The following is a 72,089-nucleotide window of genomic DNA, read 5'->3' on the forward strand; positions in this document are numbered from 1 at the left end:
ACGGGCTGTAGCTCCCCCAATGCAGTGCCATCACAGACTCTGCATACATGCCTTCCATGTGCTCTTCAGGAAGTCCTACTCCCTAGGATCTCCCAACACAGGTCTCTCAGTGCGCTATTCAGGGATCCGATCCTACTCCCAGGACCTCGCAACACACAAGTCTCTCAGTGCCCTATTTAGGGATCCGATCCTACTCCCAGAACCTCCCAACACACAAGTCTTCAGGTTCACAGCCTCTCAGTGCGCTATTCAGGGATCCGATCCTTCTCCCAGGACTTCGCAACACACAAGTCTCTCAGTGCCCTATTCAGGGATCCGATCCTACTCCCAGAACCTCCCAACACACAAGTCTTCAGGTCCACAGCCTCTCAGCGCGCTATTCAGGGATCCGATCCTACTCCCAGGACCTCGCAACACACAAGTCTCTCAGTGCCCTATTCAGGGATCCGATCCTACTCCCAGAACCTCCCAACACACAAGTCTTCAGGTCCACAGCCTCTCAGTGCGCTATTCAGGGATCCGATCCTACTCCCAGAACCTCCCAACACACAAGTCATCAGGTCCACAGCCTCTCAGTGCGCTATTCAGGGATCCGGTCCACACACAGGACCTCCCAACACACAAGCCGTCCATGACCTACACACTCTCTACCACAGAGACCATGTGACCACATCATGGTCACATTATGTACATGTAACCACTCCCATAGATGGTAGGTGTGTGTGGCTAGCCAGACCCACCCAGCTCTCTGACTAACCCTGCAAGCCTCCCTTTACAAACTATACAAATACTTGTGGGCTGTGGCGTAACTACAAAGTTATGGGCCCCGGTGCGAACTTTCAAATGGGGCCCCCCACAATGCCAAAATATTTTCCACCCAAATTCACATTTTCCCTATTAATTAATTCCCTATTAATTAATTCCCTACATGCCCCGGCTGCCCCCCCTAGATACGCCACTGCCCTAGATACGCCTCCTTGCCTATCCCACCACTTCCATCATTTCCTCCTCCACCACCATCCCCATCCTTGTCCATTCCACCACCATCCCCATCCTTGCCCATTCCACCACTTCCATCATTTCCTCCTCCACCACCATCCCCATCCTTGCCCATTCCACCATTTCCATTATTTCCTCCTCCACCACCATGCCCATCCTTGCCCATTCCACCACTTCCATCATTTCCTCCTCCACCACCATCCCCATCCTTGCCCATTCCACCACTTCCATCATTTCCTCCTCCACCACCATCCCCATCCTTGCCCATTCCACCACTTCCATCATTTCCTCCTCCACCACCATCCCCATCCTTGCCCATTCCACCACTTCCATCATTTCCTCCTCCACCACCATCCCCATCCTTGCCCATTCCACCACTTCCATCATTTCCTCCTCCACCACCATCCCCATCCTTGCCCATTCCACCACTTCCATCATTTCCTCCTCCACCACCATCCCCATCCTTGCCCTCTCCTCCCTCTACACACACACACACACACACACACACACCATTTACTTCTCTGCACATTCCCCTGCAGAGCGCAACACACACACACACACACACCTCACCTCTCCTCATGCTCTGCCGCAGCATCTCATTGCCTTCCTCTGACACAGCCGGCCGCTGGCTGATGACGTCATCCAGCGGCCCGTCTGTGTGAGATGAAGCAGGAAGACAGATCGCTGGGCAGCGGCGCTGCAGGGATTTCTCCCTGCCTGCCGCAGCCACTCTGCAGGGGCTCCCCTCCACCTCTGCTCACATTGGGAGTCGGCGCTCTGCAGCTTCTCTGTGCCGGCTGTCAGCTTGACAGTCGGCGCAGAGAACAGCTGACTCCCAGTGCGGGGGGTGGCAGAATGCAGCCGCCGGGGGAGACACTGCGCCCGACTGCGCCCCCCCTGCTGGCTGCGCCCTGCCCCCCCTAGATACGCCTTGGACTGTTGCCGTGCGGGAGGGATCTCCTGAACTGCAACATGGTGTCGGCCAGTGCCTCTGACCTGCCGGGCGGCGGGCCCCTGACCTGCGACCGCTGCAACCGCGGTAGTTACACCACTGCTTGTGGGACTTCAGGTCCCAGAACAACATTACTTCAGGCTTACAGCACAGACTCTCTCTGCGACACATACCGGCCATTTAAAATCCTGCCGGTCACTGTTTCACCATCATAATCACAGATACGCCTCCATGTGTATCCTGTGGAGCACATACAGCGCCTCCTAGCTGCAGCATGGGTCACTGCATCACACAACACACATAAAGTTAAGGGGGGGGGAAAAAACATGTGCTGCTCCTGTAATCTCTTCAGATGCTCCTCTAGCCTTTTCACCCTCTCTGCCCTCATGAAACTCATCCCCTTGTCCCGCTCATCATACAGCACCACTATCCTAGCCAAAGTAATGCGAAACCATTAGTTGAAACGCAATGATTTATCGAACTGTGACCAACTTTGCCGACTTCAAGTAAAAATGCTCGTGAAAGCTAACACGAATCCGAATGTGTTAAGTTCATGCCGAATTTGAGATTGGCCAAGGTTTTCCAAACATGTTTGCTCATCTCTAATAATGAGGGCTATCTGGGCTAATGCCCAGGGCCCAAGGCTCCGGAGTGCTCATGGCTAGATTGCCTTCATTATAATGCTTTGTTTGTCATGATCGACAGTGCTCATCACTGGGAAAGGAACTTTCTTGAAGCTCCGCGGCCAGCAATTCAAAATGGCAGATCAACTCCAAGGAAGATTTAATCTAATTTTCTGTGACATGCCTGAGCAGGCGTGATGATGACGTAACTGAGAAGAAATGGAGATCATATTGGGAGGTATTAAAAAGTTTTTTTTTCAATTAAATGTGGGTGGGAGAGAAAAAATGATAATGAATTAAAGGTGGTGGGTTGGAGAGAGGATTTTAATTGAGGGTGTGGGCTAGAGAGGAACTCTTCAGTGACCGAGTCACACCATTATTAGGACGTCAACATGAAGGTCTGACAAGATGAATGAGAAAAAGGTTGTAATCAGATGAGACATAAATTACTGGGTCTAAATATTTATTCAGTATAGGGGTAATGAGTAGGAGTATGTGTTCACTGGACAGACCGATGTCAGTAACTGATTGTCATTCGTCTACTGTGGTCTATCTGTTTTAACAGGAAATTAAAGAAGTGGTCCAAAACTAAATTTTATTTTTATCCTAAATCTCCATTTAATGTCATCATAATCTATTTTCTAACATACTTTAATTAAAAATTCCCTTATCCATCCTTAACCACACGGCCTTATTCTAACGGCTTTATTTTTTTTCTACTACTTCTTCTTTGATGACGCTTAGTTTGAAAATTTCAGTCCATTCTGGGATACTCAAGCAAAGCGTCACCAGTGACCTTAGTTTCAGGGGCCAGTCTAGTGATAAACATGCATATGGTTGTCAATTCTGATGGATTCTCAGTAGATTTCTATCACTGTGTACTGTTTTTCTCAGTGCACAGTGACCATATGCTCTCTTGCCAGCTCTGATCAGTAAGCAACTGAGTGCGTAGTCAGTGTAAATTATAAGGAGAGAATGATTGTGTAGAGACCAACACTACCCCCTGCAAGTGACAACACATATGGGGGAGGGACTGGTTTCTGCTTGCTCATTTTCTCCTTACTGTCACGGGGCTACCGCGACACAGAGGTTCCAGAGAACCGCAGCGCTCTGGGCCTTGTTCACACACAGTGAACAGAAGCTCTTCTCCTGTATTCTGACCTGGCTGCTTTGTGCCAGCAGTGCAGGAGTTAACCTTGTTGCTGAGTTGCTGTGAGCTGGCTCTCTCAGCTGAAGTGGATTTTGTAATCTCCTCCTCTATATAGACCCAGCCTTGACTACAGCTATTGTCAGTGATCAGTTCTACTGCCTGGCTTGGAGGTTGAAGGAGCAGTAGTGTTGGAGCTTGGAGGTTTATTTACAGAGATTGGTGTCTGCTGTTTTGGTTGCATGTTAAACCGGTTTTCCTTCCTAGTTTTTTCCTTCTCTTCCCTTCTCTGTGTTTCCTCTGTGATTGCGTGAGCATTTGGTGAGTTTGAGACTTTTAGTTACCTTGTCTGTATACCCTGTTTATTGTTGTATTTATACACTGGTGCAGTCCTCCTCCCTGGGGGGGAGAGGTGGCCACTGATAGGGCCTGCACAGGAGACAGGGATACGCTGGCAGCTCAGGCCTCCTAACCATCATAGGTACCCCCGAGATAAGGGAAAGCCAGGGCCCCTTATAGTGGCAGGGACAGATGCAGGTCCCAGTACGCTGTCCTGCCCTTATCACCATTATCGGTGTGACACTTACACTGTGCACTGACAGTGCATTCTGTTGCCAGCTCGTCACTCCTAATCAGAACCGGTGAGAGAGCGCATTGTCACTGTGCAGTGAGAAGGGCAGTGCATAGTGAAAGGAATTGAAAACCATATGTATATTTTTTTTCTCATATTTCTCTAGTTTTTAGTCCAAATGTAAAGTATTTTCTAAAACAATTAAACAGGCATTGTGCATGACCACACAGAACATGGATGACTTGTATGATCCTTTCCTTCAGGGACAATTTTGGTCGCTTATGTTTGCTATAAGTTAATTTGGAGACGATACATACATCCTTAATTAAACCCCGAGGGAGCCGAGTAATTTTAATTAGCACAAACAACTACATGGTGGAAGCCATTAGAGAAGACTCAGATGGTACAAATGAACAAGATACAAACTAATGATTCCTGAGAGGTTTATAACCACAATTAATACCCCTCCAGCTCATTATGAGGGGCGAATAAATAGACACGAAAGAAGCCAGGAGGACTCCTGTCCATAGGGCAAATGAGAAAGGTCCAAACACCGGCAATCAAAATACTCCAGACGTAATATAGGAGGAATCCAGTAGTCACTCCTAATCCTCTTAATTGCTTGAGAGTTGAGACCTTTTCTTAATATGGTAATGACTGTATACAAGGTAAGTGTCACATATTAAAAAAAACTGCCTTCAGCCCACCTTCAGCCCGAAAAAAGAACATTTGTTCCATGTGTAAACCCATTTTTTATTTCCTGCACACACCTAGAAAGGAAAGTGGCACAAACAAACCATCAGCAGAATTGGCTTCCAGTATCATCTCCATACTGATGACACCCAATTATTAAAATTATCTCCTGACATCACCCCGGCATTACTACAAAATACCATAGGTCTGTCCGCTGTCTCTAACGTCATGTCCTCCCGCTATCTAAAACTGAAACTTTCAAATACTGAACTACTTGTGTTTCTTCCCTCCACTAACCTACCTGTAACCGATATTACCATTTCCGTGTGTGGTTCTACCATTACTCCCCCTCAGCATACCTGCTGTCTTCGGGTTATATTTGACTCCCTACATGAAATCACTCATTGGCTAAGGTCACCTGTATCGCAAAAACATGTAACGATTCCACCTCTCAGTGCTGAGCTGACTTTGCACTGACTGACAGCTCAGTTGTCCAGTCTGGTGCAGGGACATGCTGAGCTATCTAATCTGAAGGTGTTGAGCTGTTGTCAGGTGATCTTGGTACCCTTCATTGTTCAACTATTTAATTGAGCTGGCAGTCCCAGGTAGCTGTCAGCCATAACTTCAGCTAGGTGTGCTTGGTTTATTCTGTGCCTTGTATTTTGTTTGTGATGTTTCACTGCCTGACCTTGGACCTCATTCTGACCAGCCTTCTGCTTAACCCCTGTGCTCTGAGCCACTATCCTCCAAGTGTTTTGATCTCGGACCATTACTTGACTATGACTTTGTCTCTTCCCTATGTTTATGACGTATCATACCCTGTCGGTTATTGACCTTGGACTACTCGACTATCCCAGCTCACGGCTTGTCTGTGAGAATTGGCTCAGAGTCACAGAACACATCTAGAATTTGACCTTTTTTTTACCTTTGACTCTGCAAAAATTCTTACTGTTGCTCTTATTCATTTTCATCTGGACTATTGAAGCTCTCTACTGAACAGTCTCCTACTTACGGAACTCTCCCCTCTCCAATCCATCTTTAATGCAGGAGCCAGTACCATATTGCTGTCCAACCACTACACCGATGCCTCCACCCTGTGCCAGTCATTGCACTTGTTACCCATCCGCTACAGAGTCCAATATAAACTTATTACTCTCATCCACAAATCTTTCCATGGTTCAACACCACCATACATCTCCTTCCTTTTCTCTGTTTATGAACTTTCCCTTGCCCTACAGTCCACTAATGACTAGTGATGAGCGAGTGTACTCGTTGCGAAGGTATTCCCGAGCACGCTCGGTCACCTCTGAGTATTTGTAACTGCTCGGAGATTTAGTTTTTATCACGGCAGCTACTAGCCAGGCTGAGTACATGTGGGGGTTGCCTGTTTGCTAGGGAATCCCCACATGTAATCAAGCACGCTAGTAGCTGTAAATCATTCAGCTACCGTGATGAAAACTAAATCTCTGAGCAGTTACAAATACTCTGAGGTCACCCAAGCGTGCTCAGGAAAACCCTCGCAACGAGTACACTCGCTCATCACTACTAATGACCTAAAACTAACATCCTCAATAATAGGAATCTCCCACTCTCGTTTCCAAGACTTCTCGCGAGCTGCACCAATTCTCTAGAATGCACTACCCAAGACAATTTGAATAATTCCCAGCATCCAGTTTTAAGCATGGCCTAAAAACACTTTTCTTTAGACTGGCCTATCACCTCACCTCACTTAGCCAACTATTCTCATTTTCCTTTTACAAAATGTTAGCACAAATCTGTACTTATAGAAATACAGACTGGTTACTGGTTCATGCAGCGTTATGTGAATTCCCTATTTATTATATTGATGGCTGGACCATACAATACAAGAGCTTTTTACATTTTACCTTTCATGCCTCCCTATTTCCTCATAGATTGTAGCCTGCGAGCAGCAGGACCCTCACTCCTCTTGGTATCTGTTGAACTATGTGTTACTCTGTAATGTCTTTATTGTCTGTATAAGTCCAGTCTGAATTGTAAAGTTCTGTAGAATACGTTGGCACTATAAAAAAAAATTATTATTATTATTATGCAAATTGCCTCTTCAGGGAGGAAGAGGACTAGAACTCTATAGCGCAAACTTACCCCTTTAACCCTATTATTATAATGTAATTTATGTATACGTTGACTCTTGCAGCAGAATAGTGAGTACAGCTCTGGAGTATAATACTGAGTATAATACATGATCACTACAGTAATAGTACAATACATAATTATACCACTAGCAGACTAGACTGCATTGAGCCAGGCAGCTGCGAAATCCAGGCACATATCATTGAGCAGGAGCATTTCTACTATCCTGTTTAGTTGGATGATTGCCTCTCAAAAATTAACTTTAAAAAAAAGTCTAGGGCCAACAAAGAGCTGAGCATTTATCACAAAGCCCATGCATACAAAAATATTGTAGAGTTGTGTTTTACAGACTAATAAACTCTCCTATGTAAAATTCGATACATCTGCATCCAAAAAAAACCCCACAGTCCCAGGTCTACGATAAGAACAAAACATGGTATGGCTTTCAGAGATCCTGGATAATATAAAGCCAAATCACATATTTCTCTCCACCACTATTTATTTCAAACACACTATTAAAAATGTTCCATGTTGATTATTCTGAACCAGGTGGATGAGGAGAGCCTTCAGTCAGCAGTTTCTCCAAATCTGACCAATAATCGGGTGACTGAATTCATCATCTTTGGCTTCCCGAGTCTCCAGAAGTATCCCACTCTACTTTTCTGTCTGTTTCTCTTTATATACCTGTTCACCATCATTGGAAATGGAAGCATTTTCCTCTTGGTCATACGTGACCGGCGTCTGCATACTCCAATGTATTTCTTCGTCAGTAACTTGTCTTTCCTTGATATGAGCTACACATCGGTAACCGTCCCGAAGATGTTGGCCAAGTTCGCGATGCACCTTGACACCATTTCTTTTCCAGCCTGCTTTGCTCAAATGTATTTTTTCTTGTCTTTAACAGTAACAGAATGTCTACTTCTGACTGTAATGGCGTATGATCGATACGTCGCCATTTGCTCTCCTCTACATTACCTGACCATAATGACGAGAGGAAGATGTCTACTGTTGACAGCCATAGCATGGTCTGGTGGTTTCATCATTCTAATCATAGTCTTAACTTTAGCCCTGAAATTACCATTTTGTGGTCCTAATGTCATCCATCACTATTACTGTGACCATCCACCATTGTTGCAGTTGGCCTGTACCGACACTTCCTTCAATGTAGCAGTTGGCTCCTCCATTGGGGCTTTGGTTCTTCTGATAACCTTCACACTAGTGGTGGTTTCTTACATTAAAATAATAATATCCATTCTAAAGATTAACTCAAAAGATGGACGCAAGAAAACGTTTTCTACGTGCGCCTCACACTTTGCGGTGGTCAATATTTATTTCTTGCCACTTATCTTCATGTATATTCGGCCGAAGGCTTCTTACTCTTCGGATGTGGACTCCTTGGTGGCCTTGTTGTACACAGTATTAACGCCTATGATGAATCCTGTTATATACAGCTTCAGGAGCAAAGACATCAAAGAGGCTTTTCGTAAGAAAATACGTTTTCAAACCAAACAGTAGCAGAAATATATTGAACGTGAATTTACTGTATGCGATATGTGAATTTTTAACTTTTCTCTATAAGTTTTGGAATTTTTCTTTATTTATATAATGTGTAAATTTACGATTTTTATGTCTATTTTTTAATTTTTTATAACTCTACTTTGAAATATTATGTTTTCCTGCTAAATTTCAGGTTTTGTGTTTGGCACCCATTTTCCAAGAGGCATAGTTTTTCATAACGTTTTTCACATTAGGGCTTGCTTTTCTTATTGGACGAGGTTTATTTTTCAAGAACATCAAACTATTTACTGTAAAGTGTACACGAAACTGGAATAAAAAACTCCAAGTGTGGTAAATTAGTGAAAAAAATGTTGTTTGTTTTTGTGGTCCTTGCTTGGCAAAAATCAGCTGGCAGCATAAAAGGTAAAAGTTGTTGCAATATTGATGGCACCCAATGTGCACATTTTATTATTATTATTATTATTATTATTATTATTATTATTATTATTATTATTACTGCTATTATTATACATTGATAAAAAAAAAGTTCAGGAATTTTTCATTTTTTTATCTGTTTTATAAATCTGTTTTCAAAATTTTCAAAATTTTATTGATGTGTCAATTTCTAATATATATTTCTAAAATATATTTTTGACTGTTTTACTTTATTTTAAACTAGGGCAACTTTGGTTTTTCAAATTTTAATATTTTTATTTATATTTTTAAACGCCTCATTTTATTGCTTGTTCTCTGTCCTACTTCGTCGCCGCATATGGTCAAAACAACTTTCACCTTTGAGCCCCATACTTGTATAGTGGGGGGTGAAATTACAATTTTTGACAATTTTTGTCATCACAAGTAAATCTTGTGAAATTCAAAGTCACTAGCTTTGCTGATTGTCTTTTTGCAAGCATTCACTGTGTAAAAACTATTAAAAGTAATTAGCAGGAGACAGATATGAATCCTGCTGGTTATTTTTGGAGAAAAAGTTTTTTTATTCTTAATCTCAGAGCTGTGGAAAAAGACACAAAGATTAAAATAACAGATGTCCTCTTACTATACAGAAGGATAGATGTGACAACACAGCATTTCATCTTAATTAACCAGTTGTCTATTTTCAGTAAGCCAGGAGTCATTGACTTTTATCAATATGTTGACTTTTGAAGGTATGAGTTTCTTTATGGTTGGTCAAGAAAACACAGGGTTTTGTTCGTATAACCCTGTAATATTGACTTGTAAATTGACATTTGATGTAACAAATTGTGCTGTTATACTGGATGACTAAAGATGCATGATAATTGAACAATGATGTTTGCTGATATGTTGATAACACATTGTCCAGGCCAGATAGCTTGTTGACTTGTAAACATAGGAGGAAAAAGTATGCAAATAGATTAAAATAATTGAACAATGAGAGTCAATCTCATTACCATTCTTCCTTTTTACCTCTGGATGCTGGTTTGAAGGACAGTTGGTAACTATAAAAAGAGGATATATGCACCTCTGTCATAGACATTTGCATCTAGACATTCAGGCAGCCAAGAGATTCAGAGATCCAAAGAACCAGATACTCTGTACAAGAAAGCAGCCAAGTCATCATTGCTCCATCATGAGGGACACAGATTTGACATTATACAGGATGCCAGCTTAGAGGACCATGGCCCCATCTGACAGAATACAGATTTGCTCCATTGACCATCACTGAACCATGGCCACATTTGGGGTAGTCAGGATTTGGACCCACTGGTCACCTGAGCCCCATGGATACGTTTTGTGAAAGCCAGGATTGTGACCTGCGGCTGCTGATCACCAAACTCCATGGAAATGTTCAGAGAAGCCAGGTTGTGACACTCCGGTCAACTGGCCTTGTACCTCAATGGACTATCATCTTTCTAAGCTTGTCATTACCTCCTCTCTGTGCGTGCCACAGGTGGGGTACTAGGCCCTCTAAGCTCTGAAGTAATAGCTGCTCTTAATGGTGAGATTCTGTATTTTCCTCCATCTTGGGTATTGTGCTGGGGTTATTCAATGTGTTATTTGCCTATTTTGTGATTCAATAAAGTATTGCCACACTGTTTTACCCTCACCCTGTGTTGTCAGAAAAGTGTTATGCCCATGGTAAAAGGAGAGCGTGCATTCAGTGGGATGATCACTGGTCCATGTGGTTTTGGCTAGCAGACCAGGGCACCCGCTAAACCCCTATGTCTGCACAATGAATATACTGGATGGGTATACATGCAGGAAACTTGTCACCACTGATAAGATGTCAGGGCTCACTTGAAAAGGAAGTGGCGGGGAACACATGAACTGCAGGTGTAAGGGGGCACATGAGCTGCTGGTGTCGGGGGACACATGAACTGCAGGTGTCTGTGCACACATGAACTGCTGGTGATGGCGAGGCACATGAGCTGCCAGTGTCGGGGGGCACATGAGCTGCCAGTGTCGGGGGCACATGAGCTGCCGGTGTTGAGTGGCACGTGAGCTGCTGGTGTCGGGGGGCACATGAGCTGCTGGTGTCTGGGCACACATGAACTGGTGACGACGAGGCACATGAGCTGCTGGTGTTGGGAGGCGCATGAGCTGCTGGTGTCAGGGCACAAATGAATTGCCGGTGTCAGGGCACACATGAATTGCTGGTGACAGCGAGACACATAAGCTGCCGGCGTGGGGGGCACATGAGCTGCCGGTGTTGGGGGGCACATAAACTGTTGGTGTTGGGGGGTACAGGAGCTGCTGTGTCCAGGGACACATGAGCTGCTGGTGTTCAGGGGGCTACATTCCATTAATGGTATTATGAATTCTGGGATATATTCCTCTAAAGTGACAGAGAAGATGCCATCATCACTCCAGGCACTTGGTTGACTAGCACTTTTTTAACATAACAATGATCCAAAACTTGTAAAACTGGATTTAAGTGGATTAAAACCCAGTGTCCCAATGATAAGCAGGAGACAAGATACGTTGAAATGCGTTTTTTGTCAGTACATTTCGAAGTGACTCAATTCTTCATCAGGACAAACCATAATGATGTTGTAATATGTCACCACATTGTTCATTCCAGGCCTAGACTTGGTGCCGTCCTTAGCAACCATGGAGGTCATACAAAATACTAGACGCAGTAGTTTTTGATGTGGGGTATACTTATCTTTGCATCAATTAATTTGAATATAAACCTTAAGATTTTGCAACGAAAGTTCTATTATTAACTTTTCAGGTTATGGGTTAAAAAATGTTCTATGAGACTCAGAATTGTCAAAATTTTGTAAATCGATATTGTGTTCAGTGAGATATTGATTAAATTCCTACTTTTCAAAGGGGGTGTACTTATTTATGCTGAGCACTTTATGTATATATATGACACATATACAAACTGTTGACTGTGATGCGCAATTGCAATAACTAAAGACAAACATGTTTTTTATGTATTTATTAAGCGTTGCTTACATAGCTCCACCATACTGCTTGGCACTTTAAATGACATTATCACAATCTAAATTCCCTATCAGTGGGGGTCATTACACTATTTGGAGGTCTGTATGGGGGGGCATTATACTGTGAATCTGGAGGGTAAGATTTTGCTAAATAGCATCAGCATTTAATATTCCGGAAGCAGCTTCCTATGAGAACGGTGTCACAGCTTACCTCCTGATCACTGAGAGTACAATGCAACGTTACAGTTTTCTCTCATCCAGACCTCAAGCCTAGAGATGAGCGAACTTGTTCTGAAAATGTTCACCAATCTCAAATTCGGCACGAACATGGTACATTCCGATTCGTGCTCGCTTTCATGAGCTTTTTTACTTAAAGTCAGCAAAATTCGGTCACTGTTGGGTAAATCATCACGTTTCCGCTAATGCTTTTGTTATTACGTTTGCTAGGATAGTTATGCTGTATGATGAGCGGGGGGGGGGGGCAGGGTAACGTGTTTGATTAGGGGAGAGGGTGAGGAGAGGTGAGAAGGGTTCCGGTAGCCCTTCAGGGCAAACTATCCACAACATCATGACACAAGGTCTTCTGTGATTGGCTGCTCAAAGTCACATGGAGCAGAGGAGGTGGAGGAGTAGGAAGATGAAGAAATTACGTTGCGGCTTTTCACACAAATTGATACAACCACGACAAGCACTGCATCCTCAGCCCCAACTCTGGCTGTGGCCATCACTGGTTGTGAGCCTGCAGCTCTCAGGGGCAGCAAGGGTTGCCTTGCCTGGGCCTTATTTAAGACTGCAAAGGATGACCCAAATCACGTTATCTGTCAAATTTGCCCCCAAAAATTCAGAAGAAGCAAAAATCGCAATAATTTGATGACTACGTGCATGAACCGGCACATGAGCAATCGACATGTCTTAGTGTGGGAATATCACTGCGGCGGTTCCATCAAGCACATCTTCTGCTTCTTCGTCTTCTGCCACGTCTTCTCACACAGGTCTCCGGCCGTAGAAACTCCACTTATATACCCCCTACAGTCAGGGTGAGTGAAAGCCAGTCAGCTGTTTTGGAAGTGGACATGTCTGCTGTATTTGTGTCACCTAGCAAAACACATCTTTTGCAATCCACCATAACATCTTTCCCTGCACCTCTCTCACTGTCCAGCAGTTTGTCCTGTTCTATATACTCCCCCCTCTCTCAGCACGGCAGCCAGCCCTCGGTCACACAGTGGTGGTCACGGAAAAAAATGTTTCCTCCTACACATGCCAAAGCGAAGTGCTTCAACTCCACCTTCTTCAATCTGTTAGCAACGGAAATGCTGCCATTCCGCCTGGTGAATTTAGAAGGTTTCCGAAAGTTGATGGCAGTCGCAGTCCCCCAGTACCAGTTGCTCAGTTGCCATTACTTGTCTAAGAAAGCCGTGCCTGCACTACAACAGCATTTCACAGACAACATCACCGTTTCCTTGAAAAAACCTTTGTCTGCCATGGTGCAACTGGATGAGAAGAAATGAGCAGGGATGTTACATCTCGCTGACTGGACACTGGGTGACTCTGGTGGCTGTGGGGGCAGGCAGTCAAGATGCTGCTCCACAAGTCTATGAATCCCCAATGCTTCAGGGACAAACCTCTGTATCTAACACTTCCTCCACTTCTTGTCGCTCCTACACCTCCTGTGGGGCCTCCACTTGTTCAATTAACCTATCCCTTAATCAGACACACTTTTCAATCGTGCAGATAGAATCCCCCCACCTCTATATTGTGCAGCTACGGCTCACCGCAATCAGGCAGTGTTCAGGTTAATGTGCCTTGGAGATCGTAGTCACATAGCTCAAGAGTTGTGAACAGCAATACACGCTGAATTAGAGCAATGGCTGTCTCCACTGAACCTGGAGCAAGGGAAAGCCGTGTGTGATAATGGTGCAAACATGGTGGCAGCCTGACATGGCTGCAACCTCACACTTCTGCCTTGCATGGCTCACATTCTCAACCTGGTGGTACAGCAATTTCTCCACCACTATCCTGGCCTGGATGCGCTACTGCACAATCTCACTTCCGATGATCACACCCCGCAGTTCATCGACTTGCATCACTACAGAGGTCTTTTGGCCTACCGGTTAACCTTTTGATTTACAATGTTCCAACACAGTAGAATTCCACTCCGCACATGTTGCAGCGACTGTGACAGCAGCAATGAGACCTGGTGCAGTATGTCCTTTTGCAAAGCATTGGTAAACACAGTATGGTGGGCACAGATGAAGAACATTTGCACCCTTCTGCACAGTTTTGAAATGGCTACTACGATAGTTAGCACTCACGATCCTGTCACCAGAATCATTATTCCGGTCATCTACATACTGGAGCACATTTCTTTGAATAATCTGGGTGAGGAGGTGGTGGTTCCAGAAGAAGAGGTGGAAGCAGTGGAGGATATGGAAGGGAAATTTCCAGACTGTTGTCGCACAGGCGGGTGCCTTGGGAAGGTTGCTTACAGCGATTGAGGGGCTCATGGTACCAGACAAACTTTTAGTGAAGGTATAGGAGCTGAGGTACAAATGGAGGATGATGGGGTGATGAACTTGCAACAGTTAGGAGATGAAGAGGATAATGATCCCGTCTCTGTCGTCTGTGGTTGGTGGGAGGAGACAGAGGAAGTAACCTTGACTTTTACCCCACCACCAACACAACATGGACTGGGACCTCATGGATGCACCCAACACGATGACTGTATTTTTAGGGTTAGAAATAGTCCTGACTACTGGGTTGCCACTCTTAGATCCACGGTACAAGAGTAAATTTAGCCAGATGCTTCCCCCCTAGAAAGGGAGGAAAGGGATGCGCACATGCAGGAGTATGGAAACACACTTGTAGACAATCTTAAGAGTGGTTTTCTCTATCGGAGCAGTTAGGCACACAGTGTGGATCCCAGTTGTAGACGTCCAACCTCAGGAATGACAATTAATCATCGCAAAACATCCTGTGCACCAGCACAACAGAGTACAATTCTGACACGTTATAAATGACTGGAGAGGATGGTGCAGGAGTATCTGGAGCTCAATATTGATGCCATCAGGGGGATATGAACCATTTTTCATTTGGTCTTCAAATGCAAAAAAGTGGACTGAGCTCGTCTATCACGCATTGGAGGTTTTGTCATGTCCGGCAGCCACCGTTCTCTCAGAGCGTGTCTTCAGCGCTGCTGGTGGAGTCATGACAAATAAGCTCATCCAGCTGTCCCCTGAAAGTGTATACCACCTAATTTTCATCAAAATGAACAAGATATGAATCTCCAACGACTTTTGCACCCCAGTCGCAGACAGGTAAGACTAGGTGGTGTAGTTTTTAGTGTCATTCATTAATCGTGCATTATTGCAGACTGTGACACCTTTGTTCTGTCTTCTGTGCCTGCTGTTGCTGCTGCTGATGTTACAAACAATTTTTTTTAAATCTGGAGACGCCAAGTTTGGTCTCCATCTGGTGAGTTTGCAGAGTTGCCTGTAGTAGAAGGTGCGTCAGAGGCCTATTATACTGTGTGGAAATTGATTCTGCTTCAGTGATGTGTGACACAGTATTTTTTTTAAATGTTCAGACTCCAAGTTGGGTCTCGATCAGGTGGGCTGCCTGTGTAAGTTGGGCTCCCAAACAGGCAGGTTTGCACTTACTTTCACTCAGCTACCTGTATTACTTTCCTTACCAATAGTACTGTATGAAACTGATGTTTGTGCCATCTGAGTTTGGCTGGAAAAAAAAAATTGGATGTGTTGCATGAGGTAACAGAGCTCGCAGTTAAGAAGACTTACACAGCTCCCTTAACCACCAGGTCCTCATTGAAACTTCAATTCAAAGCTATAAATGTTGGCCAAGACCTTTATATCTCATGCATGGCCCATGGTTGACTGCTTCTGTGCCATTAGAAAAGGTTCTACTGTAGGTTAATTGATTGTTACTTTCCTTACATTTTCTACTAATAGTAGAATGCTAGGCAGCAAGATTTCTTGCTCTGGAAATGTTGCCTTTTAGGCTTGTGGAGACAGAAGCTTTCTGCAACCTCATGGGATCCCCAGATGCTACTATTTCTCTAGGGATTTCGTCCCTGCCTCACACAAGCACGTGTTTCCTAAAATCAGGTGTGCCCTAACCAGCACTGTTACAAGGAAGCTTCACTTAACCACGGACAATTGCTTGTGGCCAGGGACACTACAGTTCCCTGACAGCATACTGGGTGAACATTGTGGAAGCCAGTACCCAGTCGGATTCTGGGACCGAACGCTTGCTACCGACACAGAGGATTGTGGGTCCTGGTTCAATCAGGATTTCCCCCATCTTCTTCAGCAATTTGTGCACCTCCTGATCCTCCTCTTTCTCAATGTCCAAAACGTCAACATCAGTTTCCAGCTGGGAGCACTGCAGCACTTCCTCGGCCAAGCGGCAACAGGCTCTGCTGAAGCTAATCTTTGGAGGTAAACTGCTCATTGCTGCAAAGGTGTTTTGATAGGTCAAACAGACCAGACTGATCTGTGGCTCTCACCCCTGAACCTACAACCAGGCATGGCTGTGTGCTACACTGGTCATAACATGGTGGCAGCTCTGAAGCTTGGCAACCTCACATGCACTATGCCTAGCCCACGTGCTCAACTTAATGGTTCAACGGTTTCTCAACACTTACCCAGATCTGCCTGAGCTGCTGGTGAAAGTACGCCACATGTGTGCCCATTTCTGCAAGTCAGCTACAGCTGCCACATCCCTGGCAGTGCTGCAATAGTGTCTACAATTTCCTTCTTACCAACTGGTGTGCGATGCATGTCACCACACCTTAACATAGTAACATAGTAACATAGTTAGTAAGGCCGAAAAAAGACATCTGTCCATCCAGTTCAGCCTATATTCCATCATAATAAATCCCCAGATCTACGTCCTTCTACAGAACCTAATTGTATGATACAATATTGTTCTGCTCCAGGAAGACATCCAGGCCTCTCTTGAACCCCTCGACTGAGTTCGCCATCACCACCTCCTCAGGCAAGCAATTTGAAGCTCAACATTACATATGTTAGCAAGGCTTTGTGAGCAGCAGAGGGCAGTAGTTGAATATCAGCTACAACATGCCCATCAGTATTCTGGTCATCCTCCGCACATAAGAGCTGATGAGTTGGCATGGATGTCTGACATTCGTACATAGTTCTTCAAAACTTTGAGGACTGGACCAAGATGGTGAGCGGTGATGATGCCACAATAAGCGTAACCATACCGCTTCTCTGTTTATTGAAATGCTCACTGCTCACAATTAAAGAGGAGGCTTTGCAGGTGGAGCAAGTTACTGTGCAGGTTAATGCTACACAGACCAGCCTCATCTCATCTTCTCAATACGGATTGGGTGATAATGAAGAGGAGTAGACGGAACAGTAGATGGTTTCCTGCACTACAAATGGTACTACCCACACCACCTTCATCCCGTATGTTCAGCATAGATGGCCTGAAGACAAGGAGAAGAGGGAGGATAAGGAGGAGGCAAGGATGAGGAGGAGAAGATGGACAGTCATTCTCTTGGTGGGGGCAAGGAAGGCTTGGCTGTTTTCAGTCTGGCACACCTTGCTGAGTTTCTGTCCGCCACCTTTCTCATGACCCTCGCAATGTACGTATTTGGCCAACACTAATTATTGGTTGGTCACCCTTCTAGACCCATGCTATAAGGTGAACTTTACATCAAACATTTTTAACAACGCTATATATACTATTTACAGGGCTCATGTACATAAGATCACTGGTGATCCTATATTACCTGTACACTATACACTATACACAGAGCTCCTGTGTAAAATGTCATCAGTGATCATTGTATTACCTGTACACTGATACTATATACTATGTATTACTGTGCATTGCCTGACACTGACACTATGTATAGAGCTCCTGTGAATAACGTCACCAATGATCAGTGTGCATGGTATTATTCAGTCACTATGTGGTGGTAATACATGATCATATCATAGTGTGGTGGTATTTATCTCTTGTATGTGGTATTACTAGGTCACTATGTGGTGGTAATATGTGGTCTGAAAAGCTGCCATTTTTTACCATTGTTTCAGTTAGCCATTAAAAATTCTCACCCACTGAGGACTCTGAAATTTTAATATTTTTCCATTTATTAACTCTATAAACTATTACTTTTCCTCTTACCTATTCTTGCCTGGAATACTGCAAATCTCTACTAATCGGTCTCTCTGTCAGATGCAACAATCAGTCCCTCTGCATCTGGCTGCAGAAGGTCTCTGCTGCGTTTCGCAGTGCAGACACCTTCTTAATCCTTCTGACTTTTGGACCCAGTGGCAACCTCCCCCGGCTCTACTTGACACACCTAGACCTGGATGTTTATAGACTCTCAGCCTGCTTCAGGTGTATTTCACATTTTCCCTTGTGAAGGCTTGGAGCTATAGCGGTCAGCTTATTTTCTCTCTGGTGCTCTTGTAGGACGTTTTGATGCTACCTCTCTGGAGTTTGATCAAGTTAAGTTTCTCCCTCCTTGTTTGTCTTCCTTCTTGTCTTTACTGTACAGTGAAGACTGACAAGTGCTCACCCCCCTTCCATTTCCTGCTCAGTGATTGGTGTGGAACCAATATAGAGACTGTAGGGTAGGCAAGGTGCTATTAGATCTACCTAGAGGTCTCCATTCCCCCTTTCCCTAGCGTTTGGGATTTCTTCCCCTCATCCCTTCGTGTTACACTTAGTCTTCTCACACTGTGTGTGACACTCTCTTATTAAACTCTCCCCTCTCCAATCCGTCCTGATTTCAGCAGTAAGGGTCATATTCTTCACCAGCTGCTACACCGATTCCTCTACCTTGTGCCAGTCATTGTTGAACACCCACAGGGCTGTAAGGTACTCAGTACCAGGTCCGGTATTTAAAGGAAAGTGTCACAGTGGCGGCGACCTGGTCCGTGGCCCTGGGCGCCCATGTAAAAGGAAAGGTCTCTAAAGGGGTTAGTTGAATAATAAAAGTTTGTGACACCACCTGTGGTAATTGGTCAGAGATGACCAACGCTGCTTAAAGGGATCCGCTGGGGTGATGTTATGGCAGCTGGGGTGGTATGGCTTCTCACAGGTGAAGCTGGGTCCCCAGGGCTCCCCGTGTAGTAGGGACAGGTGGTAAGTGGTGTAGAAAGAAACGGAGGACACAGGGTTGCAGTCTCTTTACCTCTTTACTGAAGGGTTCAGGCAGCCACAGTCCAGGGTACTGGATCACAGGTGCTGGTATGGTCCGGCCGGCTTGGAAGCGAATCTGGAGTCCCCCTTACCAGGTGGGGTTGGAAGCCTTCCTTCTAGTGCTGTGGTGTAGTCCCTTGCTGCCTTAGGCCTTACACAAGGTCTTCACGTTTTCTCTCTGTCCCCTTTTAAGAAGGACACTAATCCGTACGACAGGTAATTCGAGCCTTTTTACAGGATCTCTATCACGACCCAGGCTCTATCTGTTACTGTGTCCTCTGGTGTTTATAGTGGACAGGTAACTTGAAATCTAGCTGTCTGTCAGTTTCTGCCATGGGGCATGAAGTTAACCCCACAACCTCGGTCTTCCAGCTACCGGTATATGTGCTCAGCGTGGATGAAGTTCAGTCACAACTTCTCTCTACAGCTCTTCACTTCGCCTTTGCTCATTCCTCCTTTCAGTTTCTTTACAAGTTGCTCTGCTCTCTCTTTCCTTCCCAGGAGCTGCAGAATCACTCGTCTGCGCGGCCCTAGCTTTCTATCCTCACTCCTCGCTCTCCTCTCATAAACTGTCCCTCTCCAACTGCCTAGCAACTGCCTCGCAACTAACTCCTCCTCCCGACCAGAGAGTACAGCTCCCCTGAAGTCGGGTGAAGAGCTCCCCCTTCTGGCCTGGAGTCATAACGGTGTTGTATGTGCTGAATACCTGTTAAAGGGATCCTTCCTTGCTTCCAAGCATGACATCACTCTCCCCGTGAGGAAAGCAATGCCACTGTAACAACCAGTTACTTGGGGTGTTACACTCCCCCCCGATAAATCCAGTACTCCCGGACTGGGAGAACAAAAAGACAATAAATAGTTAAAGACATATGAAAAAAATGATAAAATAGGCGTTATGTAAACTTTTCTTCCCTTTATGGGAGGCTGTTTTCTTAAACGTTGCAGGAACATATATACAAGTGCAGAAACTAACTTTGCTTCCGTTTATGGGAGGTTTCTTTCTTGAACATTACATAAAACAAGTGCAAACTTTTTTCAAGTGCACAACACTGCGGGCAATTAAGCAGGTTGACCCTGACAGCGTGCAAGATGGGAACAAATTATTAAAGGAGCAGTTTATTGAGGAACTCCTGTCCAGCACCCACAGGACATATCAACATATATAAACCCATAGCTGCGCATCCTGGCCCTGCAAAACCCTGACCTGGACTTTGCACTCTTTAAAGATAGGGCCATCCGGGTGCTGCATGAACCAAGTTCCAGCCACACAGCGCCCCCTAGGTGCCCAGCGTGGAGGAACTTCAGTCACAACTTCTCTCTCCAGCTCTTCACTTCGCTTTTGCTCCTTCCTCCTTTCAGTCTCTTTACAAGTTGCTCTGCTCTCTTCTTCCTTCCCAGGAGCTGCAGAATCACTCGTCTGCACCGCCCCAGCTTTCCTTCCTCACTCCTCGCTCTCCTCTCACCAACTGTCCCTCTGCAACTGCCTAGCAACTGACTCCTCCTCCCGACCAGAGAGAGCAGCTCCCCTGAAGTCGGGTGTGGAGCTCCCCCTTCTGGCCTGGAGTCAGAACGGTGTTGTATGTGCTGAATACCTGTTAAAGGGATCCTTCCTCGCTTCCATGCATGACATCACTCTCCCCGTGAGGAAAGCAATGCCACTGTAACAACCGGTTACCTGGGGTGTTACAATTGCACTGGTCGCCCATCCACTACAGAGAGCAATATACAATTATAATTCTCACCCACAAAGCTATCCACAGTTCTGCATCCCCTACATCTCCTACCCATCTCTGCCTATCACCCAACGCGTGCCCTCCATTCCACTATTGATCCTTTCACTCCCATCTCCAAGACTTCTCACGAGCTGCACCACTTCTCTGGAATGCACTACCAAGAGAATTCTATTAATTCCTAATACCCACAGTTTTAGGAGTGGCCAAAAAACTCATTACTATAGAATAGGCCTATTGCCTCACCTGACTAATGTAACGTTTCCTGGTGGAGGTTGTAAGATTCTCAGCCACTTGACTTTTATAATATTTTTTTCATATTTCTCCACTTTTCAGACAAATTTAAAGTAATTTAAAAAAAATAAATAAATAGGTATTGTGTATGGTTGCAAAAAAAAATCATTATCTGATTATGTAATTTGTTTACTATTATTTAATTTGAAGAGCATTACATTTTATTTGATTAATCCCTGAGGGGGGTCTCATACTTTTTATTACCATAAACAACAACAGAAACACTGTGGAAGCCATTATAGGAGACTCAGATGCTACAAAATATCAACGTATTGAGTAATAATTCCAGAGAGGTTTGTAACCACAATTAATACCCCTCCGGCTTATTAAGAGGGAAGTATAAATAGATGAGTAAGAAACCGGGAAGACTCCTGTCCAGAGGGCAAAGGAAAAAATCCAAACAGCGGCAATCAAAATCCTCCAGACTCAATATAGAAAGAATCTTATAATCACTCGGAATCCTCTTAATTAATAACTTTCCCAACTATGGGAATCAATGTATACAAGGTAAGTGTCACAGATCAGACGCCTGAGCCAAGACGTGGTCATCCAAATACCCCGTGTGGACCCGTCCATCGAATTTACCACCATTCACGGAAAACACGGAGCCAAACCATTCAATTCAGAGGTAGAGACATTTTTGTGAATTTCAATCGCCGCTCAGATTTTTTTATTAATTGGTGAAACAAATTAATCCAGAATATTTCTTACTGTGGTTTTGCTCTTATTATTTATTATAACAATCTAAAAAAAATATGACAAGCAAATTATTTAAATTCTGTAATAAAAATCTTAATTTACTAATGATATGATATCAGTTCTATTAAAAAGATTTTTGCGTCTGAAAAAATAGTGACTATTCTGAATAATAAACTTCACATGAGTTCATGAAAAAATACAGAATTACAAATGTGATAGCGGGGCGAGGTGAATTGGTCAGGGATAGCTTACCTAAGACATTGACAGTTTACTTTCACACTTTGGTCAGCCCTTGAGTTGGTCAGGTATTGTTCAATTTCGCACCTTGGTCAGCCAATGGTTACTTTACACATTTCAGTAATTTATTTAAACTGTACTAATCCTAATTGCCATTCTCAGGTGAGGAGACCAAGACATTATGGTTTAAACTTGGGAAAATCACAAAACACATGGGTTTCACATCCTGCTGTACCTGCTTTTTTTCTACTAAAAAAGCAGCAAAACGTGATACCTGCATTTTTGGTGAGTTTTTGCAATTGCTCATTGCTTTTCATGGGTGAAAAAATGCTGAAAAAAGTGACATGCTGCAGGATCAGAAATGTAATGTATGTACACAGTGACTGCACCAGCAGAATAGTGAGTGCAGCTCCGGAGTATAATACAGGAGGTAACTCAGGATCAGTAATGTAATGTATGTACACAGTGACTGCACCAGCAGAATAGGGAGTGCAGCTCTGGGGTATAATGCAGGATGTAACTCAGGATCAGTAATGTAATGTATGTACACAGTGACTGCACCAGCAGAATAGGGAGTGCAGCTCTGGAGTATAATACAGGATGTAATGTATGTACACAGTGACTGCACCAGCAGAATAGTGAGTGCAGCTCTGGGGTATAATACAGGAGGTAACTCAGGATCAGTAATGTAATGTATGTACACAGTGACTGCACCAGCAGAATAGTGAGTGCAGCTCTGGAGTATAATACAGGAGGTAACTCAGGATCAGTAATGTAATGTATGTACACAGTGACTGCACCAGCAGAATAGTGAGTGCAGCTCTGGGGTATAATAAAGGAGGTAACTCAGGATCAGTAATGTAATGTATGCACACAGTGACTGCACCAGCAGAATAGTGAGTGCAGCTCTGGAGTATAATACAGGGTGTAACTCGGATCAGTAATGTAATGTATGTACACAGTGACTGCACCAGCAGAATAGTGAGTGCAGCTCAGAAGTATAATAGTAACATAGTAACATAGTTAGTAAGGCCGAAAAAAGACATTTGTCCATCCAGTTCAGCCTATATTCCATCATAATAAATCCCCAGATCTACGTCCTTCTACAGAACCTAATAATTGTATGATACAATATTGTTCTGCTCCAGGAAGACATCCAGGCCTCTCTTGAACCCCTCGACTGAGTTCGCCATCACCACCTCCTCAGGCAAGCAATTCCAGATTCTCACTGCCCTAACAGTAAAGAATCCTCTTCTATGTTGGTGGAAAAACCTTCTCTTCTCCAGACGCAAAGAATGCCCCCTTGTGCCCGTCACCTTCCTTGGTATAAACAGATCCTCAGCGAGATATTTGTATTGTCCCCTTATATACTTATACATGGTTATTAGATTGCCCCTCAGTCGTCTTTTTTCTAGACTAAATAATCCTAATTTTGCTAATCTATCTGGGTATTGTAGTTCTCCCATCCCCTTTATTAATTTTGTTGCCCTCCTTTGTACTCTCTCTAGTTCCATTATATCCTTCATGAGCACCGGTGCCCAAAACTGGACACAGTACTCCATGTGCGGTCTAACTAGGGATTTGTACAGAGGCAGTATAATGCTCTCATCATGTGTATCCAGACCTCTTTTAATGCACCCCATGATCCTGTTTGCCTTGGCAGCTGCTGCCTGGCACTGGCTGCTCCAGGTAAGTTTATCATTAACTAGGATCCCCAAGTCCTTCTCCCTGTCAGATTTACCCAGTGGTTTCCCATTCAGTGTGTAATGGTGATATTGATTCCCTCTTCCCATGTGTATAACCTTACATTTATCATTGTTAAACCTCATTTGCCACCTTTCAGCCCAAGTTTCCAACTTATCCAGATCCATCTGTAGCAGAATACTATCTTCTCTTGTATTAACTGCTTTACATAGTTTTGTATCATCTGCAAATATCGATATTTTACTGTGTAAACCTTCTACCAGATCATTAATGAATATGTTGAAGAGAACAGGTCCCAATACTGACCCCTGCGGTACCCCACTGGTCACAGCGACCCAGTTAGAGACTATACCATTTATAACCACCCTCTGCTTTCTATCACTAAGCCAGTTACTAACCCATTTACACACATTTTCCCCCAGACCAAGCATTCTCATTTTGTGTACCAACCTCTTGTGCGGCACGGTATCAAACGCTTTGGAAAAATCGAGATATACCACGTCCAATGACTCACCGTGGTCCAGCCTATAGCTTACCTCTTCATAAAAACTGATTAGATTGGTTTGACAGGAGCGATTTCTCATAAACCCATGCTGATATGGAGTTAAACAGTTATTCTCATTGAGATAATCCAGAATAACATCCCTCAGAAACCCTTCAAATATTTTACCAATAATACAGGAGGTAACTCAGGATCAGTAATGTAATGTATGTACACAGTGACTGCACCAGCAGAATAGTGAGTGCAGCTCTGGGGTATAATACAGGAGGTAACTCAGGATCAGTAATGTAATGTATGTACACAGTGACTGCACCAGCAGAATAGTGAGTGCAGCTCTGGAGTATAATACAGGATGTAACTCAGGATCAGTAATGTAATGTATGTACACAGTGACTGCACCAGCAGAATAGTGATTGCAGCTCTGGGGTATAATACAGGAGGTAACTCAGGATCAGTAATGTAATGTATGTACACAGTGACTGCACCAGCAGAATAGTGAGTGCAGCTCTGGGGTATAATACAGGAGGTAACTCAGGATCAGTAATGTAATGTATGTACACAGTGACTGCACCAGCAGAATAGTGAGTGCAGCTCTGGAGTATAATACAGGATGTAACTCAGGATCAGTAATGTAATGTATGTACACAGTGACTGCACCAGCAGAATAGTGATTGCAGCTCTGGGGTATAATACAGGAGGTAACTCAGGATCAGTAATGTAATGTATGTACACAGTGACTGCACCAGCAGAATAGTGAGTGCAGCTCTGGAGTATAATACAGGATGTAACTCAGGATCAGTAATGTAATGTATGTACACAGTGACTGCACCAGCAGAATAGTGATTGCAGCTCTGGGGTATAATACAGGAGGTAACTCAGGATCAGTAATGTAATATATGTACACAGTGACTGCACCAGCAGAATAGTGAGTGCAGCTCTGGGGTATAATAAAGGAGGTAACTCAGGATCAGTAATGTAATGTATGTACACAGTGACTGCACCAGCAGAATAGTGAGTGCAGCTATGGAGTATAATACAGGGTGTAACTCGGATCAGTAATGTAATGTATGTACACAGTGAATGCACCAGCAGAATAGTGAGTGCAGCTTAGGAGTATAATACAGGAGGTAACTCAGGATCAGTAATGTAATGTATGTACACAGTGACTGCACCAGCAGAATAGTGAGTGCAGCTCTGGGGTATAATACAGGATGTAACTCAGGATCAGTAATGTAATGTATGTACACAGTGACTGCACCAGCAGAATAGTGAGTGCAGCTCTGGGGTATAATACAGGATGTAACTCAGGATCAGTAATGTAATGTATGTACACAGCGACTGCACCAGCAGAATAGTGAGTGCAGCTCTGGAGTATAATACAGGATGTAACTCAAGATCAAATATGTAATGTATGTACACAGTGCTGCACCAGCAGAATAGTGAGTGCAGCTCTGGAGTATAATACAGGATGTAACTCAGGATCAGTAATGTAATGTATGTACACAGTCACTTCACCAGCAGAATAGTGAGTGCAGCTCTGGGGTATAATACAGGAGGTAACTCAGGATCAGTAATGTAATGTATGTACACAGTGACTGCACCAGCAGAATAGTGAGTGCAGCTCTGGGGTATAATAAAGGAGATAACTCAGGATCAGTAATGTATTGTATGTACACAGTGACTGCACCAGCAGAATAGTGAGTGCAGCTCTGGAGTATAATACAGGGTGTAACTCGGATCAGTAATGTAATGTATGTACACAGTGACTGCACCAGCAGAATAGTGAGTGCAGCTCAGGAGTATAATACAGGAGGTAACTCAGGATCAGTAATGTAATGTATGTACACAGTGACTGCACCAGCAGAATAGTGAGTGCAGCTCTGGAGTATAATACAGGGTGGAACTCAGGATCAGTAATGTAATGTATGTACACAGTGACTGCACCAGCAGAATAGTGAGTGCAGCTCTGGGGTATAATACAGGATGTAACTCAGGATCAGTAATGTAATGTATGTACACAGTGACTGCACCAGCAGAATAGTGAGTGCAGCTCTGGGGTATAATACAGGAGGTAACTCAGGATCAGTAATGTAATGTATGTACACAGTGGCTGCACCAGCAGAATAGTGAGTGCAGCTCTGGGGTATAATACAGGGTGTAACTCAGGATCAGTAATGTAATGTATGTACACAGTGACTGCACCAGCAGAATAGTGAGTGCAGCTCTGGGGTACAATACAGGAGGTAACTCAGGATCAGTAATGTAATGTATGTACACAGTGACTGCACCAGCAGAATAGTGAGTGCAGCTCTGGAGTATAATACAGGGTGGAACTCAGGATCAGTAATGTAATGTATGTACACAGTGACTGCACCAGCAGAATAGTGAGTGCAGCTCTGGGGTATAATACAGGAGGTAACTCAGGATCAGTAATCACAGTAATCGCGACCAATCACAAGCCGCTACGTCTTTGAAAGCCATTAACGCGCTCATTTTTAAAAATGAGCGCGTTAATAGCTTGCGGTGACGTCGCGGCTTGTGATTGGTCGCGTGACCGCGACCAATCACAAGCCGCTACGTCTTTGAAAGTCATTAACGCGCTCATTTTTCAAAAATGAGCGCGCTAATAGCTTGCGGTGACGTCGCGGCTTGTGATTGGTCTCGTGGCGGTCACATGGGCGGCCCGCGACCAATCAGAAGCCGGGACGTGATTCTCAGGTCCTAAAAGCGCTGATTTTGAACAACGAAGCCTGCCGGTTACCCGCGCTGAGTCCAGGGGCCGCCGGAGAGGTAAATATATCAATATTTTTTATTTTAATTCTTTATTTTACACATCTCTATGTATCCGATACCGATACCCGATACCACAAAAGTATCGGATCTCGGTATCGGAATTCCGATACCGCAAGTATCGGCCGATACCCGATACTTGCGGTATCGGAATGCTCAACACTAATCATAAGTAGTTCTCTTGCTAGCCTGCATGGGCTAAGCCCCCCTTCTTGGAGTAACAGTTTGTAGCTGCAAATTCCTGGCTTTCCTTCTCTGAGAGTATGGGGGAAGAGAGGTTTTATTGCCGCATGGAATTTACAACTGGCATTTCCTGTGTAAGCTCTTGTTCAGCTATAAGGGAAGTAAAAACTTCAAGAATCCATGAAAGATTCTTTGTTTAGTTTTTGTTAGATATTAGGCAAACGATTTAAGCTAGGAACATGAAAATATATATTCGTAGTCTCACTCGGTGTATCTACGCATCCCATGAAACTCGGGTTTCTAACTCCATCTGGTAAAGAAGTAGGGTTTTCTCTGGAAAAATGTATCCCAGATAGGACATATTTGATCTCATTAGAATGCTCACGTTAATCCGAGATGAATTATGAGTATGTTAGGACTCTGACATGTTTTGTAGTGAAGTTATAGAAATCAGAGGAAATAGTTTAAAGTTTACTCAGAATGTAGAGAGAGGAGGGTCTGGATAAGCCAGCCTTTCTGTGATGTCAAAGCCTTAAGGTATTAAGTTTGTGGCAGGCTCCCCAGCTGTCTCTTCTGCTGATGTCTCCTTCTGGACTGCTTGTCTTCTGAAGCCAGCAGCACGTCCAAATGAGCTGGGACATATGGAAAAACTCCACTTGCCTGGATGCCTGTCATGCTTTAAACATGTGAGTGTTGCTTTTCTCATTTATTCCCTTTATGTTATAATTACCCATGTACATATTTGCAATTGTCTCATTTGTAACTTTTTTTATAAAATATTTTTTATAATGCACTGCCTAATATTTAATGGGATATACTATTATATGTTAGTTCTTCTCCATGCTCTAAAAACCGTACCCTAAGTCTTCTGAAGGGAAAATGCTACTGTTACTGTTGTGTTGAGTTAGCTTCGGACCCGTTTAATCGAAGCTGGTGGCAGCGAAAGTGCGCTGACTGTTGGATTATGCTGAAGCAACTGCGGGTTTGATAATTATTGTTCCTGCCTAAGTGGGAGTAGTTTACCGCGTCGCTGCAGCGTGCCCAATAGCCAGTACATAGCAGGCAGCCTTCCTGGCGACTAATTACCCAGGGTGCAGTACCTAATCTGACCTGAAAGTAAGGGGGCGCCAGAGAGCCGCAAGTGTTAAGTGGAACTGTAAGCGGGATATACATAAATCCCTGCAGTTCGTGGTATATTGAAAGCAGTGGGATACCTAGAATAAGCCCCTGCTGTAAACTAAGAGGTCAATAGCCTTGTGTGTGGTTTTTCATCACATCGTGGAGTGGAGGGATAACTAAGATAAGCCCCCCTGCACATGTGATAGCCGTCTGTTGGCCTAAAGTCACCTCAATCCGTGACGTAGGGGTGACGGTCACGGTGGGAATCCTGACCCAGTGTTGACAGCGGTCAGGGGAATCGTGACAAGGATGTAACTCAGGATCAGTAATGTAATGTATGTACACAGTGACTGCACCAGCAGAATAGTGAGTGCAGCTCTGGGGTATAATACAGGATGTAACTCAGGATCAGTAATGTAATGTATGTACACAGTGACTGCACCAGCAGAATAGTGAGTGCAGCTCTGGAGTATAATACAGGATGTAACTCAGGATCAGTAATGTAATGTATGTACACAGTGACTGCACCAGCAGAATAGTGAGTGCAGCTCTGGGGTATAATACAGGAGGTAACTCAGGATCAGTAATGTATGTACATAGTGACTGCACCAGCAGAATAGTGAGTGCAGCTCTGGAGTATAATACAGGAGGTAACTCAGGATCAGTAATGTATGTACATAGTGACTGCACCAGCAGAATAGTGAGTGCAGCTCTGGGGTATAATACAGGATGTAACTCAGGATCAGTAATGTAATGTATGTACACAGTGACTGCACCAGCAGAATAGTGAGTGCAGCTCAGGAGTATAATACAGGAGGTAACTCAGGATCAGTAATGTAATGTATGTACACAGTGACTGCACCAGCAGAATAGTGAGTGCAGCTCTGGGGTATAATACAGGATGTAACTCAGGATCAGTAATGTAATGTATGTACACAGTGACTGCACCAGCAGAATAGTGAGTGCAGCTCTGGAGTATAATACAGGATGTAACTCAGGATCAGTAATGTAATGTATGTACACAGTGACTGCACCAGCAGAATAGTGAGTGCAGCTCAGGAGTATAATACAGGAGGTAACTCAGGATCAGTAATGTAATGTATGTACACAGTGACTGCACCAGCAGAATAGTGAGTGCAGCTCTGGGGTATAATACAGGAGGTAACTCAGGATCAGTAATGTATGTACATAGTGACTGCACCAGCAGAATAGTGAGTGCAGCTCTGGAGTATAATACAGGATGTAACTCAGGATCAGTAATGTAATGTATGTACACAGTGACTGCACCAGCAGAATAGTGAGTGCAGCTCTGGGGTATAATACAGGAGGTAACTCAGGATCAGTAATGTATGTACATAGTGACTGCACCAGCAGAATAGTGAGTGCAGCTCTGGGGTATAATACAGGATGTAACTCAGGATCAGTAATGTAATGTATGTACACAGTGACTGCACCAGCAGAATAGTGAGTGCAGCTCAGGAGTATAATACAGGAGGTAACTCAGGATCAGTAATGTAATGTATGTACACAGTGACTGCACCAGCAGAATAGTGAGTGCAGCTCTGGGGTATAATACAGGATGTAACTCAGGATCAGTAATGTAATGTATGTACACAGTGACTGCACCAGCAGAATAGTGAGTGCAGCTCTGGAGTATAATACAGGATGTAACTCAGGATCAGTAATGTAATGTATGTACACAGTGACTGCACCAGCAGAATAGTGAGTGCAGCTCAGGAGTATAATACAGGAGGTAACTCAGGATCAGTAATGTAATGTATGTACACAGTGACTGCACCAGCAGAATAGTGAGTGCAGCTCTGGGGTATAATACAGGAGGTAACTCAGGATCAGTAATGTATGTACATAGTGACTGCACCAGCAGAATAGTGAGTGCAGCTCTGGAGTATAATACAGGATGTAACTCAGGATCAGTAATGTAATGTATGTACACAGTGACTGCACCAGCAGAATAGTGAGTGCAGCTCTGGGGTATAATACAGGATGTAACTCAGGATCAGTAATGTAATGTATGTACACAGTGACTGCACCAGCAGAATAGTGAGTGCAGCTCTGGAGTATAATACAGGATGTAACTCAGGATCAGTAATGTAATGTATGTACACAGTGACTGCTCCAGCAGAATAGTGAGTGGAGCTCTGGAGTATAATACAGGAGGTAACTCAGGATCAGTAATGTAATGTATGTACACAGTGACTGCACCAGCAGAATAGTGAGTGCAGCTCTGGGGTATAGTACAGGATGTAACTCAGGATCAGTATTGGATAAAGTTATGTAATATATGCAGGGACGCCACCTGCATATATCATGATTAGCTAGGTTTTGTACATTACATACACAATTTCTCCACTAGTAGAATAACTTGTATTGAGAGTCGCAGTGGAGAAGTTAATCAAATCCAGTTGCCTGAATTATTTGGAGAAAGCAGAATCTTCCTTTTCTGATGACGGTTGATTAGTTTACTGTCTCTCACCGATCAGAATTAATAAACGATCCCAGATGTGTCCGGTGCAGAATTAAGACCTGAGCATTTCCTCATTCTGTCCAAACATTTAAATATATCTCAGACTCAAAAAACCTCTTGTTTAGTTAAATGTGATACATCTGCTTTCTAAGAAACCGCAGCTCTGCGGTCAGGACAATACACGATACGACAGTGAGAAGATCTGAGCTGTATGAAGCCCAACCTCCCCTTATACATCACACCACTGCCATCTATTAAACATTTATTATCAACATCTTTCAATTTAAATATTCTGAACCAGGTGGATGAGGAGAACCTTCCGTCAGTATTTTATCGAAATCTGACCAATAATCGGGTGACTGAATTCATCATCTTTGGCTTCCCGAGTCTTCAGAAGTATCCAATGCTTCTTTTCTGTATTTGTCTCTTTATATACCTGTTCACCATCACTGGAAATGGAAGCATCTTCCTTTTGGTCATACTCGACCGTCGACTCCATACTCCAATGTATTTCTTTGTCAGTAACTTGTCTTTCCTTGATTTGAGCTACGCATCGACAACCATCCCGAAGATGTTGGCCAAGTTCGCCATGCATCTTGACACCATCTCTTATACGGCCTGCTATACTCAAATGTATGTTTTCTTATCTTTAGCAGCAACTGAATGTTTCCTTCTAGCCATAATGGCGTATGATCGATACGTCGCCATTTGTTCTCCTCTACATTACCTGACTATTATGACGAGACGATTGTGTCTGCTAATGACAGCCATGGCATGGTTGGGAGGTTTCATTGCTCCAGATGTACTTTTGATTTTAGCCTTGGACTTGCCTTTTTGTGGTCATAATGTCATCCATTATTACTACTGTGACCATTCACCATTGTTGCAGTTGGCCTATACCGACACGTCCTTCAATGTAGCAATCGGTTCTTCCATTGGGGCTTTCATCCTTCTAATAACCTTTACTCTAGTGTTCATTTCGTACATTAAAATCATATTAACCATTCTCAAGATTAATTCCAAAGATGGACGCACAAAGACATTTTCTATGTGCGCCTCACACTTTGCGGTGGTCAGTATTTTCCATTTGCCGATTATCTTCATGTATGTACGCCCAAAACCTTCTTATTCCTCGTCCTCGGACGTGGACTCCTTGGTGGCCTTGTTGTACACAGTATTAACGCCTATGATGAATCCGGTTATATACAGCTTCAGGAGCAAAGACATCAAGGAGGCTTTCAGGAGGAAAATGTCTTATATTCTAGGTTCTTCAAAGTAGCCACCTTTTGCTTTGATGACTGCTTAGCACACTCTTGGCATTCTCTTGATGAGCTTCAAGAGGTAGTCACCGGGAATGGTCTTCCAACAATCTTGGATTTAGAATGAGTATCAAGATTCACTATTTACACAGCCATTTGGACTTTTTTTCAGAGAACCTTGGGGATGTGAGCGAGGAACAAGGGGAGCGTTTTCATCAGGACATTAAAACAATGGAAGAACGGTATCAAGGCCGGTGGGATTCACATATGATGGCTGACTATTGCTGGAGCTTGATGAGAGACAACCCAGAAGCCGTACATCACAGATCAGCCAAGGAAAGAAAGTGCAAATAATGGCCATTTGTCATTCATCTCTGTGCCATATATATGTCTTTTTATATTTTGTAGTTTAATTCTGTAAGTATATTTGATTTGCTGTACATAGACTTTGTAATCTTTGTTATTCCTTGATTAAAAATATGCAAAATGTAGTATCGAAAATCATGTGTTTTTATCATAAAACATTAGGAGAAATTTTCATCAAAAACTGAAAATATCTCGAAATCCTGAGGTGATAGCCAAAAACGGAGTTTGTAATCAGCAGCCAAAATTGACTTAAAATATGTTTTAAAACCTTTTGCCAGAAAAACTGCGTTGACCAGTGTAATAAGAAAATGGAAGACATACAAGACCACTGATAATCTCCCTCGATCTGGGGCTCCACGCAAGATCTCAATCTGTGGGGTAAAAATTATCACAAGAACGGTGAGCAAAAATCCCAGAACCACACGGGGGACCTAGTGAATGACCTGCATAAAGCTGGGACCACCGTAACAAAGGCTACCAACAGTAACAAAACACACTACGCCACCAGGGACTCAGATCCTGCAGTGCCAGACATGTCCTCCTGCTTAAGCCAGTACATGTCCGGGCCCGTCTGAAGTTTGCTAGAGAGCATTTGGATTATCCAGAAGAATACTGGGAGAATGTCATATGGTCTGATGAAACCAAAGTAGAACTGTTTGGTAGAAACAAAACTCATTGTGTTTGGAGGAGACAGAATGCTGAGTTGCATCCAAAAACACCATACCTACTGTGAAGCATGGGAGTGGAACATCATGCTTTGGGGCTGTTTTTCTGCAATGAGATCAGGATGACTGATCCGGGTACATGAAAGAATGAATGGGGCCATGTATTGTGAGATTTTGAGTGCAAACCTCCTACCATCAGCAAGGGCATTGAAGATGAAACGTGGATGGGTGTTTCAGCATGATAATGATCCCCAGCACACCGCCAGGGCAACGAAGGAGTGGCTTCTTAAGAAGTATATGAAGGTCCTGGAGTGGCCTAGCCAGTCTCCAGATCTCAACCCTATAGAAAACCTTTGGAGGGAGTTGAAAGTCCGTGTCCAGTGACAGGCCCCAAACATCACTGCTCTAGAGGAGATCTGCATGGAGGAATGGGCCAACATACCAACAACAGTGTGCGCCAACCTTGTGAAGACTTACAGAAAACGTTTGACCTCTGTCATTGCCAACAAAGGATATATTACAAAGTATTGAGATGAAATTTTGTTAATTACCAAATACTTATTTTCTTCCATAATTTGATAAATAAATCTTACCAAATCAGACAAGGTGATTTTCTGGATTTGTCTTCTCATTTTGACTCTCATGGTTGTGGTCTACCTATGATGTCAATTACAGGCCTCTCTCATCTTTTTAAGTGGGAGAACTTGCACAATTGGTGGCTGACTAAATACTTTTTTCTATATATATATATATGTATATATATATATATTACAGTATATATATGTGTGTATATTTGTATTTTTTGTTTACATTTAGTGATAAACAAGATTTGGAAGATTTAAAATTACAAAAAATGGTTTTTGTTACCATTTTTTTAAACCTGTATCTTTTTTTTAATTCTTTCACATATGTGGTTATCTAATAACTTGCTTTTTTGTGAGTCAAGATGGCATATACTGTATAATGTTTTGATCACTTTTAGTCCTTCAAGAACCCAAACATTTGTTGAGCTTTTGTTTTTTCCTCCACTTCTTCAAAAAAACCATAACTTTTTTATTTTTCTTTCTTGGTTTCCTCCCTCTCGTGTCCTGACTTGGCTCTGAAACATTATAATAAAACACTGGAAAGTGTCCTTGATGAAGATGTATCCTCTACACATAGAACAGTAAATCACAGATAGTGGCAGCTTTGGCACATGTTGCAAACACTTCTTTTATACAGCGGTGATATAGATTTCCTTTATTATCAGTTTATGCTTCAAACATACAACTCTTCTCTTCACCTCTCCAAATAAGCGACTTCACCGCACCCATCACCTCCCTATCCTACAATCCTAAATTATTTGTTGACTCTTTACATTCCCTCCTCAGGTCAAGAGTTCAGACCCCAACAACCAATCTCTCCTCTCCTTGTATATTACCCCCTATAGGACAAACCATCAGTAGATTTGCGGTTCCATCTCTACGCTGAGGACACCCAATTACACATATTGTCTCCTGACATCAGCCCTGTATTACTACAAAATACTAGTGAGTGTCTTTCTGCTGGCTCTAACATCATATCCTCCCTCTATGTAGCATTAGATCTGTCAAAAACTTAACTCCTTGTGTTTCCTCCTCTACTAACCTTTCTAAATCCAATATTGCCATTTCCATGTATGGTTCTACCATAACTCTCAAGAAGCACACCCGCTGTTTTGGGGTCATATTTGATTCAGATCTTTCCTTTACTCCCCACATCTGATCGTTCACTTGCTCATGTCACCTACACCTCAAAAATTTCTCCAGAATTTTACCTTTTCTTACGTTTGACTCTGCAAAAACTCTTAATGTTTTTCTTACTCATTCTCACTGATCAGTCTCCTTATTTCTAAAACTCTTCCGTCTCCAATCCGTCTTGAATACAGCAGCTACACTTATGACTCTACCCAGTGCCAGTCATTGCACTGGTTGCCCATCCACTGCAGAATCCAATGCAAACCTATTACGAGCACCCAAAAAGTGCCCCACGGTTCTGCATCACCTTACCTTTCCTCTCTCATCTCCATTTCCCACCATTATGCTGACGTCACACTTACGTCATAGTAACATAGTAACATAGTAACATAGTTAGTAAGGCCGAAAAAAGACATTTGTCCATCCAGTTCAGCCTATATTCCATCATAATAAATACCCAGATCTACGTCCTTCTACAGAACCTAATAATTGTATGATACAATATTGTTCTGCTCCAGGAAGACATCCAGGCCTCTCTTGAACCCCTCGACTGAGTTCGCCATCACCACCTCCTCAGGCAAGCAATTCCAGATTCTCACTGCCCTAACAGTAAAGAATCCTCTTCTATGTTGGTGGAAAAACCTTCTCTCCTCCAGACGCAAAGAATGCCCCCTTGTGCCCGTCACCTTCCTTGGTATAAACAGATCCTCAGCGAGATATTTGTATTGTCCCCTTATATACTTATACATGGTTATTAGATCGCCCCTCAGTCGTCTTTTTTCTAGACTAAATAATCCTAATTTCGCTAATCTATCTGGGTATTGTAGTTCTCCCATCCCCTTTATTAATTTTGTTGCCCTCCTTTGTACTCTCTCTAGTTCCATTATATCCTTCCTGAGCACCGGTGCCCAAAACTGGACACAGTACTCCATGTGCGGTCTGTCATAAATAATCAGAATCTCCCACTCCCTACTTCAAGAATTCTTGCCTGTTTTTTCAATTTTCTAGACTACACTGCCCAGGATAATGCAAATAATTGCCAGTACCCACAATTTTAAGCTTGGTGGAAAAACACATTTCTTTGTACTGACCTATCACATTACCTCACTTATGTAAACTATTCCTTTTTTGCACTCCCCAAATCTTCCCCAGAATCATGACCCTCATAGTATCTGTTCACACACCCTCCATGCAGCTAATAGCCCTCTGTATCTATAATTATATACACACTGGCTAGTGACCGATTCATGTAGCGTTATGTGAACACCCTATCTATTACATCACCTCCCTACTAACCAGAATCCCTCAATGTCTGTCCACCATTTCATCCTTCTTCTCCGCTAGATTTGTGAAACTTAGCATGGACAAAACAGAATTCATCATCTTTCTCCCATCTCACGCGACCCCCCCAATGAACCTATCCATTACAGTGCATGGCTGCCCCAGTCCCAGAAGCTCGCTGCCTCGAGGTAATCCTTGACGCTGATCTCTCCTTCAAACCACATATCCAAGCCCTTTCCACTTCCTGCCGACTTCAACTCAAAAATATTTCACGAATCCGTACATTCCTCAACCAAGAATCTGCAAAAACCCTAGTCCATGCCCTCTTCATCTCTCGCCTTGACTACTGCAACCTCCTGCTCTGTGGCCTCCCCTCTAACACTCTCGCACCCCTCCAATCTATTCTAAACTCTGCTGCCTGACTAATCCACCTGTCCCCCCGCTATTCCCCGGCCTCTCCCCTGTGTCAATCCTTCACTGGCTCCCCATTGCCCAGAGACTCCACTACAAAACCCTAACCATGACGTACAAAGCCATCCACAACCTGTCTCCACCATACATCTGTGACCTCGTCTCCCGGTACTTACCTACACGCAACCTCCGATCCTCACAAGATCTCCTACTCTACTCCCCTCTTATCTCCTCTTCCCACAATCGTATACAAGATTTCTCTCGCGTATCACCCCTGCTCTGGAACCCTCTACCACAACACATCAGACTCTCACCTACCATCGAAACCTTCAAAAAGAACCTGAAGACCCACCTCTTCCGACAAGCCTACAACCTGCAGTAACCACCGATGGACCAAACCACTGCATGACCAGCTCTATCCTCACCTACTGTATCCTCACCCATCCCTTGTAGATTGTGAGCCCTCGCGGGCAGGGTCCTCTCTCCTCCTGTATCCTCACCCATCCCTTGTAGATTCTGAGCCCTCACGGGCAGGGTCCTCACTCCTCCTGTACCAGTTATGACTTGTATTGTTCAAGATTATTGTACTTGTTTTTATTATGTATACCCCTCCTCACATGTAAAGCGCCATGGAATAAATGGCGCTATAACAATAAATAATAATAATAATATTACATTGATGACTGGACCATACAATAAAAGAGCTCTTTTTACCATTCACCAGATTTAAAAAGAAAAATATTCAGAGAAAATTAATACCCAATAAAAATACAAGACACATGAACCCAGTAATATCAGATTAGTATTTCCCCTGACTCACTCCACACAAGGATCTTCAGTACAGACTAACATCAGAGGTTCCTATCACTGTGAGGGTATGAAAAGTCTTAGTTGCAATATGATAAATCGTGGATGCCCATTTTCATCACAGGGGAAGATTTCCCTATCAACCAATTTCTAAATTGTAACACCAAGTGTGAAGACACGAGGGTCAATGGGTGCTCTCATCCGCTGGCCTGGCTGTCTTTAGGAAGACCGCATGGACTAGGGCTCATCCCACCGAACGCTTGCACTCCTTCCTCGTGAGCAGAATACTACTCAGATTACACAGTTAGAGGGTAAAACAGTATGACAATACTTTATTGAACCAACAGACAATAACATATAGAACAGTCTCAGCAAATACACATGATGGTGCAAATTGCAAAGACTCACCCTTCCGTTGGCTCGCTGGGATTAGAGAAACTGCAACTTCCAGGGCTAGCTGCCCCAGCTAATGGAACCCTGCTTTTGGCGGGTACCCACAGAGAGGAGATAACAACAAGTTTAGAAAGGTGACAGTCCATTGAGGTACAGTATGTGGCCAGGTGACCTGATTATCCCAACCTGTTTTCTCCAAATGTCTGCATGGGGCCAGTTGACCTGATTGTTCCAACCTGGCTTCTCTGAACATCTATATGAGTTTAATGATGGTCAAGGGAGCATATCTGTATTCCTACAGCTGGGGCCGTGGTCCCTTAAGCTGTAGGCCTATAGAGTGTCTTAAATCCGTATTCCTCCATTTGGAGCCATAGTGCATTGGCTACTGTCATGTAGAGTCTCTCCAGGAACAGAGGCAGATCCCGTTTTATAGTTCACAACTGTCCTTCAGGCCATCATCCACAGGTCAGGGGGAGTGTGGGATGAGGTCATCTCTAGAGATAGGCGAACCCGAACAGTAAAGTTTGGCGTCCATACACCAAACACCTACTTCCTAAGAACGTCCATGTTACTGTTCAGGTTCGGCCCCCTGAACACCGGGTGTTTGTCATGTGCATGACAGCGTGGCAAACACTTCTTCGGATTGGTGGTAAAATCATTACCATTGGTCAGGCAGCCACGCTGTCATTTACATAGTAACATAGTAACATAGTTAGTAAGGCCGAAAAAAGACATTTGTCCATCCAGTTCAGTTTATATTCCATCAGAATAAATCCCCAGATCTACGTCCTTCTAAAGAACCTAATAACTGTAAGATACAATATATTGTTTTTCTACAGAAAGACATCCAGGCCTCTCTTGAACCCCTCGACTGAGTTCGCCATCACCACCTCCTAATGCAAGCAATTCCAGATTCTCACTGCCCTAACAGTAAAGAATCCTCTTCTATGTTGGTGGAAAAACCTTCTCTCCTCCAGACGCAAAGAATGCCCCCTTGTGCCCGTCACCTTCCTTGGTATAAACAGATCCTCGGAGAGATATTTGTATTGTCCTCTTATATACTTATACATGGTTATTAGATCGCCCCTCAGTCGTCTTTTTTCTAGACTAAATAATCCTAATTTCGCTAATCTATCTGGGTATTGTAGTTCTCCCATCCCCTTTATTAATTTTGTTGCCCTCCTTTGTACTCTCTCTAGTTCCATTATATCCTTCCTGAGCACCGGTGCCCAAAACTGTACACAGTACTCCATGTGCGGTCTAACTAGGGATTTGTACAGAGGCAGTATAATGCTCTCATCATGTGTATCCAGACCTCTTTTAATGCACCCCATGATCCTGTTTACCTTGGCAGCTGCTGCCTGGCACTGGCTGCTCCAGGTAAGTTTATCATTAACTAGGATCCCCAAGTCCTTCTCCCTGTCAGATTTACCCAGTGGTTTCCCGTTCAGTGTGTAATGGTGACATTGATTCCTTCTTCCCATGTGTATAACCTTACATTTATCATTGTTAAACCTCATCTGCCACCTTTCAGCCCAAGTTTTCAACTTATCCAGATCCATCTGTAGCAGAATACTATCTTCTCTTGTATTAACTGCTTTACATAGTTTTGTATCATCTGCAAATATCGATATTTTACTGTGTAAACCTTCTACCAGATCATTAATGAATATGTTGAAGAGAACAGGTCCCAATACCGACCCCTGCGGTACCCCACTGGTCACAGCGACCCAGTTAGAGACTATACCATTTATAACCACCCTCTGCTTTCTATCACTAAGCCAGTTACTAACCCATTTACACACAATTTCCCCCAGACCAAGCATTCTCATTTTGTGTACCAACCTCTTGTGCGGCACGGTATCAAACGCTTTGGAAAAATCGAGATATACCACGTCCAATGACTCACCGTGGTCCAGCCTATAGCTTACCTCTTCATAAAAACTGATTAGATTGGTTTGACAGGAGCGATTTCTCATAAACCCATGCTGATATGGAGTTAAACAGTTATTCTCATTGAGATAATCCAGAAAAACATCCCTCAGAAACCCTTCAAATATTTTACCAACAATAGAGGTTAGACTTACTGGCCGATCATTTCCAGGTTCACTTTGAGCCCTTTTTGAATATTGGCACCACATTTGCTATGCGCCAGTCCTGCGGAACAGACCCTGTCGCTATAGAGTCCCTAAAAATAAGAAATAATGGTTTGTCTATTACATTACTTAGTTCTCTTAGTCCTCGTGGGTGTATGCCATCCGTACACAGAGATTTATCTATTCTAATCTTATTAAGCCACTTTCGCACCTCTTCTTTGGTTAGATTGGTGACCCTTAATATAGGTTTTTTTTTGTCTCTTGGCATTTCACCATTTTTCACCGTGAATACCATGGAGAAGAGCGGCTCCACAGTTAACAGTGTGTGAAATGCGGCTGTCTGACCGGCTAAGGATTTTATCACTAATCAGAAGTGGTGTTTGCCGCACTGTCATGCACATGACAGAATACCAAACACTTCATATTTGGGCCCCCCACTGGGGTCCGGGTACTGTTCTGGTACCCGAATCCTAACTTTTTTTAACTGTTCGGTTGAACCTGAAGGACCAAATATCAAGGGGTCTGGCCAGGCTCGGACTGGCCCATAGGGGAACAGGGGAATCTCCCAGTGGGCTCCTGTGCAGACATGGGCCCCCAACCCCATTGTATGGGCAGTACTTGGCATAATTCACTTGATTCACTCTGTATAGAAAAAAGCAGTATCTCATCATTCATTAACCAAACTACCCAGTTTATTATTATATAGAGATATAGGTACATACTGTATGTGAAAGAGGGCAGTGTAATATTTGCATGCAGGTGAAAAGTGGGCCCCAAAAGACAATGTTACTGGTGGAAAAAATGAAGTAATGTGTTCTGCAAGCGGAGCTCGAAATAACTGTGTTATCTGCTGTAGAGACGAGCCCTGGCTGGAAGAAGTGATGGCGGTCTGTGCTGGATGAAAAATGAAAAACAAAGATGAAGGACTTTACCTAGAGACGTCACTGGTGAGTCAGTGTTACCTATACACTGACACTATACACTGTATACTATATACAGAGGTCCTCTGTAATGTCACCAGTGATCACTGTATTACCTGTACATTATATACAGAGCTCCTGTGTATAATACCACCGGTGATCACTATTACCTGTACACAGACACTGCATACTAAGTACAGATCTCCTGTGTATAATGGCACTTATGGTGATAGTATTGTTTTTTTTATTACTGATCAGTATTGTAGTATTCAGTCACTATGTTGTGGTAATATGTGGTCTGGACATGGTGTTGCGATATTTGTCCCTTGTATGTGCTATTTGATCACTTTGTGGTGGTAATATGTGGTCTGGTCATGGTGTTGGGGTATTTGTTCCCTGTATTTTATATTATTCGATCACTGTGGTGATAATATGTGGTCAGGTCATGGTGCGGTGGTATTTGTTCGTTGTATGTGATATTATTGGTCATTTTAAAAATTGAAAAATAAATAAAAATATACCTAAATTGTATTGCATATTTTAACAAATATTTAGTAGGTTACAGCAGAGTTGGGCCTGGCCAAATGAGTCTACCGTGTTATGTTGGTGGCTTAAAAAATCTTTTGGCCAAATCAAAAGCTGCCGGCTATATGTGTGATCTGGTGATGGGAACTGTTTATGTGTGATAGGTGAGAAGTGGAGATTTTCCAAGAGAGAGTGGTGGGACTGTGGACAGTTCGAGGGGTGGAGGCGGGGCTGGGGTGGAGCCTGGGCAGAGTCTCAAGGGGGCCCCGAAAATGTTGCCAGTATGGGGCCCCGAAATTTCTAGTGGCAGCCCTGCTTGCAGGAACAGGTGTAGGAGCACAACAGGAGAAATAGTGGCGGCTCGGAACCTAGCACTGAGGGACAGCCACCATCATGAGGTTGCGGAAAGCCTCGGTCTCAACAAGCCTAAACTGCAACATTTAGAGGGCAAGCAGACTCCAATTGTGTCCATTTAGTGTTTGAGCCTGTGGATGGGTGGCTGCATACTTCTGCTTGCGTTCCAAAGCTTGTAGCTGGACGCTGCGATGGGACAAGGAAGTGGACATGGTTGCTGATGGTGCTTGCAAACGTCCAATAAAAGGTGCAGGGCAGGAGGCATCGGCGCCTGCATCCTGAACAGGTGATTGGCAAGCACGTAGCACAGGTGAAGAGGAAGTGGTGTCACCAGCAGACACTGATTGGGGACCCAAGCATTTGGCGCACCTAGTCGGGTGCTTGGATGACATGTCCCTGAGCATGCTGGAGGTGGTCTGGCTGGTAGTGGTAAGGCCTCTGCTGATCTTGGTATGGCACAGGTTGTAAATTACCATTTTCTTGTATTCCACACTTTCTGTAAAAAGCACCAAATTGGGGAACACCTAACCCTTTGCCTGGGAACTTGCCGCATGCAAGTGTCTAGGGAACAGTTGTCCACTTTATCTCTCTGGCCACCCCACTGCCTCTTCCTGGCTTTTGTGGTGCTGTGGATCCCTCCCCCTCTGCTTTGCTATCCAAGCTCTGCATGCCACCTTCCCAGTTTGGATCTGTGAGTTCATCATCCACCACCTCGTCTTCTGCACTCTGGTTATCCTTCTGACTTGTTGACTTAATAACATCACTTGTTGGCAACTGTTTCTCATCATCATCTACCTCTTGAGACATTAATTGCCTTTCCCAACCATAGTCTTGTACTGAGGATGGCTGTGCAAATATTTAGGCATCACTACACAACATCTCCTCATGTTCCTCTTGAAACGTGCAGGTTTAGAAGCCAGAAAAAATGGAAATGTAAAGAGCATCTCGAAGTGTTCAAATGTAGGATCACTTGTCTTCTGGGAGTCACCATGGTGGGAGGAAGGAGGATCAGGATGAAGATTATGTGGTCCATACTCTTGGTTAGTGAGACTGGACTATATGGAAGACTGGGTGGTATTGGGAAACATATTGGAAGCATTATCAGCTATCCAAACTACCACCTATGCGCACTGTTCTGGCTTCAAGAGTGGTGTGCCGCACCACCTTGCAAAGTAGGACAGGAAGCTAGGTCTCATGGATGAGCGTGTTTCTTGTGCTCCCACAGCAGTTACAGTTTCACCTAGTCTACGGCCCCAGCCTCAGCCTCTGCGTGCTCTGCGTCAGTAGCACATCCACTTTCCTGTCCCTTACCGTACTCCTTGCACATATTAAATTAGGTATGCAGTTAAAAGCAGTATTAATAAGGGGTAGAATAGAATAGATTTATGCCTGAAAAGGAGTTTTGGTTTTAGGTTGCAGCAGGAAGGACTGTAAGCCAGTACCCCCTGCCTACATGCCTCTAATTCAAAACTAGCCCTTCTCCAGCAACTCTCCCTACACTAGATGCATCTAAGGCTACGTTCACATTTGCGTTGTTGGGCGCAGCGTCGGAGACGCAACCCACAACGCATGTACACAACGCAGCGTTTTGCGACGCATGCGTTGTCATAAGTTATTAAAGAAAAGGAATTTTGGCGCAGGGAAAACGCTACAAGTAGCGTCCTCTGTGCCCTGTCTTGCACGTCATTATGACGCATGCATCGTAAAATGCATTACAACGCATACCGGCGCATGTCCATGCACCCCCCATGTTAAAGATAGGGGCGCATGCGTCGGTATCCTTCGACGACACTGTGCCCAACAACGCAAATGTGAACGTAACCTAAGAACAGTATTAATAGGTAATAGTATAGAAAAGAAAAGATGTAGACCTGGTAGAACTGTTTTGGATTTTGGAGGCACACGATACTTGGTACACCTGTACCCGGAAACAGACTCGGGAGAGTAGCTGGAGAACGGAAAGTGTGCATTGCAGGCCTTGCTGCAGAAACCTTAAACCAACAGTCCTTATCAGGGCTATGGCATTACAGTGAGTGGCAGGTAATCGCCACATGTTTGGTGGCTGAAAAACAGCCGTAAAACATTTGTGGCGGGGACTCTAGAATGTGCTCGAGCATCCGGGATACTCAATCGAGTACCAAGCGTTCCTCAACATCCTGATGCTCTCTGAAGTATCGAGAAGTGCCATGCATGACCCCTCTTCATTAGTAAACTTTCCTGCTCTTGGGATTGCATGATCCTAAAAGGCATTCTTGCTGAGTATTACATTGAGCTTTCTATTGGGTGTTGTTTGTGCCTTGGGGAACCTCAATCCTCACTACTGGGTGGGGATTCAACTGTTGTAGTCCGATCAAAGCTCTTGCTACTACTAGGGAAAGATCTAAGTCTTCATGTTACTGATATCCCTATCTCCATCGATTTGGCATCTAATAATTCGGTTTGGGTCAGTCCAACCACAATGAGGTAGAGGAAAATCATAGCTAGTGGAGGAACTTTTAATTTTTATTAAAGTTGATTCTTCACGGTTTTCTCTAACACAGACAGTAGGGCATCAAATTAATCAAATTCCAAGAGCGGCACAGATTCTTTACCATATCTTTTGTGGATATGGCTTGCTTCGATAACATCTCTTCAGCCTTGTCTGGTCCGTAGCAGAATGAGTAGCCTTTGGATAAACTAAATTTGATTTCATCCGTTGGGCAGTAAAGATACTTTTGGTGGTGTTTATGTATCCTATGGTTGATATTAATATGTTTGCTATCGTTGAGCAGTTTGCTTCTTGTATAATATTAAAAATGAGAAGGGCATTTGGAAATGCTAGCAAAATCCACCATGATCCCTATGGCATGGAAGATCTCTAACACCCACTTTCGAAACCAGAGGTCTTCTGTTTTTCTCACAAATGCCAACTCAGTAGCTGAATTATAGCCAAACTTAACAGCATTGCACAGAGCATCATGGAGACTGATTTAATACCCGTGCTTAAAAACTGAATATACCTTCAAAGTGCATTTCGCAAATGTTGCGTAACCTGTAAGCGTAGGCCATCCAAACTGCAGACTCCACTGGCAATTCCTCTGTTTTCGTAGACTGAAGTCAATGCCAACTGACAGACCTGAGCCAAAGCTCTGCATAACTATATTGGGACCCATCTGTGGTAGCCTCAAATAATGGAAGTAGGAGCTACATGGAGTCCAAGGAGGTCAAGAGCTCCACAGGATGTTCTTGTAGGCTGGGAATCTGTCAACAGCCAATCCTCTATGCCATGTCACACATGTCCTTGGCAAGAATTGAGGTGATGACGATGATACTATCAGACATTAAATGCTTAAAGTGACAGTCAAGGTAAGAATTAAGGCAACAGCAAGAACAGTCTGTGATTTACAGTAAAAAGACTGACCAAAGCTTATTTCGAGGCAAGGACTTTCTGTGTCTAAATCTATCTTCATTAATTTCATGGAGTTCCTTCGCCCAGGAAAACTTGGTGTGACTCACGGCATGCGCCCGACTATGGTTCTTCTGGCATCGACTCTGAATCCTGGCACCGGACAGAGTGTTTTAATTTAATTTGCGATAATGTTTTGCCATTTCAATGTATAATTGTATCAGGAAAGTGTCACCTGTTTTCAGAATTTCATCAACTCTGGAATTTCAGACCTGGTCTCTGGCGGGGTAATTATTTTTCATGTTTTGCAAACACAACAGTTAAGAAGAGTCCCATATGGCTATTAATTAATAGGTATCCCAATAATCAACCCCATGGGGAAAAAAGCAAACTTCTGACTTTCTTTATAAAGGAGTCTCCAAGAGGATGTTGAAATCCTGCTCAGGTGGAGGTACGTCCTGCCGCTCGCTCATTATACCGTTACATTATTAGGACATTGCTATTACCTGACTTACTCTGCGGTAATATAACGCCTCGTGCTATGGGAATTTACCAGAAAAATGTAAGTACAAGTGTTAGTGTGCTAGCTTTAAGTACCTCGGAGCTTTATATTCCGAACCATGGTTCTTTCCAAAGGCATAACCTGAAAATTCTGGGTCCTAACTCAAATCTGTAAAGGAGCCTCTTATTTCTTTAGTAGGTGCCAAATATAAATACATTTCTATTAGAAAACTTTACAGAAAGTCCAACAATCCACCACTACCATAGGAGAGGAGAGCATAAAAATAGTTCTGTAGTCAGAAGAGGGAAATCAGAACCGTGTTTCACACAACTCATGATTTCCATTATTTTTAGGTCACTTTTCATTTTACTCTTCCTATTTCTTAAAGAGAACCTGTCAGCAGGATTTTGCTAAGTAAACTACAGGCATTGTCAGCTTGGCAGTGTTAAACTGATGAAAATGATATCTGGGGTGAAGAAATCCATCTTGTGGTTCTTGTGCAATCAAGTGCTGCACCCGGTAACCTAAGAGACAAAGAAATCCGTCTTGTGGTTCTTGTGTAATTAGTGTTAGACGTTTTCAGTTAATGATATGCTCGTGCTTCTGGGCAGGACTGTAAGCAGAGTCTTAACTTTTCCTGCTCTAAGCCAGAGAAACCAAGGAAAGACCAAGGAGAAACCAAGGAAAGACCACAAAAAGACCAAGAAGAAACCAAGGAAAGACCAGGGATAGACCAAGGAAAGACCTGCCCACAGACCGCCCAGAAGCGGAAACACTATCTCTATGATGAAGAACATGTTGGTGCTTTGTGGCAGCCTGTGGGCAGGTCTCTCCTTGGTTTTTCCTTGGTCTTTCCTTGTTTTCTCCATTGTCTATCCTTGGTCTCTCCTTGGTCTTTCCTTAGTCTCTCCTTGGTTTTTCTGGATTAGAGCAGGAAGATAAGACTCTGCCTACAATCCTGCCCCAGAGCACGATAATCTCATTAGCTGAAAACTTCTAACACTGATTACACAAGAACCACAAGAGGGATCTCTTTATCTCTTAGCTTACTGGTTGCAGTAGTTCTGATATAATCATTTTCTCTATGCAGATCTAGCAGAGCTCTGAATGCTTAGCCCTGTGTAACCCCACCCACACCAATGATTGGTCACTTTCTGTGACAAATGGATATTTACAGAAAGCTCGTAATCAGTGTTGTGGACTGGGTTAGATCAGGAGGCATGAGTCACCGAGTCCTAGTAATAATCACCTGCTGATAAAACACTGATTTTATTGAAACATCCCTGAAAGTGATACATTGCTAGAATCTGCGATTCTGCACCTACATCATGCGGATCACATAGTAAAAATCTGCTGACAGATTCCCTTTTACATCTGATAGACAATATTTGGATTGTTTAGGGTCAAAGAGCATATATATGAGACTGGGTGACTTAAGAACTTTAGTAATTGTGGCTCCAGCCGAGTCCCTGAAAGATACATTGGTTTTAGACTAAGGCCGGCGTCACACTAAATGTATGGAAAATAATTCTGAGTCTCCCTGCCGAGAGTCGCACAAGTGTTCTCCGTATGGTCATCCCTGTGTACTGCGTTTGCAATGCGATGATGCGATTTTCTCGCACTTATGCATCCGTTTGACATCCGCATGATATGCGTGCGGCTTTACATTTCTCACTGCTTTTCCCCATTCAATTTAATGGCTCAATGGGCTCAAATTAGGAAAATGTGTGCGTATTTGTCGCAAGCTAGACCAATGGTCCATGTGGTGTCCGAGTTTTTCTCGCACCTATAGGCTTGCATTGGCGACTCGAGCAATATACGCTTATAATCGCAGCATGCTGCAATTTTACACACACGTCGAATACGCCTGAGGAAAAATACAGTGATGTGGGCTGCCCCATAGATTAACACTGGTCTGAGTGTTGTGCGATGTTTTCTCACATAGCACAAGGTCATATTCTACGCTAGTGTGACTCCGGCCTGACAGTCTGACTTCTGTTGTGACATGATGGAAAACATCTCCACAGTGATCATCAACCTCATTCTCTTTAATACTGTGGGAAAAAAAGTATTTAGTCAGCCACCAATTGGGCAAGTTCTCCCACTTAAAAAGATGAGAGGCCTGTAATTGACATCACAGGTAGACCTCAACTATGAGACTATGAGAGTCAGAATGAGAAAACAAATCCAGAAAATCATCTTGTGCGATTTGGCAAGATTTATTTTGCAAATTATGGTGGAAAATAAGTTGTTGGTATGTTGGCCCATTCCACCATGCAGATCTCCTCTAGAGCAGTGATATTTGGGGCCTGTCACTAGGCAACAAGGACTTTCAACTCCCTCCAAAGGTTTTGAGATCTGGAGACTGGCTAGGCCACTCCAGGACCTTCATATGCTTCTTACGAAGCCACTCTTTTATTGCCCTGTTGGTGTCCTTGGGATCATTATCATGCTGAAAGACCCATCCACGTTTCATCTTCAATGCCCTTGCTGATGGAAGGAGTTTTGCACTCAAAATCTCACAATACATGGCCCCATTCATTCTTTCATGTACCCGGATCAGTCGTCCTGGCCCCTTTGCAGAGAAACAGTCCCAAAGCAAGATGTTGCCACCCCCATGCTTCATAGTAGGTATGGTGTTCTTTGGATGCAACTGAACATTCTGTCTCCACCAAACACGACGAGTTTTGTTTCTACCAAACAGTTCTACTTTGGTTTCATCAGACCTTAGGACATTCTCCCAATACTCTTCTGGATAATCCAAATGCTCTCTAGCAAACTTCAGATGGGCCTGGACATGTACTAGCTTAAGCAGGAGGACACGTCTGGCACTGCAGGATCTGAGTCCATGGTGGCGTAGTGTGTTACTTATGGTAGGCCTTGTTACATTGGTCCCAGCTCTGTTCAGGTCATTCACTAGATTCCCCATGTGGTTCTGGGTTTTTTGCTCACCGTTCTTGTGATCATTTTGACCCCACACGGTGAGATCTTGCGTGGAGCCCCAGATCGAGGGAGATTATCAGTGGTCTTGTATGTCTTCCATTTTCTAATTATTGCTCCCACTGTTGATTTCTTCACTCCAAGCTGGTTGGCTATTGCAGATTCAGTCTTCCCAGCCTGGTGCAGGGCTACAATTTTGTTTCTGGTGTCCTTTGACAGCTCTTTGGTCTTCACCATAGTGGAGTTTGGAGTCAGACTGTTTGAGGTTGTGGACAGGTGTCTTTCATACTGATAACAAGTTCAAACAGGGGCCGTTACTACAGGTAATGAGTGGAGGACAGAGTAGCCTCTCAAAGAAGAAGTTACAGGTCTGTGAGAGCCAGAAATCTTGGATGTATTTGGGTGACCAAATACTTATTTTCCACCATAACTTGCAAAATAAATCTTGCCAGATCAGACAAGGTGATTTTCTGGATTTGTTTTCTCATTTTTGACTCTCATAATTGTGGTCTACCTATCATGTCAATTACAGGCCTCTCATCTTTTTAAGGGGGAGAACTTGAACAATTGGTGGCTGACTAAATACTTCTTGCCCCACTGTAAATCCAAAAGTTTCCACCTTTCAATTCTGTCCTTACTCGACTAATTTATTAAAATCTTTAAATTCTCCAATTTTTCATTGTGAAAATTCCTGCTTAATCACATGATAAACTCTTCCGGACTGCAGTTATATAGTTGCTTAAAAAATGCAGATAGTTTCTCCTACGCAGCTTGAGTAGCAGGAACACAATCCCATTGTGATATGCAGCAATGATGTCCCCGACACTTGCTTCATCTGTACATTATCACTTTCTCTGTTATAGGTGAGTAATTTATTAGTTAAACATTAACATTTATTAACTAAAAAAACAGAATTTCCAAATTTGAGGAAAATCTTGTGGCCGAACGAACAATCTATGTGATCCTTGAAGGGTTGTTTGTCTTTGTAGCGGTTTCTTTATTGAGGGAGGGACTTAATAGGATTTGTTAGTTGCATGCATGTATTGGGGCAAAAAAATTATTTTTACAGTTGAGACTCAAAAAAACTGTGCCACGTTTGCTTCCTATAATCTCTGTGTTGAATTGTTTATTGCTGGATGCGGAATGAACTACCGCAATTGAGAATACGTCAGTCGCACCGCTGTGACGATCTGATGGCGAGTTTGTAACTATTTTATCTGTTTTTTTCTGAGCCCAGCTGATTTATGACCCCAAACCACATCAAAGTTGAATGTGCAGAAAAAAGAGCCTAAAACTGCAAAATGTTTATCGAAACCCAAATCCAACATATTTAAGTCACAAATATACGCATGTAAGAAAAGTCCAAAAAGAGGGACAACTCCATTACGTTCTAGACTAAACACCATAAAAATCAGAGATCCCTGGTCTAAAATGGCTTAAAAATTGCATCATTAAAAGAGGGATTTTGCTAAGTAAACTACAGGCATTGTCAGGTTGGCAGTGTTAAAGTTATTAAAATTATACCTGGAGTGAAAAAATCCATCTTGCGGTTCTTGTGTAATCAAGTGCTGCACCCAATAAGCTAAGAGATAAAGAAATCCATCTTGTGGTTTTTGTGTAATCAGTGTTAGAAGCTTTTAGTTATTGAGATGCTGTGCCCAGGTGGGACTGTAGGCAGAGTCTTATCTTTCCACAAGAACCACAAGACTGATTGCTTCACCCCAGGTATCATTTTAATCAGTGTAACTGTGTCAACATGATAACGCCTGTAGTTTACTTAACAAAATCTTGCTGACAGGTTCGCTTTAAGTAATAAATGACTATTCTTTTGAATTGCATTTTTCTTTTTTTTTCTCTGTGTTAATTTTAACAAGATATCTCTTACCTTTTTCTCTATGGCTTATACCTGCATCTCTCCCCCAAAGTTATTCTTATATTAAATAATATATAATCTTTGTATATTTCTTGAATACTAGGACTTTCTCCAATTTGCAAAGAATTGTGTTGTACCATGCTTAAATTGGCATAGTCGGGGGGTCAATATTGTGCCCATGGTGGTGCCTGATAGTTGATCAAATGAAAGGTAACCAAAACAAAAATATTTAAGGGTCTAATGATAAACTTTTCATCACAAACTTTGGCAATAAGTGCCTGGTGCTCTGCTGGTGTTACATAGATGAGGTGTGTACAGTTGTATAAATGTTATTTTTGCACAATGTACTTTAGATGCTATTTATGGGGGAGCAGTTGATGACCCATGAGCATACAGAGACTGTTTTCAGAAATCTCTCCACATAAGTTAAAGATTTTTCAGTGACTAAAACGCTTCTTACTTTGATGCTACCCACAGAGAGAGTATTAGAAGATAGAAAGGGTACCGCACATAGTCCGATCAAGCTTCTGAGCAGCACTTACAAGCTCTATGGCAAAGCTTACAAGTGCTGTGCTCTCTACTTAGGAGACCAGTTATTACTGAGATGGCTAGTGACCTAGGCAATGTGCAGTGAATAATTAAAAGTCCTTCTTTCAAAGAAGATTTTTAATGAGGTTAATGGAAAAGTTGGTGGTTTTCCAATCATGTTGCAGTTTTATCCATTAAACAAGATGAAAAAAACCTTTAAGGATTTTTAAATACCTAATAACTGGTCCTGATACAAGATTTTTGGAGATCCTGACTTAGATCCCCAATTATATCAAAGCCTGGGATGATCGAAAAGTTCCCTCTGCTTCACATGATAAGACCATTACTATACAGGATGGGTAATAGCTAAAAGACCCACTAGAGATTTAGCATTGTAATCTAGAAGTTTAGCATTAGCCTTCTGATACTGCTGCAACCTCAGGATTTCTGATAATGGTTCATCTTGTCTACTTTATTTCCCGTTTATGCACCACGGTCTTCAGTGCCATTTATCTAATCCCCAGGTGAAAACACAAGATATCAACTCCATCAATGACTCTTCCAACCATGTCATCGAGTACATCTTCGGATTTCCAATCCTCCATGACTTTCACATACTGTTATTTATTATTTTCTTTTTCATCTATCTTTTATCAGTCTCGGGGAATGGTCTTATATTCATCGTTGTCACCTTGGAGCAAAAGCTACATCATACCCCCATGTACTTCTTTGTCCGAAACCTATCTTTAGTAGACATGATGACCACCATTGCAACCATCCCAAAGATGCTCAACAAGTTTTCTACGCACCCTGATAGCTTCTCTTTCCAGGGTTGTTTCGTGCAGATGTATTTCTTTGTGTCTTTCAATGCCATTGAGTGTTACCTCCTCTCTGTCATGGCTTTCGATCGCTACGTGGCCATCTATTCTCCGCTCCGTTACCACTCCATCATGAACAGGCAGTTGTATATATCATTGGCTTTGGTGTCATGGACCTTGGGGTTTGCTTCTCCGATCGTAGTGATAATATTAGCTCTTAAATTACCGTCTTGTGGAGCAGATGACATTCAACATTATTATTGTGACCATCCTCTTCTCATCCAGTTGGCTTGTGCCGATACTCCGCTCCATGTCAAGATTGGCACTTCCCTTAGTGCCCTTCTGCTCATCACATGTTTCACTATGATAGTTATGTCGTATTCTAGAATAATCATATCCATCCTGCGGATTCCTTCATCCGAAGGACGCAGTAAGACATTTTCCACCTGCGCCTCCCACTTCATTGTCGTGAACATGTTCTTCTTGCCTCCAATCTTCATGTACATTTTTCCTAAACCATTTTATTCCTCAGACATCGACTTGTTGGTGGATATGTTATACACAGTGTTAACCCCCATGTTAAACCCAATCGTTTACAGTTTTAAAAATAGAGATATTAAGGATTCTCTCAAAAAACACATCTTACATATTAAAAAAGATCATCAGTGATCACTAAGATCTTCTGGTTGTTCGCGACCTGGTCATGAGAATTCCATCACAAGACGTGATCTTTGATAATTTTAGGATGATTAGTAGTGATGAGCGAAAATACTCGTTACTCGAGATTTCTCGAGCACGCTCGGGGGTCCTCCCAGTATTTTTTAGTGCTCGGAGTTTTAGTTTTTCTTGCCGCAGCTGAATGATTTACATCTGTTAGCCAGCATAAGTACATGTGGGGGTTGCCTGGTTGCAAGGTTTCAGCTTTAATTGAGGAGTTTCCACTGTTCAAGCACATCATGGGCTCTCCAAACGCGACATGGCGTCCGATCTCAATTTCAGCCAATTCTGCGTTGAAAAAGTAAAACAGTGCTCCTTCCCTTCCGAGCTCTCCCGTGTGCCCAAACAGGGGTTTACCCCAACATATGAGGTATCAGCATACTCGGGACAAATTGGACAACAACTTTTGGGGTCCAAGTTCTCTTGTTATCTTTGGGAAAATAAAAATTTGGGGGGCTAAAAATCATTTTTGTGGGAAAAAAGATTTTTTATTTTCACGGCTCTGCGTTGTAAACTGTAGTGAAACACTTGGGGGTTCAAAGTTCTCACAACATATCTAGATAAGTTCCTTGGGAGGTCTATTTTCCAATATGGGGTCACTTGTGGGGGGTTTCTACTGTTTAGGTACATCAGGGGCTCTACAAATGCAACGTGACGCCTGCAGACCAATCCTTCTAAGTCTGCATTCCAAATGGTGCTCCTTCCCTTCTGAGCTCTGCCATGCGCCCGCACAGTGGTTTCTCCCACATACGGGGTACCAGCGTACTCTGGACAAATTGGACAACAACTTTTGGGGTCCAATTTCTCCTGTTACCCTTGGGAAAATACAAAACTGGGGGCTAATAAATCATTTTTGTGAAAAAAGAATTTTTATTTTCACGGCTCTGCGTTATAAACTGTAGTGAAACACTTGGGGGTTCAAAGTTCTCAAAACACATCTAGATGAGTTCCTTAGGGGGTCTACTTTCCAAAATGGTGTCACTTGTGGGGGGTTTTAATGTTTAGGCACATCAGGGGCTCTCCAAACGCAACATGGCGTCCCATCTCAATTCCAGTCGATTTTGCATTGAAAAGTCAAACGGCGCTCCTTCCCTTCCGAGCTCTGCCATGCGCCCAAACAGTGGTTTACCCCCACATATGTGGTATCAGCGTACTCAGAACAAATTGCACAACAACTTTTGGGGTCCAATTTCTTCTGTTACCCTTGGGAAAATAAGAATTGGGGGCGAAAAGATCATTTTTGTGAAAAAATATGATTTTTTATTTTTACGGCTCTACATTATAAACTTCTGTGAACCACTTGGAGAGTCAAAGTGCTCACCACACATCTAGATAAGTTCCTTAGGGGGTCTAGTTTCCAAAATGGTGTCACTTGTGGGGGGTTTCAATGTTTAGGTACATCAGGGGCTTTCCAAATTGCGTCTGTAAGTAGTCGAGCTCCCGCCGCTGCACAGGGGGAATCTTGAACCATGTCTGCTGCGGTTTCTCATTCTGCATCAGCCACAGTGGAGCCTGCTCAGCGGAGACATCGGTCCCAGTGTCTTGCTCAGTCTCACTCTGTGCTCACCACACATCTATATGAGTTCCTTAGGGGGTCTACTTTCCAAAAATGGTGTCACTTGTGGGGGGTTTCAATGTTTAGGCACATCAGGGGCTCTCCAAACGCAACATGGCGTCCCATCTCAATTCCAGTCAATTTTGCATTGAAAAGTAAAATGGCGCTCCTTCCCTTCCGAGCTCTGCCATGCTCCCAAACAGTGGTTTACCCCCACTTATGGGGTATCAGCGTATGCAGGTCAAATTGTACAACAACTTTTGGGATCCATTTTCTCCTGTTACCCTTGGGAAAATAAAACAAATTGGAGCGGAAATAAATTTTGTGTGAAAAAAAGTTAAATGTTCATTTTTATTTAAACATTCCAAAAATTCCTGTCAAACACCTGAACGGTTAATAAACTTCTTGAATGTGGTTTTGAGCACCTTGAGGGGTGCAGTTTTTAGAATGGTGTCACACTTGGGTATTTTCTATCATATAGACCCCTCAAAATGACTTCAAATGAGATGTGGTCCCTAAAAAAAACTGGTGTTGTAAAAATGAGAAATTGCTGGTCAAAAAAAATTTTGGTTCCAAAATTGTGCTGATGTAAAGTAGACATGTGGGAAATGTTACTTATTAAGTATTTTGCATGACATATCTCTGTGATTTGAGGGCATAAAAATTCAAAGTTGGAAAATTGCGAAATTTTCTAAATTTTCACCAAATTTTCATTTTTTTCACAAATAATCGCAAGTTATATCGAATAAATTTTACCACTATCATGAAGTGCAATATGTCACGAGAAAACAATGTCAGAATCGCCAAGATCCGTTGAAGCGTTCCAGAGTTATAACCTTATAAAGAGACAGTGGTCAGAATTGTAAAAATTGGCCCGGTCATTAACGTGCAAAGCACCCTCGGGGCTTAAGGGGTTAAAAAAAAGTGTATCTGCGCAAAAGTGGTATAATTAAAAATGTCAGCTCAGCGCACAAAAAATAAGACCTCACCCGACCCCAGATCACGAAAAATGGAGACGCTACGGGTATCGGAAAATTGCGCAATTTTTGTTTTAGCAAAGTTTGGAATTTTTTTTTAACCACTTAGATAAAAAATAACCCAGACATGTTTGGTGTCTATGAACTCGTAATAACCTGGAGAATCATAATGGCAGCCCAGTTCTAGCATTTAATGAACCTAGAAAAAAAGCCAAACAAAAAACCAGTGTGAGATTGTACTTTTTTTTTTGCAATTTCACTGCACTTGGAATTTTTTTTCCTGTTTCCTCGTACAAGACATGGTAAAACCAATGGTGTTGATCAAAAGTACAACTCGTCCCCCCAAAAATAAGCCCTCACAAAGCCATAGTGACGGAAAAATAAAAAAGTTATGGCTCTGGGAAGGAGGGGAGCAAAAAACGAAAACGCAAAACCGAAAAAAGCTCCGGGGGTGAAGGGGTTAAAGAATTTTTCAAATCTCCATGACAATTGGAAATTCAATATCAGAGGAAGAATAAAGGAGGAAAGGAGGAAAGGAGGAAATAGCGGAATGCTCTGCACAAAGTGATACACTGGAACAACAATCCAGGAATTCAGGAGAAGGATCTCCAAACACATGAGCACGATCAACAGCAAAGCCAATATCCGTACACGCAGCTCTGCTCCGTACACCTTGTACACACACGGCTCCGCTCCGTACTCGTCGTACACACACGGCTCCGCTCCATACACCTCGTACACACACGGCTCTGCTCCGTACACCTCGCACACACACACGGCTCCGCTCCGCACACCTCTTACACACACGGCTCCGCTCCGTACACCTCATACACACACGGCTCCGCTCCGTACACACCTGGCTCCGTTCCGTACACCTCATACACACACGGCTCCGCTCCATACTCCTCGTACACACACGACTCCGCTCCATACACCTCGTACACACACGTCTCTGCTCCGTACACCTCGTACACGCACGGCTCCGCTCCGTACACCTCGTACACGCACGGCTCCGCTCCGTACACCTCGTACACGCACGGCTCCGCTCCGTACACCTCGTACGCACACGGCTCCGCTCCGTACACCTCGTACACGCACGGCTCCGCTCCGTACACCTCGTACACGCACGGCTCTGCTCCGTACACCTCGTACACACACGACTCCGCTCCGTACACCTCATACACACACGGCTCCTCTCCATACACCTCGCACACACACGGCTCAGCTCCGTACACCTCGTACACGCACGGCTCCGCTCCGTACACCTCGTACACACACGGCTCCGCTCCGTACACCTCGTACACGCCCAGCTCCGCTCCGTACACCTGATACACACAAGGCTCCGCTCCATACACCTCGTACACACACGGCTCAGCTCCGTACACCTCGTACACGCACGGCTCCGCTCCGTACACCTCATACACGCACGGCTCCGCTCCGTACACCTCGTACACGCCCAGCTCCGCTCCGTACACCTGATACACACAAGGCTCCGCTCCATACACCTCGTACACACACGGCTCCGCTCCATACACCTCGTACACACACGGCTCCGCTCCATACACCTCGTACACGCAAGGCTCCGCTCCATACACCTTGTACACACACGGCTCAGCTCCATACACCTCGTACACACACGGCTCCGCTCCGTACACTTCGTACACACCTGGCTCCGTTCCGTACACCTCATACACACACGACTCCGCTCCATACACCTCTTACACACACGACTCAGCTCCGTACACCTCGTACACGCACGGCTCCGCTCCATACACCTCGTACACACACGACTCAGCTCCGTACACCTCGTACACGCACGGCTCCGCTCCATACACCTCGTACACGCCCAGCTCCGCTCCGTACACCTGATACACACACGGCTCCGCTCCGTACACCTCGTACACACACGGCTCAGCTCCGTACACCTCGTACACGCACGGCTCCGCTCCATACACCTCGTACACACACGACTCAGCTCCGTACACCTCGTACACGCACAGCTCCGCTCCATACACCTCGTACACGCCCAGCTCCGCTCCGTACACCTGATACACACACGGCTCCGCTCCATACACCTCGTACACACACGGCTCCGCTCCATACACCTCGTACACGCAAGGCTCCGCTCCATACACCTCGTACACACATGGCTCCGCTCCGTACACTTCGTACACACCTGGCTCCGTTCCGTACACCTCATACACACACGACTCCGCTCCATACACCTCGTACACACACGACTCAGCTCCGTACACCTCATACACGCACGGCTCCGCTCCATACACCTCGTACACACACGACTCAGCTCCGTACACCTCGTACACGCACGGCTCCGCTCCATACACCTCGTACACGCCCAGCTCCGCTCCGTACACCTGATACACACACGGCTCCGCTCCGTACACCTCGTACACGCACGGCTCCGCTCTGTACACCTGATACACACGGCTCCGCTCCGTACACCTCGTACACACACGGCTCAGCTCCGTACACCTCGTACACACACGGCTCAGCTCCGTACACCTCGTACACACACGGCTCAGCTCCGTACACCTCATACACACACGGCTCTGCTCCATACTCCTCGTACACACACGACTCCGCTCCATACACCTCGTACACACACGTCTCTGCTCCGTACACCTCGTACACGCACGGCTCCGCTCCGTACACCTCGTACACGCACGGCTCCGCTCCGTACACCTCGTACGCGCACGGCTCCGCTCCGTACACCTCGTACGCACACGGCTCCGCTCCATACACCTCGTACACGCACGGCTCCGCTCCGTACACCTCGTACACGCACGGCTCCGCTCCGTACACCTCGTACACGCACGGCTCTGCTCCGTACACCTCGTACACACACGACTCCGCTCCGTACACCTCATACACACACGGCTCCTCTCCATACACCTCGCACACACACGGCTCAGCTCCGTACACCTCGTACACGCACGGCTCCGCTCCGTACACCTCGTACACACACGGCTCCGCTCCGTACACCTCGTACACGCCCAGCTCCGCTCCGTACACCTGATACACACAAGGCTCCGCTCCATACACCTCGTACACACACGGCTCAGCTCCGTACACCTCGTACACGCACGGCTCCGCTCCGTACACCTCATACACGCACGGCTCCGCTCCGTACACCTCGTACACGCCCAGCTCCGCTCCGTACACCTGATACACACAAGGCTCCGCTCCATACACCTCGTACACACACGGCTCCGCTCCATACACCTCGTACACACACGGCTCCGCTCCATACACCTCGTACACGCAAGGCTCCGCTCCATACACCTTGTACACACACGGCTCAGCTCCATACACCTCGTACACACACGGCTCCGCTCCGTACACTTCGTACACACCTGGCTCCGTTCCGTACACCTCATACACACACGACTCCGCTCCATACACCTCGTACACACACGACTCAGCTCCGTACACCTCGTACACGCACGGCTCCGCTCCATACACCTCGTACACACACGACTCAGCTCCGTACACCTCGTACACGCACGGCTCCGCTCCATACACCTCGTACACGCCCAGCTCCGCTCCGTACACCTGATACACACACGGCTCCGCTCCGTACACCTCGTACACACACGGCTCAGCTCCGTACACCTCGTACACGCACGGCTCCGCTCCATACACCTCGTACACACACGACTCAGCTCCGTACACCTCGTACACGCACAGCTCCGCTCCATACACCTCGTACACGCCCAGCTCCGCTCCGTACACCTGATACACACACGGCTCCGCTCCATACACCTCGTACACACACGGCTCCGCTCCATACACCTCGTACACGCAAGGCTCCGCTCCATACACCTCGTACACACACGGCTCCGCTCCGTACACTTCGTACACACCTGGCTCCGTTCCGTACACCTCATACACACACGACTCCGCTCCATACACCTCGTACACACACGACTCAGCTCCGTACACCTCATACACGCACGGCTCCGCTCCATACACCTCGTACACACACGACTCAGCTCCGTACACCTCGTACACGCACGGCTCCGCTCCATACACCTCGTACACGCCCAGCTCCGCTCCGTACACCTGATACACACACGGCTCCGCTCCGTACACCTCGTACACGCACGGCTCCGCTCTGTACACCTGATACACACGGCTCCGCTCCGTACACCTCGTACACACACGGCTCAGCTCCGTACACCTCGTACACACACGGCTCAGCTCCGTACACCTCGTACACACACGGCTCAGCTCCGTACACCTCGTACACACACGGCTCAGCTCCGTACACCTCGTACACACACGGCTCAGCTCCGTACACCTCGTACATACACGGCTCAGCTCCGTACACCTCGTACACACACGGCTCAGCTCCGTACACCTCGTACACACACGGCTCAGCTCCGTACACCTCGTACACACACGGCTCCGCTCCATACACCTCGTACACGCCCAGCTCCGCTCCATACACCTCGTACACGCACGGCTCCGCTCCGTACACCTCGTACACACAAGGCTCCGCTCCGTACACCTCGTACACACACGGCTCAGCTCCGTACACCTCGTACACGCACGGCTCAGCTCCGTACACCTCGTACACACACGGCTCAGCTCCGTACACCTCGTACACACATGGCTCAGCTCCGTACACCTCATACACGCACGGCTCCGCTCCATACACCTCGTACACACACGACTCAGCTCCGTACACCTCGTACACGCACGGCTCCGCTCCATACACCTCGTACACGCCCAGCTCCGCTCCGTACACCTGATACACACACGGCTCCGCTCCGTACACCTCGTACACACAAGGCTCCGCTCCGTACACCTCGTACACACACGGCTCAGCTCCGTACACCTCGTACACGCACGGCTCCGCTCCATACACCTCATACACACACGACTCAGCTCCGTACACCTCGTACACGCACAGCTCCGCTCCATACACCTCGTACACGCCCAGCTCCGCTCCGTACACCTGATACACACACGGCTCCGCTCCATACACCTCGTACACACACGGCTCCGCTCCATACACCTCGTACACGCAAGGCTCCGCTCCATACACCTCGTACACACACGGCTCCGCTCCGTACACTTCGTACACACCTGGCTCCGTTCCGTACACCTCATACACACACGACTCCGCTCCATACACCTCGTACACACACGACTCAGCTCCGTACACCTCATACACGCACGGCTCCGCTCCATACACCTCGTACACACACGACTCAGCTCCGTACACCTCGTACACGCACGGCTCCGCTCCATACACCTCGTACACGCCCAGCTCCGCTCCGTACACCTGATACACACACGGCTCCGCTCCGTACACCTCGTACACGCACGGCTCCGCTCTGTACACCTGATACACACGGCTCCGCTCCGTACACCTCGTACACACACGGCTCAGCTCCGTACACCTCGTACACACACGGCTCAGCTCCGTACACCTCGTACACACACGGCTCAGCTCCGTACACCTCATACACACACGGCTCTGCTCCATACTCCTCGTACACACACGACTCCGCTCCATACACCTCGTACACACACGTCTCTGCTCCGTACACCTCGTACACGCACGGCTCCGCTCCGTACACCTCGTACACGCACGGCTCCGCTCCGTACACCTCGTACGCACACGGCTCCGCTCCATACACCTCGTACACGCACGGCTCCGCTCCGTACACCTCGTACACGCACGGCTCCGCTCCGTACACCTCGTACACGCACGGCTCTGCTCCGTACACCTCGTACACACACGACTCCGCTCCGTACACCTCATACACACACGGCTCCTCTCCATACACCTCGCACACACACGGCTCAGCTCCGTACACCTCGTACACGCACGGCTCCGCTCCGTACACCTCGTACACACACGGCTCCGCTCCGTACACCTCGTACACGCCCAGCTCCGCTCCGTACACCTGATACACACAAGGCTCCGCTCCATACACCTCGTACACACACGGCTCAGCTCCGTACACCTCGTACACGCACGGCTCCGCTCCGTACACCTCATACACGCACGGCTCCGCTCCGTACACCTCGTACACGCCCAGCTCCGCTCCGTACACCTGATACACACAAGGCTCCGCTCCATACACCTCGTACACACACGGCTCCGCTCCATACACCTCGTACACACACGGCTCCGCTCCATACACCTCGTACACGCAAGGCTCCGCTCCATACACCTTGTACACACACGGCTCAGCTCCATACACCTCGTACACACACGGCTCCGCTCCGTACACTTCGTACACACCTGGCTCCGTTCCGTACACCTCATACACACACGACTCCGCTCCATACACCTCGTACACACACGACTCAGCTCCGTACACCTCGTACACGCACGGCTCCGCTCCATACACCTCGTACACACACGACTCAGCTCCGTACACCTCGTACACGCACGGCTCCGCTCCATACACCTCGTACACGCCCAGCTCCGCTCCGTACACCTGATACACACACGGCTCCGCTCCGTACACCTCGTACACACACGGCTCAGCTCCGTACACCTCGTACACGCACGGCTCCGCTCCATACACCTCGTACACACACGACTCAGCTCCGTACACCTCGTACACGCACAGCTCCGCTCCATACACCTCGTACACGCCCAGCTCCGCTCCGTACACCTGATACACACACGGCTCCGCTCCATACACCTCGTACACACACGGCTCCGCTCCATACACCTCGTACACGCAAGGCTCCGCTCCATACACCTCGTACACACACGGCTCCGCTCCGTACACTTCGTACACACCTGGCTCCGTTCCGTACACCTCATACACACACGACTCCGCTCCATACACCTCGTACACACACGACTCAGCTCCGTACACCTCATACACGCACGGCTCCGCTCCATACACCTCGTACACACACGACTCAGCTCCGTACACCTCGTACACGCACGGCTCCGCTCCATACACCTCGTACACGCCCAGCTCCGCTCCGTACACCTGATACACACACGGCTCCGCTCCGTACACCTCGTACACGCACGGCTCCGCTCTGTACACCTGATACACACGGCTCCGCTCCGTACACCTCGTACACACACGGCTCAGCTCCGTACACCTCGTACACACACGGCTCAGCTCCGTACACCTCGTACACACACGGCTCAGCTCCGTACACCTCGTACACACACGGCTCAGCTCCGTACACCTCGTACACACACGGCTCAGCTCCGTACACCTCGTACATACACGGCTCAGCTCCGTACACCTCGTACACACACGGCTCAGCTCCGTACACCTCGTACACACACGGCTCAGCTCCGTACACCTCGTACACACACGGCTCCGCTCCATACACCTCGTACACGCCCAGCTCCGCTCCATACACCTCGTACACGCACGGCTCCGCTCCGTACACCTCGTACACACAAGGCTCTGCTCCGTACACCTCGTACACACACGGCTCAGCTCCGTACACCTCGTACACGCACGGCTCAGCTCCGTACACCTCGTACACACACGGCTCAGCTCCGTACACCTCGTACACACACGGCTCAGCTCCGTACACCTCATACACGCACGGCTCCGCTCCATACACCTCGTACACACACGACTCAGCTCCGTACACCTCGTACACGCACGGCTCCGCTCCATACACCTCGTACACGCCCAGCTCCGCTCCGTACACCTGATACACACACGGCTCCGCTCCGTACACCTCGTACACACAAGGCTCCGCTCCGTACACCTCGTACACACACGGCTCAGCTCCGTACACCTCGTACACGCACGGCTCCGCTCCATACACCTCGTACACACACGGCTCTGCTCCATCCACTCTGTAAACCCCTCCTGACCCCACACATAAACTTCCCGTCATCCAGCACCATGACAACCAGCACAGCAGAGTCCTGCATACACTGAGGCCCCTGATCATGTGACTCCTGACTCCTCCCCTCCTATGACCTCATCACAGGTCCTCTGCACTCTCTCCTGAATACGCGCCTTCGCTGCCCTGATAAACCAATCAGCGTCAGGCCAATTGCAGCCCATGAAGCGCTGATCTGCACAGCCAATGAGCGGCTGCAGCTCCCACAGACTGCCCCTCCCCTGACACGCCCACTGCACAGAGCAGCCTCGAAGTGCAAAGTCCTGGCCGGCAGAGGACTGAGCTAGGCCCCGCCCCTTCCCGTGACGTCATCTCACAGGAACCTCCGAGCTCGTGATGGGCGGTTCGGCTCCTTTCGGTGATTCGGTTCATTCGGCTCTGCTCACCATAGAGATGCGTTTTCCACAGTCCTCGTTCCAGGTGTTTGCCTGTACAGTGAGGGCCTCATTACTCACCTGTATAAGTCTCTAGTGAAGCGGTACAGACGGTGTTGTCAGCAGTGCTGTTTCCCCAGATTGTTCGCTCTTGTGAACAGCGCCCCTCTGCTCCTCGGCTGTCGTCTTAGCGTATTACTCTCTAATATGTGGCGGTTTTGTCCATTGCTGCAGTCGTTCCCTCTTGGACACAATTTATCTGCATCTGTATTTTTTCTGCAAACAGATGGAACTGCCTCCTGATCGGGATTTGGGTGGAAATGTCAAATTCTGAGTTCTGGGGCAGAAGAGAGGAAAGGAGAGGAGAGAGACTGGCGAAAGAAACAAGATGGGGCTCCGAGCCTTCGCAGTGAGGCATCCACCTGCAGATTGGACGCAGGCAGCCTGATTCGGGGGCCCCTATATTGACCATCACATTTGTTTTGGATTCGCTGCCACGTACCACGATGTCTGCAGATTTTTTTAACACCCAAAATTCGCAACAAGCTGCATTTTGAGAGCACATGAAAAATCCTGACACAAACGCAGCTCCATGCGTCCCTATGTTAAGTGTAGGGATGCATCAGGATTGCTACAGATCACAACGCACCGCACCAAAGCGCTAGTATGAAAGCTAGCCCCCCCCCCGTGCAACCCCTAACCCCCATCCCGGAGCCCCCATGTTATATACCGGCTCCCAATACATTTTATTACCATTAGCACGCTATAACATAGGGCACAGCAGGCAGACTCTCCATTATGTCTGCATCCTGCTCCCATACAGTTTCATCACCTTCCCATACAGCACATCCCTTGCTTCCCAGCATGCTCAGTTCCGCATATCAGATCCCTGCACACGGAATCATATGGATCTGTGCGTGTCCTGGATCCGTGCTCCATGGTAATTCCAGACTTGTAGCCACAGGTCCGTGTCCATGTCCCTGCGTGTTTTTCAGACAACACAAAACTGCAACAAGTTGCGTTTTTGTGCGTCTGGTAAAATATGCAGATACACGGATCCGTGGGAAAACGGTGACAACTGGATGCACACGCAGGTCCCATCTGTCACCACTGAAAGGCAATGGAGATGAAAACGGATCTGCGTGCAGCCATTGTCACACAGATTGCGAAATATGCAAGTGTGAAACCAGCGTAACTCTATATAATCATTGGAGCTGTACTAGATCTCACCACAGGTTCCGCCTCAAATCACTTTATATTACTTATTACCTTCCGCAGCAAGTGACACCGTCCATCCTCCTCCCTGTATGTTCCTGTCCTGAATCCTCCTCAGTCCTGACTAATACTATGATACCAAACAATCTGCTGAGACCTCCTCCTATACACACTATATACCTATATGCCATGGATGAGTCCAGTAAAGTATATCTTTATTTGGGACTAAGGTAACTCAGATCCTGACTCCAGCACTGAAGGACGGTGTAACACTAATGCTTGCAGTCTGGGGGCACTGAAGGGTTAACTATAGGAAGCCCTTGTTTTTCTTTTCCCATCCACCCTGTCCTGTGCTTGTCTGCACCATTTCTCCAGTACTCACAAACAGTCCACAGCTACTTCTCTCCTCCCACACGAGTCACAGTTTGATAAGCTGCAGAGCCGACTCCGTTCATTCACAGCAGGGAACCAGCTCTTTGTATTGGCTCCTTCACCAATGACACATAATAAATAATAATAATCTTTATTTTTATATAGCGCTAACAAATTCCGCAGCGCTTTACATTTTGCACACATTTTTTATGAACAGGTAATTCAGAACCACAATGGACATAGAAGTACAGAGCACACAAGTGACCTGACAAAGACCAAAAATTAAGGATGAGCTCTGAGACGTGGGAACTCTGCTGACCGCAATCCCTAATCCTAACACACCACACTAGAGGTAGCCGTGGATTGCGCCTAACGCTCCCTATGCAACTCGGCACAGCCTGAGAAACTAACTAGCCCTGAAGACAGAAAAACAAGCCTACCTTGCCTCAGAGAAATTCCCCAAAGGAAAAGGCAGCCCCCCACATATAATGACTGTGAGTAAGATGAAAATACATACACAGAGATGAAATAGATTTAGCAAAGTGAGGCCCGACTTACTGAATAGACCGAGGATAGGAAAGATAGCTATGCGGTCAACACAAAAACCTACAAAGAACCACGCAGAGGGGCAAAAAGACCCTCCGCACCGACTAACGGTACGGAGGTGCTCCCTCTGCGTCTCAGAGCTTCCAGCAAGCAGAAAAACAAATATAGCAAGCTGGACAGAAAAAATAGCAAACTTAGCTTATGCAGGATAAACAGGCCACAGGAACGATCCAGGAGGAAGCAAGACCAATACTAGAACATTGACTGGAGGCCAGGATCAAAGCACCAGGTGGAGTTAAATAGAGCAGCACCTAACGACTTAACCTCATCACCTGAGGAAGGAAACTGGGAGGAAACTGGAGTGCCCGGAGGAAACCCACGCAAACACAGAGAGAACATACAAACTCTTTGCAGATGTTGTCCTTGGTGGGGTTTGAACCCAGGACTCCAGCGCTGCAAGGCTGCAGTGCTAACCACTGTACCACCGTGCCGCCCCTCGGAGCTAGAAGTTCCTTTACCTCCTGTGGATTGTCCCTCATGTCCCTGTGCGCGGCTCTGCAGGTGGAGGTTCGTACAGAGCGCTCGTCATCCCCCTCCTATATCGCCTCCATACTCCGCAGCGTTCTCACCCTCACTATAGCGCTTATTCACACCTGGGAGTCCTGGCTGTGTCTGTGCAGTGAGTGCGGTTTCCTCTTTGTCTCCGGACAGTAATGTCCTCCCCTGTGTACCGGCCACTGTAATAATTCTCCCTTCTTCCCCCACATGATAATATTCCCCTATTCACCTGCAGGGGCCATAAGTCCTCTGTGGCCCTAAATAGTATTAGTGGCCCCTGTGTGCCCCCATATATCACTATTGGCCCCTGTGTGCCCCCCATATATTATTACTGGCCCCTGTGTGCCCCCCATATACCACTACTGGCTCCTGTGTGCCCCCAATATATCACTACTGGCCCCTGTGTGTCCCCAGTATATTAGTACTGCCCACTGTGTATCCCCCATATATCACTACTGGCCCCTGTGTGCCCCCAATATATTAATACTGCCCCCTGTGTGCCCCCCATATATTACTACTGGCCCCTGTGAGGCCCCCATATACTAATACTGGCCCCTGTGTGCCCCCCATTTATTAGTAATGTCCCCTGTGTGCCCCCATATATTAGTAATGCCACCTGCGTGCCCCCCATATATTAGTAATGCCACCTGTCTGCCCCCCATATATTAGTTTTGGCCCCTGTGTGCCCCCATATATTAGTAATGTCACCTGTGTGCCCCCATATATTAGTAATGTCACCTGTGTGCCCCCATATGTTAGTAATGCCCCGTGTGCCCCCATATGTTAGTAATGTCACCTGTGTGCCCTGTCAGGGTGGTCTGCAAGTCAGACCCTCAGGGATATTGGATGGCTGCCAGATGTGAGGATGCCTAAGCAATGATGGACAGAGACAGACGTAATCTGTTTCAGATGCCATAAAGTTTAATGGTTGCATGCGGTTATATACCCTTTTGAGTAGGCGTATACATTATGTTTGTGCGCGAATCAGCTGTTTATTACATCATTAATTCATCAGGTGCCACATTAAGAGGTAACCTGCGGACAGGTACGTACGGTAATAAAGTTAATCTGATTAACCTCACCCTTGTCAGCAATTCTAATCCATAGTCAGCAGAATGACTTAGCAAAAGCTTGGACATGTCTGGACATATCCTGCTAGACTAAAAAGTATATATGTGAATTATAAGAATATATCAAGGTGGTCCCTGATTTCCCCATCAGTCCCCCCTTTTGAGATTAGATATGACTCTACCCCTAACCCACAGGTTCTCCAAAGGCCTAGCGCCAGTGTCGAACTTTATTGTCAATTCTTCTGCCGAATCCCCCATAGGATGGGGAGATCATATCCTATTGTCAATCATAGCATTTCATATATTCATCATTGTGAGTGTTACATTTTATGTGTGTGATTTTACTGATGGCATCTCTATTTGTCTATAAGCAGCCAAGGAAGATAAAATATGCGGCACTCACCCCAGTACAGCAGTGGAAATCGTTAACTTTATTGAAGAAAATGTAAGGAATACATCCGTCAGGACATCAGGTACAAGGGAGGGTGCGGTATTGGAGTATGGACGACGGCCGTTTCGCACACTAAGTGCTTCGACGGGTCCAGATGGTAGATTACACCACGTCATTTCCTTTTTAAGGGATCTCTGACGTGTGTGCATAATTAAAAATGTGAATAACATAGTGAATAATACATGACTGTGACATATAGTAAGGTGCGGTAATCTACATACAGACATACAATCCTACAGGATTTCTCATTTAAGCAATCTATTTGAATATACTATTGTATAAAGTATCATTATACTTACAGAATTTCTTTTACGAATAATCAAAAAACATTAGTACTCTAACCTCTTAAATCTTTTATAAAAATACGGACATGTCAAGCCTATCATTTAATCCAATCGGTCCCTGTGCGTTAGCATTTAGGATCCATTTGGCTTCTTTTTGTAATAGAATTTTATTTTGATCTCCTCCTTGCGGAGGATACTTAACTATTTCAATGCCAGCGAATCTAAGTAAATCAGGGTTTGCATCATGTTCGTTTCTCATATGCTCAATTAATCTCAAACAGCCTTTGCCTGTTTTAATTGAATTATAATGTTCTTTGAATCTCATGATCAAAGGTCTTATTGTTTTACCGATATAAAAATATCGGCAAGGACAGAACAAAACATAAACTACGAATTTACTTTTACAAAAAATAAAATCTTTCACGACATGAGTAATGGAACCTATTTTTAAAGGATTTCTTATTATGTGGAGGTGACAAAATCTACAATTGCCGCATTTATGATTTCCGGCTGGCACGTTGCTAGATAGCCAAGTGGTTTTCGGGGTAGTTATTCTATTATGCACCAATAAATCTGCCAAGTTATGGGCACGTTTATATGCAAACTTTGGCGCATTAGTATAAATTGATGTAAGATCTTTATCAGTTTGTAATACGTGCCAATTTTTTCGGATAGAAGTATGGATAACTTTGTCCAAATTACTGTGCTTGAAGCAGAAGGAGAAATTATCTGTTCTATCTACGCGAGATTCGTTCGTTCTTTTACTTTTCCTTTTTAAAAAATCTTGTTGCGTGAATTTACCTATACGAGTCTCAGCTTCTTTTAATAGTTGTGGGGGATAGCCTCTTTTTATGAAGCGAGATTTAAGTTCACTATGTTATTCACATTTTTAATTATGCACACACGTCAGAGATCCCTTAAAAAGGAAATGACGTGGTGTAATCTACCATCTGGACCCGTCGAAGCACTTAGTGTGCGAAACGGCCGTCGTCCATACTCCAATACCGCACCCTCCCTTGTACCTGATGTCCTGACGGATGTATTCCTTACATTTTCTTCAATAAAGTTCACGATTTCCACTGCTATACTGGGGTGAGTGCCGCATATTTTCTCTTCCTTGGCTGCTTATGGACTGTTGTTTAGCATTTGGCATGCAGAGCACCATAACCCCGAAGCATTCGTGAAGCCTGTTATTCAGTGTCCTCCATCAGACCTGCCTGTCGGATTCCGTATTTACTCTAGTGCCGTCTTTTCTTTTCTCTTTGTTGTAACAATCTCTTTGTCTGTAGAGTAGTCTGCTAGGTCTGTCAAGTGCATCCCTAGTATACTTTATAAATCTGTGTTGATTATAGTAAAGGTAATTTATCCAGTCCACTTTTTATATAACATCAAGTCTAAGTGGAGCTGCTTGACTTTTGGATATGGGATGGACCCCACTCCTTCTTAAAACCACCATAACTACTGTAAACCTAGGTACTAAAATAAATACACAAAACACGTTATTTTGGTTGTCAAAATGGCCACAGCTTTTATTCAAATCACAGGATTAAATAATCACAGTAGGAGTCAGGTGGAGTGCTAGTACATTGGGATTCACAAGTACTGCGATATCCCCAGCTGTCTGACATACAGCACCAGGACAGACAGCCATAAAGGGGCGGCACCAGGACAGACAGCCATAAAGGGGCGGCACCAGGACAGACAGCCATAAAGGGGCGGCACGCACTGGCTTGCCATTCAAGCAGAGCCAGTAAACTTTCAGGGCACCAATGACCCTATTATCCTCACTCCTGTGCCCGCCCCTGATTGATGTTACCATTACAACGTCCTTAAGGCTAGCCACCAAAGCCGAGCCTGCTCACCACCATGAGGTTTTCCATCCTCTATTAGTTAAAATGAGTCCACCTTAACTTGTCTGCAACTTCCACCTGACTCCTCACCCACCAACAGCGAGGCCATTTGACACCTTGAATGGACTCGACCCCCATGACCCATGCCTAGTAATGTCATCAACCAGTTCTGCATGCTATGGAAAGACTGTGCATATAAGTAACAAAATTCCAGGACTACAGATTAATTTTAACAATGCAACACTACCAAATTATGATCGATAATACGGTAGCTACAGCAAAATACCAGCCGCTAAACATCCTGCAATGTGGATCCTATAATGGGGAATGCAGAAACTAAACCATAATAAAGGGGTAGCCACAGTCTGACTACCTGTATAATGACATCTGTCATGCCTCAAAAACTATTATACCCCAAGTATTGTATCCAGCTCTAATAACTCACTAATTCACAGATTTTAGTTCTAGAAACCACTACATACAGTAGCTGGGCTGTGTAGTAACCAATTCTTAAACCCACTTACTATTACTACCAAAAAAGTGATGAGTGTATAAAAAGAGAAAGATACTATAAACAAGGAGTAATTAAAAACCATACACAGACACATAGCAGAAAAGCCTACAAAGGCATTATTAATAACCTTGCCACGCCATTGTTAATTGCTTTACAGGCACTTGATTACAAATACCATTAACCCTCTCCAACTGGGACAAAGGCATTGGGAATAGGCACATTGCCCTTCGTGTTAATGCACTTGATTTCTTCACCCTTAGCCGCTCCCACTGGCTCAAGGGCACCGGGATGCACTTTATTACTTTTCCCTTAGTCACTCCCACTGACTCCAGGGCCCCAATATTAGGTACATTGCTCTTCAGTTTAATGCCCCAGATTACTGCATTGTCCAGATGACAACCTTGAAAGAAACAGGAGTTGGTCAATATAAACAGTCAAAATCTGTGCCTCAGCATTCTGAAGTCACATGAAAAAAGAGAGTGTCCTTGAAGCTACAGATTGTATTGAAATGCATGCCTACCTTTTTTTTTCCAGCTATGGTACCTAGCTCATAGGACCCAATTTAATTTGTAGGCATGTAGAATATGATTGCCATGACCACAGGGACTTTACCTTAACAGGGTCTTGTAAGATATAAATGCTTCTGGAGACCAGGGGGCCATACCGCGATGGTCACTCCTCCACACCAGGGGGCCATACCAAAGATGGTTACCCCTCCATACCAGGGGGTCATACTATGATGTACACCCCTCCATCCAAGGGCCATACCCGAGATGTTTACTCCTCCACACAAAGGGTCATACTATGAATACCCCCCTTAAACAGAGGGTCCATACCTGAGATGGTTACCCCTACTGACCAAATCATAATTAGCTTCAAGGACCTACTTAAATAGAAACAAATAAGTGCTTTTTTTTTTTAATACACACCTTTATTAAAACAAACATACAATAACCCAACAAAGCATAAATAACCTTAGTTCGCTGGGAGGAGTCCTTGAAGCTCATAAGATCTGGAGATTACCAAGCATAAAGTGAAGATAAAATGTACCAACAATTACTCCCAGCCGTTACCCCACTGGCTCGGGAGCACCATAACCACAGGGTTCCAATGTTCACTTGAACTTCCTGAGGATTCAACAAACCTTTGCTGAAAATCCCCTCCACAATTCACCAGATCAAGAACCTAATTAAATTCCAAAAAGAGGAATCCATATCCCAATGGATCCCCCAGACCAATTTATAACCAACTTCAAGGACGCCCCTCCCCCCAACTGCACAAGATGTGGGATGAGTGAAGATGAAAAACACCATGTAAGTTTACAACCAAGGTATATTACAGGTTGATACTGGAAAATGTCCCATCATAAGGTCAGATACATTCGATGATGGGCAATGCTGTTATATGCTGTAACAATAAAGAAGCCGCCTGCTCCTCTACAGCAGTTACAGACAGGCTCTCTAACCACCAGCTGCACATACATCATAAGAAAATAAATATGTAGGTCTAGTAGAAGCTGCCTGCAGCCATAAGTGTATGTGCCGAAAACTGCAAGGTCTGTGTCCCCAGTCAGTCACACTACCTACATACAATAGATGAGAGACAGGGCTGAAAACTGGGCCCATGATGTGTTCTCCAGAGCAAGGTGCAGCATCACACTAGGAGTGCCCACTCACTGCCCGCCATGTGCTGAGCTATTAGTGCCCACTCACTGCCCACCATGTGCTGCGTTATTAGTGCCCACTCACTGCCCGCCATGTGCTGCGTTATTAGTGCCCACTCACTGCCCGCCATGTGCTGAGTTATTAGTGTCCACTCACTGCCCGCCATGTGCTGCATTATTAGTGCCCACTCACTGCCCGCCATGTGCTGAGTTATTAGTGCCCACTCACTGCCCACCATGTGCTGCGTTATTAGTGCCCACTCAC

General features: G+C 45.2%; 3 protein-coding genes across 3 annotated transcripts; all 3 read left to right on the plus strand.

Annotated features, from left to right (window-relative positions):
- The first annotated feature begins 7,625 nt into the window (after nucleotides 1-7,625).
- On the plus strand, nucleotides 7,626-8,612 carry LOC138671823 (olfactory receptor 6N1-like). Its single transcript, XM_069759959.1, has one exon. It carries the CDS (start codon nucleotides 7,626-7,628, stop codon nucleotides 8,610-8,612), a length of 987 nt encoding a protein of 328 aa, XP_069616060.1.
- Nucleotides 8,613-16,658: 8,046 nt separating this feature from the next.
- Nucleotides 16,659-32,241, plus strand: LOC138671824 (olfactory receptor 6N1-like). Its single transcript, XM_069759960.1, has 2 exons — nucleotides 16,659-16,712; nucleotides 31,264-32,241. Exons 1-2 carry the CDS (start codon nucleotides 16,659-16,661, stop codon nucleotides 32,239-32,241), a joined length of 1,032 nt encoding a protein of 343 aa, XP_069616061.1.
- A 19,226-nt stretch (nucleotides 32,242-51,467) lies between these two features.
- LOC138671825 (olfactory receptor 6N1-like) lies at nucleotides 51,468-52,469 on the plus strand. The gene has a single exon (XM_069759961.1). It carries the CDS (start codon nucleotides 51,468-51,470, stop codon nucleotides 52,467-52,469), a length of 1,002 nt encoding a protein of 333 aa, XP_069616062.1.
- The last annotated feature ends 19,620 nt before the right edge of the window (nucleotides 52,470-72,089 follow it).

Source organism: Ranitomeya imitator, chromosome 3, assembly GCF_032444005.1.
Source record: "Ranitomeya imitator isolate aRanImi1 chromosome 3, aRanImi1.pri, whole genome shotgun sequence".
NCBI lineage: Eukaryota > Metazoa > Chordata > Amphibia > Anura > Dendrobatidae > Ranitomeya > Ranitomeya imitator.

Excerpts from the sequence above, each read along its gene's own strand:
- LOC138671823 (XM_069759959.1), top strand. The coding sequence starts at position 7,626 with ATGTTGATTATTCTGAACCAGGTGGATGAGGAGAGCCTTCAGTCAGCA.
- LOC138671824 (XM_069759960.1), top strand. The coding sequence starts at position 16,659 with ATGGTTCAACGGTTTCTCAACACTTACCCAGATCTGCCTGAGCTGCTG. Across the intron at positions 16,713-31,263 it reads TGCCTGAGCTGCTGGTGAAA|GTGGATGAGGAGAACCTTCC; the intron begins GTACGCCACATG and ends ATTCTGAACCAG.
- LOC138671825 (XM_069759961.1), top strand. The coding sequence starts at position 51,468 with ATGCACCACGGTCTTCAGTGCCATTTATCTAATCCCCAGGTGAAAACA.